The sequence below is a fragment of the Caretta caretta genome, chromosome 17, assembly GCF_965140235.1.
Source record: "Caretta caretta isolate rCarCar2 chromosome 17, rCarCar1.hap1, whole genome shotgun sequence".
Classification (NCBI taxonomy): domain Eukaryota; kingdom Metazoa; phylum Chordata; order Testudines; family Cheloniidae; genus Caretta; species Caretta caretta.
This window is the reverse complement of record NC_134222.1, coordinates 6167166-6239254: the sequence shown is the minus strand read 5'-3', so window position 1 is coordinate 6239254 and position 72089 is coordinate 6167166. Positions and strand designations below refer to the sequence as shown.

At 44.4% G+C, this 72089-nt stretch overlaps 1 protein-coding gene across 1 annotated transcript; it reads left to right on the top strand.

Annotated features, from left to right (window-relative positions):
* Window positions 1-18944: 18944 nt before the first annotated feature.
* On the top strand, window positions 18945-70529 carry TBX4 (T-box transcription factor 4). Its single transcript, XM_048824552.2, has 8 exons — window positions 18945-19100; window positions 22529-22623; window positions 37493-37612; window positions 39960-40107; window positions 59418-59570; window positions 67162-67250; window positions 67721-67962; window positions 69904-70529. Exons 1-8 carry the CDS (start codon window positions 18945-18947, stop codon window positions 70527-70529), a joined length of 1629 nt encoding a protein of 542 aa, XP_048680509.1.
* Window positions 70530-72089: the final 1560 nt, after the last annotated feature.

Below are 72089 nucleotides of genomic sequence, written 5' to 3'. Positions count from 1 at the left end.
CCTTGAGTCCATAAGACCCACGCTATGAAAGTTTTTTGACATCAAATGTTTATTTTGTACTTGGAGATTTGTGAGCAATAACTGAAGGCCGGACAGGGCTTTCCTCTTTATGTTCCATATAACGATGTTACGTGTCCATTCTGGGCAGCATCTATTGTTTTAAATCCAGTGAGCCTGGATGATGCTTCCTATTTGTTTAGTCTTCCCCCTTCCCTCCCGTTTGCACCTCCAGAATGAAGTGAAGAATCTATCCTAATGCTGGCAAACAGGGGACGAGAATACATGCCAGGGTAACTGGTAGAAAGGACAATATTTTTGTCTGTCATGTGCTGCTCACCACTAAGTTGGAGTGAGACCCTCCAGCCTTTCTTTGGGATGAGACTGAGACCAGCTCTGTCAGCCTGCAGTGTGCAAGGAGATTGGTCCTGTCAAAAAGGATAAGTTGAGGTCTCTGTCTGGCTCACCAGTTGGGAGAAGGAGGCCATTTCTCTGTAGAGTGGTCAAAGCTGGAGAGCAAAGAATCTGGAAAGAGCCCACGAGCTGCAGATTAACAAACCCATGTCACTGGCAAGAGGCTACTTTTGGGAGATGTTTCTCTTTGAGTAGGTCTGAAGGCTGGGCACTTGTTCAAATGGCAAGAGCCTGAGCGAGGGTGGGATACCAGAGCACATGGTGGGACGTCCAGAAGTGTCTGTCCTGAAGGCGTGGGAGCAAACAATAGCAAGAGCAGGGATTTTTTTAACTGTACTTTTGATTAACATAAAATAGTGACTCTAAAGCCTGTCTGGCTTTCACGTTTGGCCAGAGCATTACCTTTAGGCCATTGGCTGAAATTCAGGGCTGAATTCTGCTCTGGGTTACACAATGCAACTCTCCTGAGACTGGGGTGGAACTGAGACAATGTCGTCCAGTAAAATAAGACCCTGGACTGGGACTCTGACTCTGGGTCTATTCCTCCTTCTGCTACTGATCTGCTGTGTGACCTTGGGCGCGTCACTTCGTCTCACTGTGTCTGTGTTTCCCCTCCCACCCTATAGCCTGTCTTGTGTATTTAGATTGTAAATTCTTCAGGGCAGGGACGGCCTCTTACTCAGTTAGGGGCCTCTAGGTGCTATTGTAACACATCATAAAGTAATAAGTGAGGTTATAAACTGGCCCATAGTCCTGTTATCTTGCATTGTTGGCGCCTCATTGTTGTGCAAAAGTAGTAAGGTTACAATACTGTAAAATGTGCATTTTCTTCCAGGCAGTGAAGCTTAGAATAACCTCGGTTCTGTTTCTCCAAAGCTTGAAACAGATTTCTTGAGCGGGGTGAACAGCACAAAGTTTGGAAGCTTCTTGTTTTGTTTTGTAATAGAGGCTGGCGACACTCCTGTGTCTTGTCAGGCCAGTCGAGTTGCTGACCCGGAATGGCCCAGTTTGTGAGATATCTGCATTGTGGAAGTGGTGTTCCAAAGGACTGTTTCTGGAACCAATGCAAAAATTATGCGGTTTGAGGAGTGACTTGCAAGTTGTCACTCGTTGGGTGTACGCAATTCCTGTGTCTTCCCATTTCCCCCCACACCCAGGAGAAGCTTAACCTAAAGGTTTTCTGAGTCTTCCTCCTGTCACATGATGGCCTCTATAAGCCACTCCACTACCCTGGAGTTGAGCGATTTGCTATATCCACTCCCCTTTTCCTCCATGTGCAGCAATCAACCTTGTTGAGCGTCAAGTTTTTTCTTCTTAATGACTCCGGAAGTGCCTGCACTAGCTGTAGATCCCTTAAGGGCTGCTCCATTCAGGAACCGCTAACTCCACAATGCTTGAGCCTACAGCGTACCTCAGCCTATGATTCCTCCCCTGCCCAGGGAAGAGGGAGCTGTAACATTGACCCATTGACCTGCCTTAAGCTGTAGCAGCATCAGAGGATGCTGACCGTGAGTTGCAGCAATGTCAGGGTCTGGGTGTGATGTTTCTGGACAGCACCATCATTTTGATTTCATTTCAGGAGTGTTGCGAATCTGTGGTCATTTAATGTTTGTGGATAAGTCACATGAAGATTATCAAATGCCTAGAGGGTTTTTTAAGGCTACTAAAAGACATTCCCCGTGTTTGTCAATTTCCATCGGTCCAGTCTCGCATCCCAATAAACTGCAGTTTTCAGTTTATTTGCACGGTAAAAATGCAATTGTAAATATCTGGCAGATTACAAGATTTTTCTGGTGCATATTTTAGTGAATCAGGCCTATGGCTAATAATAATGATTACATATTTCTAATATTCACCAGTGTAATGACTGCTTGGCTTTTCCTTCCTGAATAAATTGTTTCAAAATTCTCCCTGAGCTCTTTTATTTTGAAAATACCCAGTTTACTCACAATATTTAATGTAAATGTTTTCTCATCAGTGATTTAAAAACCATAATTCAGTGAGGACCAGAATATAACTCCAGAGTGGTCAGGGGGAAACTATTGTTCATTTCAAAAATGAAAATAAATTCTGATGTAAATCATTATTATTTGCCAAACCTTGGATTCATCTTTTAATATCTAGACCGGTTAATTTTCATGCATATTTTTATGAGAAATATTTGCTAAGCTACAAAAATTAACACCCTCAAATAAGGAGCTAAATAATTATACTTGAAGAAAGTGGTACATTTAATATGTATGGATCAGATTACAAAATACCCTCAAGATCACACAATAGCAATTAGAAACATCCTTGTTAATTTGATTATCCTGTTACAGTGTGCACACTGTCACAAGGCTGCAATTGTTGCATGGAATAACATGTTAGTATATAATCGGTCTAAGTCATTTATTTAAATATTCCCTTAGCTGTGTACAAAAAAGGCTCCGATCCTGCAAAGATTTGCTCCCATGTGAAACTTTTACACGTGTAAATAGTTCCATTGTGCACAAAGTTACTCATATAAGTGTTTGCAGGGTCACAGCCGTAGGGTGTATATTTTATATACACATGAATGCTCCCTAGAAATTAAAAAGAGCTGCTTATCGGATATGATTTATCAATGCTTCCGGTTGTTCTTTCTTTCTGATTTGTTTTTGTGTTTTTTTGTTTGTTTGTTTTTTTCATTTCAGCCTGGAAATGTCTGGTACCTACTGCTGGCAAAACTAGCTGAGGATCAGACGAGTAAAGAAATATGCCCCAGCTGCAATGCACAGCGAGGTATGGAAGCCCTTGTAGGTATAAATAAGCATGTTACAAAGTTATTAGTAATTTGGCACTGTCCCTGATTGGAATCTCAAATTAAATCCCGTGTTATTCACGCTGAATAAATGAATAATCCTGCACCCCCACTCTGTTTTTGGCTCTCTGCTACCAACCAAAATCTGCAGCCTTTGTTCAATTCTTACCCATTCCAAACTCCCACTGGGCCAGAATCTCAGTGGTATAAATTGGTGAAGTTCCATTAAGGCCAATGATGCTAATTTACACCACTGGAGGCTCTGGTCCCTTTATTTCAGTTGGGATTATAGAGCCCCCAGTAAACCCTGATCCTCTTCTCACTGACAGGGGTGTAGATTGGAAGTCAATGGAGTTACGCTCATGTAAAACTGGTGTGAGATGAGGGGAGACTGGAGAGTTTTGTCTGAGTAAAAATGGCAGGATTTTACCCAAATATTCCCGTTACTTTAGACAATGGACCAAATCCTGGTTTTTCTGATGACAAGGGTGACCCCAGGGTTGTGGTGGATTCTCCCTCACTGACAATTTTTCAACTAAGATTGGATGTTTTCTACAAGCTTTGCTCTAGTTCAAACCGGAATTATTTCGGGGGGTGGGGAAGAAGTGGATAAACTAACCTGTACTAAACTCCATATTTCCCCAAAGGATACGTGAGTAAACTCTGTTTACCTGTGTGCACCTTCAGTGATTTCAGGGTAGATTTGCCCCAGTGATTTCAGGGCAGTTCGCTGGCATATGGTTTGGTTTGCAGAGGTCCGACTGAATGAGCAGTGGTCCCTTGTGGCTTTAGAGTCTGTGAACAATGGGAGTTTTGCCACTGAGTTTAGCCAGGGCAGGATTTGATCCAGCGTGGGCAGCAGCTATTGAGAGATACTGTCTCACTTTAGAAACCAGTGAGATCTTTAAGCAGGAATTTCTGTTGTACACGGTGCTTTGTAGCTCCATAATCTGGAGGGAATTTGTAGAGGATTGTAGGGGGAAAGATGCAAGCAAGGGGGGCTGTGTGTCACAGTTCTCAATGCAAATTCCAAATGCCACATCTTGAAAAATATTAAAACCCTCACAGCAGGTAACTGGCAGACTTGATCCTATTTATTTTTCCATTCCCAAAGACTAAGTCTAAATGTAGCTATTAAAGAAAGGGAATACTACGCTTTTTATTAATCGCCAGTTTTTAGGGCCAAAGATGAATAAGATCAGGCAGAGTGATGAGTGATTTTGAATGTCTGTCCCTGGAAGAATGACTTACCCTCCACCTTCTCTGCTCCTTTAACTCCGTGATGATGAGCAATGAAAGATCCACGCTAGCTTTGTGTATCTAACACTTTATCTAACGAGCGATGACAGTCCGGGTGTTTCAGAATCTCAGAATAAATTGCTGGACCCTTCTAAAACCTACCGAGGTTCTGTTAACACTTCAGACATGATAGGGCGGGTGTGTGTGTGTTTGAAAACAATTAAATCCTAATGTGTTTCACAATCCCTTGCGCTGTTTTAACCCGCGATTCAAAAGCATAATGAAGAGTAACTTTCCCTTGACTGAATAATTTGACAAAGATCAGATCATGTACACGGTGTAGCTGCAGGATACGTTAGGTACTTGACTAGCTTTGTCATTTCAAAGAGCTAGTCTGTGTTTTCGGATCGATAGGCAGCAGCGAAATGGAGTTGTGTGTCCGGAATATAAAATGTCAACAAACCCGCATCATGTGAAATTAGGGATTTGTTCCATTTCCCATCCCTCGTAATTATTACAAAAATGTCCTGGAAACTCTTTTAAAGAGGCCCCCACCCTCTAGGAATACCGAGTTTTCTATCTATATCTTAAGTATCACTTAATCAAATGTATTTTGAAGCCTAAATAAAATTCCCATAAGGAAGTTCATTAATACCCCGGCTATAACTGCAACCGTTTTTTTTTTTGTTTTTGTTTTTTTTTAAAGAACCGACATCTCTTTTGGGTCATTTCTCTTTACCAATTGAAATAACTAGATGCCAGAGTTTAGTTACAATGGGAAAATCCGCTTTCCTGCGGCTGAGAGCACGCAAAGGCACAAGTCAATTTCTTTCCAGATGCCGTATTGACCAGTCCAAAGATTTTCAGCCAAATCCTTGAACTAGGGTACGCTGCTGTGAACCCCATCTCCTTAACTGGAGTCACTCCGGATTGGGTGTAGCGAAGATCAAAACGGGACGCTAAAATTAAGGATCACGTTCTGATCTTTTCCCCCCCCTTCCACCAGTCTTTACAAGAGAGAGTCTGGGGGTGGAGGGAGAGAAATCACTGACCAACATGGTATCGATAACTCTGAGCCCCATATCGGCAATGGTTCTTTGGCAGGCCTCTCAAAGAATTATTTTCAGCTAATTTTCCAAATCCTTCCCTCGAAATCTGAAGCGGAAAGTTCAAAGGGGTGACGGCTGACAGTTTTTGTACGCGCTCACTTTCTGTGTTTACATAGCATGCATGGTTTCACTTTTTAAAAATACTTTTTTTAAAAAAAAAGCCCGTAGGCTAGTATTTTAACTGCTTGAAGCCCGTCTGCTCCTGCCGGAGCCTAAAACAAAGGAGAAAGGAGGAATTCCAGTCCGATTAATCAATATGAAGATATTTTGTAGCCATGTATTACTATAAAAATAAAATCAAAATTTAAATATCCTGTTAAAAATAGAAGAGAAAAATACAATAAATCAACCAGCATGAAATTAGAGACGAATGTGTCTCCCTTCTTTTAAATGATTTGATTTTATTAGGATCAGACGGAGAGGCAGTTAGCGGATCTAGAGGGAGATGTCGGGGCATCTTTGCTCGGGGGTCATTAGATTTTTCTAAATCAAGGGCGATTCGAAGGGTCGAAGTGTTTTCACCCTCCGTGTCAGTTGCAGGCGGGAAGGTTTCCCCCAGGTTGTGAGACCCTCTCACACGTGCTCCAAGGAGCGCGCTCAGATTTATTGTAAAGCCAAGATTTATACCGTACAAAATCACTGTACAGCAGAGTTCAGAGTCATGACAATGCCTTCCTAATGCTAAATGATGTTAATTGCTCCAAGATGATTGTATATCTTCCTGCTGCCTTAGAGGTGCCCTTAGCGGACCATCAAAGAAATCCAGAAGGAATTCTATTGCATTGCAAAATGTAAACGCTTGGATTGCAGAGTTTAGTCTCTTCTGATGTCTCCCGGCTCCAGAAGAGGCTTACGGCACCTCGATTTTTGTTCCCTCGGGTGTGCAGGGGGGAGCCCTGATTTGAATGTTGGTGTTGCCCTAATTTGTAACATTAGCAGCAGTCTTGCACTCGGTTTGCAGACTACAGGTGAAGATGCAATAGGAAAACGGGCTCTAACACCAAAAAGTAAAACGCCCCCTCGGTAAACCCCGGCTCGCTGCAGCCGTGGGAACCAGAGCGGGGCAGGAGCAGGTACCGTTCTTCTCTGGCCGAGGTCAGCTTTGCAAAGTGTTACTTAAATGCGCACAGGGAACGAAGCCAACAGGCAGGAAACAGCCCCGTTCGTATTCAAGTCATTCCCCCCCCCCCCGCCATGAGCAATGGGGCTAATTATTGAAAGGGGGGTGCGCGAAGAGAAGACAAAACGTTGCTTCTTACCGACCCCCCCCCCCTTGGGTACATTGACTAGCGGTGAGGACGGGCCGCGAGCACCAGATCTGCTCTGAATTCTGCAAACTCTTTTGCCGTCAAATGTACGTTGACACACACATAAAAATCGCGTTAAGCGGACGGGGCTGGGTCCTTTGGGCTTTTCCTTCCCGCGGCCTGGAGCCGGAGTCCTTTGCTTTCCCTTTCCTAGAACCGGGTGCAGTGGGTCGGTTGGATGTTTGTTCCCCCCTTCCCCCCCCCCCCCCCAGTGTCTCCCGTTTGATTCGGATCCTTTCCAAAATACAGTTAATGACCTGTCCGGAGAGCAGAGAAAATATGAGCTGCCCCATTGGGGTCTCTCCAGCGCTGGCAACAACCACAAACAAAAGGGGCCCCAAATTCGGTGAAGCCTTTTATTTAAAAAAAGAAAAGAAAAGCAATGGTCGAGTCACCTTGACGTTGAGTCCTGCGGCTCCAGCCCTCAGCCCTAGCCCCGTTCCGCCGGCGGGGTCTCGCCCTGGCCTGGCCCGGCCCGGCCCGGCCCGGCCCGCGGGAGAAGCTGGTAACCTCAGCCTTGGAGGGTGTGAAGTCTGGAAAGGGGACAAAAATGCGCAAGTGGAAGTTGGGGGAATTCTTCCTTCGTGGTGAAAGCAGAGCAGAGCCGCAGAGGTGCTGGTGGGTTTTGCCCTCCTTGATCCCAGAACTTTCCAGACACAATCCACAGGTCTGGGCCAGGTTATTTCCCCGCCTCCCCCCCCCCGCCCAATCGGCTTGAATAAGGGTTATAGAAACGGTTTGGGCCCATAAGGGACGTGCCGTGTCTCTCTCCGGCAGGTAAATCGAATCCTGCCCGTTCCTACAGTGTAAGGAGGCAAAATGCTAAAACGCAGCAGCCAGCCGCTGTCTGACCCAAGGCGAGAAGCCAGGATACGTGTGCATTGTGTATGTCAAAGCAATACACGTACACACACGTGTGTGCGCGCCCACAGCAGCCCGGAGTAAATAACCGGCCGCGAGTAAAAGCATGGAGCGTTAACAAAGCGAAGTCAGTTCTCCTTTCGGAGATCTCGGGCTTGGCCCCTTCGGAGAGGGGATTGTAACGGGGTCTGCGTTAGCCTAGCGGTTTCTGGTGTGAAGACCCCCCTTTCAGCCACGGCATCAAGGCGCGCACAGATATAAACAGATAGCTCGGGGGCGGGGGGGGGGGGAGAGTCCATCTCGGCCCATCCAAAATCCAACGTTATCGACACAAGTCTGATCGCTGGCAAAAAAAAAAAAAAATACCCGGGACAGCTCCCAAAAGTAAACATTAAACTCTAGACTGGCAGGGTTTTGCACACTATTCCTTTGTTCTTTAATCGCGAGGAGACCCCCAGCAACAAAACACGCAGGTTCCCCCTCTCTTCTAGCTAGACTTTAGAACCGAATATTTCCAAAATACTCATCTAAAAATCAAAATCCTTTATTCAACTAATAAAAACGGAGCAAAACGTTAATCGACACCCTTTGGGGGGGGAGAAGGGGCACCTTAAACTGACATCGACAGTCTTCCTTCTTCCCAAAATATCTGCAACTTGCCCGATTGAGAGATCTAAGTGGTGGGGAAGGATTGTGTTGCCGTAAAGTTCGTGTGTAAATTACAGAAAGCAGCCCACGTGTTCGCACGGCTTCAGGGAGCTGGGTCTCTGTGGGTTTTGCTTTTTTTTTTCTTTTTTTTTTTTAATTTTTGCGTCTCTGTGATACCAAATAGGCCACAACCCCTTCGCTTGAGCTGCAGAACGATCACCTGTTCGCGCCCAGATTCCTAGGTCAGCCTGATCCTCTCCTGCATTTCGCCCCCTCTCTCGGACATTAACAGGTAATAAAGCAGAGAAGGTCTCTCTAGCTTCCATTCCGGTTGGTTTTCTGCATTTGTCTCCCGGGGATTCTTACCAGACATGGGAAAGCTTCTTCTTATGCCTGGTTTACCATCACACTGGCCTGCCCTGGCCTTTTTTTTTTTTTTTTTTTTTTAGGAGTGGGAAAATGGTTCATTAAGAGGTTGACTCCTGTTCCCAATTCCTGCACCACGTGACGGTGGGAGTGAGTTTGGGTTTAAATTCACTTTCAAGAAAACCCTGATAAAAATCTTGCCCCATAAAGAATCAGTAGTTTTATGACACTGTCTTTTTAAAACCCTGTGTACTCCGGCATAGAGTCCATTTTGCAAATTAAGATTTTTTGTGGGGGGGAGGAAGGAAAAAAAGGGAGAACTTGGAGTCCAGCTAGGACAAGCAAAGGCGGCTGGTAAGAGAGTTCTTATTCTTTATTCTGCAGTAATTGACTTTATTGATGAACGAACAGGCACTGAGAAGATGAGGAGGGGTGTGTGTGTGTGTTTTACCAAATAATTCAATAACTGCATGAAATCTGCTCTCTTTACTTTTCAGAGCAGCAGCCGTGTTAGTCTGTATCCGCAAAAAGAACAGGAGGACTTGCGGCACCTTAGAGACTAACCAATTTATTTGAGCATAAGCTTTCGTGAGCTTCAGCTCACTTCGCATGATAAATGCATCAGTTTTGTGGCGAATTTAATACGAATTTACGCCGTCGTTGTGTGACTTCTCTATGTCCCTACAACTCTAGAATTTGATCTCAGTTGTGTATAATAGGGTCTGTGGTGGGGTTGTGTGTATGTTATATACAGACAGACACAAGGAGCTATCTAGACCTATTTATATAAATATATTACCTGTGCCCATAGAGTTATAATATACACATGGTTTTGTGTGTATATATCCTGTATATCGCGTATGGGGGGAAATATGCATCTGTCTATTGCACTTTATATATATTCCGTTAACCGAACAATTTATAAATGGGGGTGGGGGTCGTTTTGTTTTACAAATTCAGAAGACGGATTTATTTTAATTAAACCGCAAACCCCAGCTATCTAAAAACCAAGCCAGGATCAAAGTGGCTATCTCTAACTACACAGCAGTTGATTCTCCTGAAGTCTCTCTTCTCCGCTGGATTTAATTTGTGATGGAAAATAAAGAGCAAATTGTGCCAGGGTGTTTTTTGGGAAGGAAAGGAAAAAACAAGCCAGGTGAGGTGTTAGTTGTCAGAAAATAAAAACAAACAATTAAGAAGCCCTTTGCCAGAGAAAATTCATAGTAATTTTTTTTTAACCACCCAGCCGCACCGTGCAAGCCGGAGTCTGGGATTTGACGGTCCATGTGTCTTAATTCGAATACACAGCACGTCCCCGCTTAACCCGCAGCCTGGGCTCTCCGTCACAGACAAGGCGTTAGAAAACTCTTTAAACACAGTGGGTTTTATTATGATAATCCAACTGCCGTTCGGATAAAGCCCCAACGCTTATTTTTCTCTTCCCCCCCCCCCCTTCTAAAATTGTAACATACTCCGCTGATTGCATGAAAGGGGGGTGGTATATATATTTTTTCTTTCAAAACAAATAATCGCTCCTCTACCTGCCACTAGATCTGTATTTGCCCCTTTTCTTAAGTCCCAGTGTCCAGCCTCCCCACCACACACACACGCTTGCAAGGCAAGGGTTTGGGGCTTGGAGTCCGGCATTTTTACCTTTTAAATGATCTGTTCTCTTTTATAAACTCTGCTGGGAAGGGAGAGGAAGGGTCGAAAGGCAGATGGATGGGGGTGGGTGTAAATGGTCTCTATAAGGACCCTTGTTGAATTTCCCCTTCGCTTGAGAGACATGCGGGATTTTTTTAGCTCATTATCCTGCTCATCTGATAAAACTAGAACAGGATTTTTTTGCACGAGAATGTATTAAACATGAATTTATTTTTCTCATCTAAGTGCTTCCCCTTCCTTTCTGGGATATCCGGGGCCCGATGCACAACTGTGGACCATGCCCTGTTAAAAGTAATCACTCAAATAAACAGACTGAATTATTATAACACAGTCTGGCGAGATTGAGGGAGTGAAGGAAATACGAATTTGGATGAAAAATCAAGGATTGTCCAGATTACCATGCTTTAAAATGTTTTAATCTCTCCTTTCACTCTATAGACGTCAGAAATTTGACTCAATGAGTTCAAATAAGCAAATTCTCATGCTCTATAGCGAATATGGGGGGGGGGGGCTTACTGTGCCACCGATTTGTAGGCACAAACAGGATTTCTGCTTCAATATTGCTCCTAAGGTCTGATCGCTTGAGGGTCAATGAAGAGTTCAGGGCTCCGTGTTTTAATTTTTAGGCAGAGGGCAGCTCCCGGGAGCTGGGCTTGTCTGTGCCTTGGGGTGGAAGCGGTTTGTAGCCGAGTTCTTGGGCGTACAATCTGAGCACTGAACTCTTTGGAAAGCCCAATCCAGGCTGCAAGAAATTCTGAGCTGGCTATTTAAATTATTTAAAACGAGACGGGGCTGGGGGGGGAGGGGGGAAATGGGTTGTGAGGAAGGAACCTGGCGTGTAAATCTCGCTGCAACTATCTCCCCTCCCGGGTCGGGTTTAAAGGGAAAGACCCTTTTGTCCCTGCAGCAGTTAGAGCTAAACTCCGCGGGGTCACCAGAGCTGTCAGTCGCATGCCTGGGTCCCCAGGGGGGGAATCCACCGTTCCTGGCACCCTGGGTCCTTTGAAGTTGCCAATATTGGCCCCGGGGCAGAATCCATCCTCGGAGGGCATTCTGCCGTCTTTCCCCATATGTATTTATTGCAGGCTCGATGCTGGGCCGTTTAATGACGTTTGGCACGAACTGAATAGTTTTCTTTGTGTCCTGATATATGGCCTCTTGGCACTCAAGAACCCCGCCATTGTTCAGACTTGAATCGCAAACCGTATTTCCAATATTTTTTTAATGTTGGCATTAACCCTCGTCCCCCCTCAATTTATAGATGGGGGGGAATCAAAAATACCTCCTTGGGCCTGTTTGTCACTCTTGTTTCAAGGGTCGCCGCCGTTAAACGATTGTAAACTTGGAGTGCAGCCCACGAGGTCTGCTGTTGCTTCTTACAACCTGTCTAGGCCCATTTTGGATATTTAAATACTACGCATCAACCTGCAACCGTGTTTGTTAATAGCAGAAAACCGCCATTTTATTGCAAAGGCGGAGGGGGGGGGGGGAGAGGAGATTAATTTTGTGAGCTTGCCAGCACGTGCAGTAAATCACAGGGTTCCCTTAACCACTGTAATTTTCAGATTGACCCTTTAATCCCAGATTGAATCGATTCCTAACCCTCTCAGTCGACCGTTATATTAAAATAAACCTAAACCCACACCGCTCGCTAACCACCCATATTTCACGTTTTTGCAAGGTGGGGAGGGCTCTCCTGCTCTTCACCAGAGCTGCGTCCCATTCCTGCGTGGGATTTTGAAAACCAGCGCTCAGTCAAGGGAACCCAGATCCCCCGCAAGCAAGCCCCAGTAACTAGGGGAACACAGACTGGGCTAAGGGGAAAGAAATCTCTGCACTAATGCTAGGGAGCGCATTGATCCAGTGAGCGGAGGCCGGCCTGACTTTGGTTTGGTTTTATTTTGAATTGTCTAGGAAATCAACCCAGTCCTCGAGAAACAGCTCGGAGACAGGGACGATCAGATTCAAAGGGTCGATTTTACTTTTTGCAGCCTGGCCTAGTTAAAAAGGGTACTTTAAAAACAATTAAAATCCCCCCTCTAGCCTTGTGTGTTATCCATCCCCACCATGCGCCAACGACCCATCCCCAGCCCTCTAGGCGCCCCCCTGGGTTTGGGCTCCATGTCAGCCTGGCCTCTGCCCGGGGGCGGGCTGGGTGTCTTTAGAAAGTTGCCCACTGAGGCAGGCTCGGCGCTGCCTGGTTTCCTGACGCTTCCGCTGGCTCGGCGTTGAAAGGCCATGAAGCCAGAGTCCCTTTGCAGGGGAGCGCTCCGCCCTGGACAATGCGAGGAAGTGAGGGACCGGTGGAGAGCGGCATGAATCTCCCAGCCCCCCCCCCTCCCCCGGTCTGTACCTGGACAATGTGAGTGAAAAGTCCACAGAGCTCAGGATCAAGGCAATGGGGCCCTTTTGGGGTCAGACTGGAATGGGGGGGGGGAGGGGGAAATTCATAAGAAAGAAAAGCGTAGCCTGTTCTAGGAGTGATCTGCAGCAGAGAGCTGGAAATACACTTGGATTTAAACCCCAGGGCCAACTCCTGTGAGGGATGGAGGAGGGAGGGGTTGTTGGGGAGCAGGTCGGGATGTTTCAGGGGTTGCTGGACTTGTGACTGGAAGGGGGCTCGCCCCCATTTAAACTCGCCCCGTTCCTCCCGCCCCTGTGCATGCGGGCCGAAGGCCCATCCGTCTGCTCAGCCGCCTGCAGCGTGTGCTTGGGGGGCCCCCCCCCCGCTGTTTGCATGGCGGCCCGGGGGTTTCCCAGAGGCACGGATCTAAAACGGGACGCGCCCCGAGAGCCGGGGAGCAGGCTGCGAGCCGGGGCGGCAGGGGCCCTGTCCCAGCTGGCTTCCGAGGGGCCCCGGACAGGGCGGGGGAGGCGAGGAAGGGGCTGGGTGGGGGGCAGCGGTTTGGGATTTTCCCCCGCAGGAACTGGCTGGAGCTGATCTCTTCAGGGCTGATTGACAGCAGCAACGTCAGCACCGCAGGGGAAGGGGAAGCGGGGGGGAGAGGGAGGGAGGCGAAAGGCCCCAAACTGGATCTTGATGGAACATTTTTTTTCGAGAAGATCAAGGGCAAGTGAATCCGCGGAATGGGGACTGTCCCGCCGGCCCCGGCCAGCGAGCCCGAGCGCCCCTGAGCCGCCGAAGCGGAGCGGAGCCCGAACCGAGCCCCGGGGCCGGGGGGGGGGGCTGCAGGATGCGCACCCCCTTTGGATGCTTTTAAGGCAGCAGCAGCCAAATTCAGGCGAAGTGTGAAGATTTCCCCCCCTCCCGCCCCCAGCCGCAGCCTGAGCCTCAGCCTCCTGCCCCGCGGCGATCAGTGTAAGTGCCCCGGACTCTCCCTGCAGAGATCCCAGCTGGGCCGGGGCCAGGGAGCAGCGGGACACGCGGGAGGTGTTCAAATCCCCCGCCCCCAGCAGCTGCTCCAGGCCCTTCCGCGCCGCAGGGAGAGAGGCGGTCGCCTAAGCCCTGGGGCGGGGGTGGTGGAAAGGGCCTTAGGCGCAGGTTGCTTCACCCCAGCCAGGGGACCCTGCTCAAACCACGAACGGATCCTCACTGCGCGACACCACCTTGGCCAGCCCGGGGGGAAGGGGGGGCGTCTTTAGTCTTGTCCTCTTGGGTCTCCTTTAAACACCGAGCTCCCCTTTGCACCCCTTCGTGTCCGGCTGGATACATCGTCCGTCCCCCCCCCCCCCAGTCCACCGTGGGGCTCCCCTGAGCTGCGAGGCGAGGGCCCCTTGCAGCCAGGGCTGGGAGGCCGGTTTCTGCGCCGCTTTCCCTGCTGCGCACTGGTCTGAGCGTCTGGGGCCCTTTTACCGCTAGATCTTGGCCCTGGCTACAGAGGAGCAGAGCTCGCTGGACCCTTCCCAGGCGGCCCCTGGGTTGATTTTTCTCTGCGGAAGGGAACAAAAGTGGCTGGACAGGTTAATTGGGGCGGGGGGGGGGCTGTTTGTTTGGCCGGCGTGATAAAAGAGCGAGCGAGCAGGGTTTCTCTAGGGCCGCCTGGGGCCATGGGGTCTCCGTTGCTGCGGGGTTTGGGGCTAGAATTGCCCCCCCCCCCAGCCCCTCTCTAGCTGTACGTGTCCATCGATGGCTGGCAAGAGCAAAGCCCCCAGCGGCGATCCAGCCCCGAGGATTGTTGTTGGCGCAGATGCTGGTCCTCAGGGAGGGTTGAGGGCTGGTGTTTCTTGGACCTGCCGTGAGGCGTGTGCGCTTTTCTAATGCGTAGTAATCGGGTGATTATTTACCTCTAATCATCTCCGCACAGAAAAAAATAATTACACCGAGAAGGAGAGTTATGGAGGGGAATACAGTCCCGGCACCAGCAGGCGTCTGATGACCGCCGACTTCCCCCCGAGGCTTGCAACGCGCCCCTAACTCAACCCTACAGCTGCTCGTGAAGAGGCATTTTCATAGCGGTGGGGGCTTTTGCCTGGCCCCCTGGCCAGGGGACGGGGCTCGCTGGCACGGGTACAAAGCGCTGTATTTGCGTGTGTGCCCGCAGGATCCGCAATCTGGCGCAGTCGTTGGGCCAGCGTGGTGTAAACTCAGTCAGTGCGGGGGTGGGGTGCCCGAAGCAGGTACAAGTCCCCTGCGGCAAGACAAGCGGGGCAGGCATGTGACTGGCGGGACGCACAAGTAGGGTTTGTTGCCAGCCTGCTCCTGCTGAGTTGAGAGCTTTAAAGTATCCCCAGGTGATTTGCTGGAGGGAGATAGAGGGACTGGTACTTTTGCCCACCGGGCGGGGGTGGAGGGGGGTCAGACTGGAATTTGGGAAACTGTCCCAGCCCTATTGGAATAGAAAAACGAGCCTGTGTCATTTTAATACAAACGTTGCCAACTCGATGGAGACAAATCCCAGCATTTAGAATTAATAGCTGCTTAGAAGCTGGTTCTGGGGTGAGAAAATGTCCTTTCCCCCTCCCAATATACGTCCTTGGGGATCTTCTTATTGACAGACGCGCAAGAAGTAACTTGGTAGCCGGGACTGTCTGGTAGGCGCGTTTGGCTCCAGAGTGCGCATTGATTTAACTTGGCCTGGGTGCCCCGCAATTGTCTCCACTCAACTCTTCTCCGTTAGCGGAATCCCCAGTTTCAATGAGCGCTGCTTCCATTCGTGTCTTGCTCTCCAAAAAGCTATAAACCGGTTATCGACAAAGCGCTAATTTTCGCCGTTAAAAATCGCAGGATTTCTTGCCTACGAAAATAGCCGCTGTTTCTCTGTAATTCGTACAAGTTCCACATTTAGAATGCTTCGGGGCATGAGGAATATAATCCCCACCCCACTCCTTTCCATCCCTAGGTTTTGTGTATAGGGGAGATATATTTACTTATGAAGCTATGGGTGCATTAATTCCTCTCCCCTCCCCCGATATTTGAAGGGAGTTCATAACCCCCAACTCGCTGGATTCTCTGTAATTTGGAGAGCAGCACAAATGCCTGCTAGGATCCCTCCTGCTTCTGTGTCCCTCGGTTGGGAATTTCTACTTTTTGATACAAGTTTGTGTCTCAGCAGCACTTGAAATCAATGGGACGGTGTTAAACGTTTGCAGATTGGTGAGGCATAAAACTGAGCAGATGAGGACTAGCTTGATGCCGTTACTGGCAATAATAAAGGAATGGATCAGATTGATTTCCCACCGGGCAAAACCGAGACCCAAGACAGCAATGGGAAATAAAGCGTTCAGCTGGGGGAAAGTTTCAATGATCAATGCAAGGACTAGATTGGCTTATGGAACGGGTTTGCTTTGCTTGCTTTCTGAAGTCGAGACCAAACTATGTTTAAAATGCGAGCTCGCATCTTACGTATTTAATTACAGACATTAGGTTTAAAGAACTGGCTTGTTCCAAGTGTTGCCTGATCTATAAATTGTGTATTGGCTATTTTAATTAATCATATAGTAATATTAACCTGTACTTATAGGCTACACAAGATAAATTTTAAATATACCCTTTGGCTGGATCGACGGAAATATTACCCACAAAAACTTCTGACGATCTGCAACGCGATTCCGAGCGGTGTTCTCTATGCCTGCTGGATTTGCATGGACCCCTGCTCTCCGTTCAATTGTAACTGCAAATCCTAACAGGATAAAACTCTACTGTTCAAAACACTCACTCACCAGGCCGCTGGAGTTACTGGGGTTTGAGAGTCCTACAACCGCTCGAAAGAGGCAAACAGCAGAAATCTTTAAAGCTTTCTACTGTGAGTAAATTCTCATCCCCTAGTAAAACATCTCATCCCAAAGAGCTAATGTTACTCCCCCGCAGGATTCATTTACAAATCAGGTACCGGCTCAGGCAACCATCGGTGCTTATGTCCCTGCGGCACCGTATGGACAAGACCGAGGTGTAAACACGCTCTTTGCTCGCTGTGCTTAGTGCAGTACTGTAAATGAAAAGGACATTTGCACAGTGAAAGTCCGGCTTGATGCGCCGCAGCCTCGGTGGAGCTGTCAGGTCTTATCTTTATTGGCTTTTCCCAGCCTCTGTCCGAGTTGAAAAGAGGTCTCCTTTTATCTTAGCGAGCTTGCACTGAGAATGTTTACACAGGGCAACTTTTTGTTTTAGCATTATTACCAAGGTTAAAAACCTGACTTGAGCCCGGAGATAAGTGGGTAATATTGCTCTCAGGACGGGACCCGGTGCAGCAGCTGCCCGGATCACGGAGCAAAATAAAACCAAAATAAAATAAAACCAACCCTCTTAGAGGTGTTTTCCAAACCAACTGAAAATGAAGGCGAATTCCCCGGCAGATATGGCGAATCATTTCCCTGTAACAGATCCCTGTATCCATCCGATAAGAATGAAGTGTAAAGCTTGAAAAATGTTTTTTGGAAGGTACATAAAACTAGAAGAGAACTGAAAGACAATAACGCAATACGTTCACTCTAGCTAAGTGAAAGCGTTTGTCAAGCTCTAATTGACTTGTTAAGAGAGAGAGAAAATATCTAGGCTCAAGTCCTGATCCCATGTACTCAACTGGGACCAAGATTTAGCCTCGATACTTTCCTACAAAGTAAATGCAACTGACCAGTGACTTCTTTATTTGGTGGAGAAAGGCGAATGCAATTGTTTGGGGTGGTGGGTTTTTTTGTTGAAAGGACACGTGAGAACTAAGTTCTTTGGTATGTAAAGCTTTTGATCAGCAGCTAAAACATCGCTATTTGTACCGATCGGACGGGGACCGGGGAAACGTTTGCTTTTGGGATCCATCAGTTTAATAGCAAGCTGTTGCCCTGCTTAAAGTTAGAAATAAAAAGCGAAGGGAAAACGAGCGTTCTCCCTGGTAAACAACAACCCATTGTCCCATCGGAGCAGAACAAACAGACGGGAGCGCAGCTGCCATTGTAGGCCCTGGGCCGATTGTGCCGTCTTTACTCGGGCAAAACTCCGCCATATTTCAAAGGTGGGCGAGGGGCGGACTATAGAGCCCCTCGCTTTGCAACCGCTCAGCTGATTTTTGAATCCCAAGGACGGTTCGTTCATGGCGAAGTGGAAGAGTCCGTCCGAGCGCTGCTGTTTTGTCACCCGCCCATGCATAGACATATAATTCCTTCCAGATTTCTGCTGAGTTATGCTGTGTTACCAGACTGGGAAACCCCAGGCCCTGATCCCTTATAATCCAGATCAGGAAACGAATTAACAGAATGGGGCTCAAACCCAGGGACCCGTTCCAGTGGCAATGGAAATCACAGGGGAGTTCAGCGTTGCGGGCTGGGGGGTTGTTTCTTCAAGTCGTACCTGGGCTGAAGGGAACAGTAACGTTTTCCCGGGGTGGGAAACCAAAGGGCAGGTTTAGAAAATGCCCCCTCCGCAGTCACCGAGCAGAACCACAGCTGAGCCAGCGGTAGAAAGCAGCGACCGGCCGCTCTGGGCTCCCGCGGCTCGATGGGGCTGTTTGTGGGACTGGGCCAAAGCTCTGGCCTGGGCCAGCTGCGGATACTCGTGATTTCCCAGCTGCAAATTAGCGCTGCCCTTGACTCGGCCCCCGGGTTCTCAGGCGATTTCAATTTGGCACCTGGGCGCACCAGGGCCCAGCGTTTCGGGCAAGGAAGGGGGCTGGGGGGCGCAGGCGGGAGTCGTGCTAGGCAGGGCCGCTCAGGTTAAGCCGAAGCAAAGCCGCGCGTTCAGACAGCGAGGCCGGGGCCGGGGCCGGGGCCGATCGCTGGGTTGCGAGGAACCGGGCGCTCCAGCCGGGACAGGCTACAGGGCCGGTAGGAAATCCGCTGCAGTCGCGCTTTGAGCCAGGGCATGTCGGGGGCAGGCCCGATTCCGTGCTCGGGCAACCCCCTCTTCCCCCCAGTTTAAATCAACGGGAGCTTGGTCCCGATACACGCTGGTGGGACCGGTCTGTGTGTCCACGTGCTTGAAGGGCCGGATCCTGCAGGCAGAGTGGACGGGAACACACAGTCTTTGAGCAATGTAGGCATCGGTCATGCGGGCTGGTCCGCTGAAACCCAGCGCTGCCCGCCCCGTCTGTTTACACTGAGCCCGTTCGCTTTTCTCCCACGCAAGCCGGCTTGGCACTAACCATGTGTGTCCCTGTCGAAAAGGAAATGCTCCAGGAGAAAGGCCTGTCTGAAACGGAAGAAGGGTTTCCAGCAGCCCAGACAGCTGGTCATGCAGAATCCGCAGCGGGCTCCCCGGTTCTTGGCGTGGCAGGAGTCAGCAGCACGCCGCTGAGCAGCCCGCAGGGCCAGGATCCGGAGCAGGTACGCACCCCCGTTTACACAACAGCCGGTATCTTCCTGTCTGTCCGCGCTGTGAATTGCATCCCGCCCCTGCTTGCCGGGCTTCCTTCCCACTCCCTTAACATCTGCAGATAGCACCAGCATCCCGAGCAGCTCGTCATCCCCAAGGGAATAAATTCCCTGTTCCCCCGATATCTTCTTGCACCCAGGGATTGAGGGTTTTTATGAAATTCTTTGCTCTAAACTTCTAGGGCTGTTACCCGAGTACTCTACACGCGCTTTATGTGAAAGAAGCCATAACAGACAGAATTTACGGTCTCTGCCACAGATGCCAGGGTTTAAAAATGTTTTTCTCCGTTTTTTTTTTAAATATTATTATTTTCTCCCCTTTTAACTTGCAAGCTCTCCCCGCCTGCTCTGGTTTTCTTGGAAGGACGTGTTTAAAGACGGCCACTCTGAAGAGTCCGTCTTTGCACAATCTACCCAAGCCTGCAGTTGCTATTTGCAATCAAAATTCAAGGTCAAGAGCGAATCAGAACCACCCCGGTTATCCAGAGTTCTCAGCAACAGGGTTTCCTTTGGAAGGGCTTTAATTTTTGTCTAGCTTTAGCTCCTACCTTTTTGACCCGTGCCCCTTACCCATCTGCATTGCTACAGAAACATAATTACGACCACGCTGATTTCAAATGCCAGATTATTGAGTGCCCGGGTACCTTTTTGTAACGCCACTCCAAAACCGTTATGCGGCTTGAGATTTTTGTACAATAATTAAATACAATTAAGCTCCTCCTGCCAAAAAGGCCTGACTGTAAATTAGATGGCATTCAATCATGCCTTCTGATTGACTCGGGGTATTTAGTGTGCTTTTTATAAAGTGTTGACAACTTTCCCATATCAGAATTATAACCTGTCAAGGGGGCGAGGAGGAAGCAGAAATGTAAAACGATGTCGTTTTAGCTACATGTTTAAGCTATTTAAAAAAAAACAACCCACCCCTTTGCTACATAATCATAAATGCATCAAGTAATAGTAATTATGCCTCGGGGCTTTTTAGCTCAATTTACCTCTGGTTTTCCTTCCAATCTCTGATCTCCAGCCAGGTGTTCGAAAGGGAAAATAGGCCCGTGAAAAGAAAGGGAATGTTGGCAATTAGTGATAGGTTCGAGAATACTCTCATTTGTAACAGGAAAAATCTGAACCTCTCAAGATGCTCGGCGTCTCCTTCGCAACACGAGCCGAGCACAGACGTGGGTTTGCTAAGAGCTGAAAAAGTGAGCGTGTGTCAGATGCACCGTTGATTCCATCCTCCCCTTTAGGTTTCACCCACCAAGGATGAAGCTTAGCGGGGTTAGCAAATAACCATGGGATTCCAAGGAAGAATATGAACATCTAGGGCTTGATCCTGCACCCGTCCAAATCAAGGGGTGAAAGCTCCCACTGACTTAAATGAGGCAGGAGGAGGCACCTAATGTTGAGTTCCTGCTACTTCAACCGGCTATCAAAAGATTTCCATTAACTCTCTTAAACAGGGAACAAACACCCAGCCCTATCTTGTATATAGTCCACATATGTATGTATACAGCTTTCCAAACTTCCTAAATAGGCAGCTGAATAAACACGAGACAGGAGTTTCCTGCTGAGAAATTATGTCCACTAAAAGTGCGTGTGTCTATATAATATAATAAAAATAAGGGTTTTCATCTACTGCCCCACCTGACATCAGTGGGGGTTTTGCTACTGATTGCATTAGGAGCAGGCTGGGTCCCCCTATTTGTAACCGAACAGGACAAAACGTTTTCCAGTCCAGGCGGTTTTACTTTCAATTTTTCTTGCTCTTTACAAGGCTTTGACTAACCTGAATAGCACATACCCTACCTTAATTTTTTCTTGCATTCTGGGCCTGATCCTGCTTCCACTGAAGTCAATGGCAAAACAAAATAAAGTTATAATATTTGGTTTGCAGCTGGTTTGAAGTGCACGGTTTTTACTATATTGGGATAATTTTTTGAGTCAGTGTTTAGGAGAAAAACATTAACTTTTAAAAAATTGAAATAAAAATGAATATAAATATGATACTGGAAATATGTTTCAGCAACACAATTATTCTGTTCTTACATTATATATTATTCTTTTTCTGGTGGATGCATTTATCTTTAGTTGTATTAGAACCTCCTTTTACAGTTCATTACTTGGATAATTCATATTTGTAAAACACTTTTTTATCAGTCATTCTGTAATCTCTACTTTCAAGGAAATACTGAATGAAGCCATGTAGGAGTAATGTAAAAGTAACCTAACCCCTGATAAAACTGGATTATCGAAAGTGTTTTTACATGGGACTGATCATATGAGAGTTTGTCTACATGGGGAGTTATTCCAGAATTGCTAATTCCTGATTGTATTCGGGAAGAAGAGCGTCTACAGGTGGAGTTAGTCCCTTATTCCAAATTCTCAGTCCACTTTGGAAATGGATTCCGCACATGGAGTTAATCTGGAATAATTCATCTGTTTTCCGTTCACACTTTCCTTTGTTATGGATTAATTTTCATATAGACAAGCCCTGAGTATTGTTAATTGTGTAAGTATTTGCAGGATCAGGCCGAGGCCCATAGCATGCAATGAGAAAGCCAAGGACATTGCAGGAGGATAATATATTATGTATAGCCATCATGTCATTTATTATTGATCTTGTTATAAAAATCGTGATCTATTAAATAACTTGCCACTAGGCTAGTGGAGCGGTGGCGTAAAGGACAATCCATTTAACTGTTTCTACTAATTTTAAAACTGTCTATTCTGAATAACTTGGGGGAGGAGGAATTGATTCCTTTTGACCTGAAAGTTATGCGTTCTGCTCATCTAAAAGTGAGTTGCCACCCTGGCAATTGCTGGCTTTTTATCAGCTAATTTAAAATATGCACTTAACAGATTAACATTTTCCAACAGAATTCTACCCTTTGGTGCTGCTTCCACACACACCCACCACGTTGCCGGAACATCCTATAGCAAAGTATGGTTCTGCATTTCATTTTATTTTTTGAGGACAAATATCTTTCTCACCTTGAACCGAGCGGACCGATAAAAGGTTGGATTTTTTGTTTTGTTTTGACCTGTCCCTCATCTGAAAAGGTTGAGCTTTACCTACTGATATACAGTTCTATTTGATAATATCAACAACTCTTAGACCCGGTACTCAGAAGTCTTTGGTTTTTGTTTTTTTTAATCTACTTGGCTGCAGTATCCTCGCTGGATGTGAAGCATTCTGCAATTCAGTTTGTTCCTCTTACTTTTTGGAAATAGGCAGTGGAATCTTTAGGGCCTACTCCTGCGCCTTTGCCTTTCCTTTCCAAAGATCATCAGCTCGCAGCTTTGCTCTGAGGGGAGGAATCCTAGACTGAGAATACTTTTGATGATGGTGGTTTTGTTTTTGTTGTTTTGATTCTTTTTAGACAATAGAAAACATCAAAGTCTATCTCCACGAGAAGGAACTATGGAAGAAGTTTCATGAAGCTGGCACCGAAATGATAATAACCAAAGCAGGCAGGTTGGTGAAAATGCATTTCACACCCTTAAAGTCTCTATTCTGTATTGAATGTCACAATTTGCCCACAGCAGAATCTTTCTAAGGGGGGAGACCTACTGCAAATGATTGAATTTTCAGAAAGTAGGCCTTGATTTAAGACTTCTGTAGGATTACTCACATACTCAAAGTTATGCGCCCATGTTGGTACTTTGCTGAATATGGTCAGAAGTGAGCACGCAATTTAAGAAAAGCGAGTATATTGTCTTAGACTATATACTCTGGTCCTCTGATAAGTCTAGGTTAGTTTTAATTCTCTATGCTAATATTTCTTTTGATTATTTGTGTTTCTAAGACCTTCAGGACCATAGTGATGCCAGTTCTAGACGTGACAGTAATTCTTTCCTGAGCAAGAGATTACCTACTCTGTATAGAATAGTAGTAATGCTCTGTGGTACACTTGTGGAAGTAATAAAGCCTTTGCAAACTGAGACCTTGTTATAAACCACTGGTATCAAACCTTGGTTGAGTGGAGGGTTGAAGCTGCCATTTTATGTGTATGGGCAGAGCCGTCCCTTGGGTAGGGCGAATTGGGGCCACTGCTCCTGGCCCCGTAGGCTGAAGCGATTGGCAAGCACGGTCAGTCCTGGAAGAGATGAATCTGTCACTTCCCTCCCTGGGCCCTGCACCCCCCTAGGGATGGCCCTGTGTGTGGGGATTGGCCAGGTGTGAGTAAGTATGGGTCTGCTTTAGATTGCCTGCCATTCCTTTGCATGAAATGCTATTCATGTGTCAGTAAGCTCGATTCCTGTTTTATTTTTGCTACCATCATCGTCATAATGGTGAGAGAGGGCTTAGTCCTGTGGAGTGCTTTCAACTCTCAGTGAAATCAGTGGGATTTGAGGAAGGTGGTTCCCATTGTGTTGTCATAATGGAATCTCACAGCCGTGAATGTGAGACTGGGGCCTTGCAGCCCATCAAACAAACTGTTCCACTAAAGTGAGATGCCCCGTGAAGTCAATGGAAAGGTTGCCCTTGACATCTGGGGAATTGGATCAGGTTCTTGTGAAGGATTACCATCAAGATGTTTTTAAAACCCCTTTAATTTTCTTTAGTGCCACCCTTCTGTAGCAACTGGTGATTTCATATGACCGCACATTAGAGAATCATAAAGGTGTAAAGAAGAGCAACGGAAATAGTGTGAAATCACCAGGAAAAATGCCTTTCTAGTGGTAATGTTTCTTCTATGAAGCCTGATCTATAGCCCACTGAATTCAGTGGGAGGCTTTCTCTTGACTTCAGTGGATGCTAGATCAGGTCCATGGTTCACTCGGGCTAAATCTGGCTGTGAGATCCAGACTCCAGAGCTCTGCAGGGTACTAGTGTTCTGCTCTCAGCCCCTCCGGAAACGTGCACTGAATACGTCCTTATAGGCAGCCTTTCTGCCTTACTGCTCTCGAAGCACTTAAAGGGTTGCCCACTCTTCCTCATATCTTCCCCCCCCCCCCCAAAAAAAAAAAAGTGCTGCGCTCTCTCTATTGGCAGTGTTGCAAGATATACTAGACTCTATCCTTGGGGTAACGGAACCTATCCCACCAGGAAGACAAGGTGAAATTGGGTTTGTAAATCACTTCAAAGAAGCTGACGCATATAGAGTGGGTCAGCTCTATGACTCGGTCCTGCAGTTCTTATGTAGATAAGATTCCCACCCCCCCCCCCCCCGGGATTGTAATTTGCTATATAAAGTCTTAGGGCTGGATCTTGAAGCCTTTATTCACATTCATACTTTTATTAATTTCAATGGGGTTGCTACTCGCTTTAGAAACGGCTGAAGGATCAGGACTGCAAATACTGGGCCTGTAAATGGAGAGAGAAATTTTACCAAATTCTAGAAACTAAACATCCCAAATGTGTAGGTTATCTCTGTGTCAGTCTTAACTTAGATTGTTTAAACAAATCCATATGTCCAGGACCAAGTCTTGCATTCTTTGGGTGCTTAAAACTCCCAGTGAAATGATATTCATGCTTCACAGCTGCTCAGAGGGGACAGGGTGGCTCTGGTAATTGTCCCAGGGATGTGGAGCCTTTCACTTATAGAAGACCAAGGCCAAATTCTCTGCTGGTGGAAAATCAGTGCAACTCCATCAAAGTCAATGGAACACTGCCAATTTATGCCAGCAGAGAATTTGGCCCTCAGCCTGAACCAGGGCCTGTGTCAGTAGTGACTGATGATTCATTAACAAACCACATGAAATTCTGTTCTGAGTGGACAGTTACAATCAACTTCAGCCCAAATGGCAACTTTAATTCTCAGCAGTGAGGCCAAGGACTGAATAGGCCTTATTACTTGACTTCTGTCTAATACACCGAAGAATAATGCACCCATTGAGGCACTGACTTCAAAAGGTGATCCCTCCATGTCAAGGACGAGGCATGTTAGTTGGGAGATAGGGGTGAGTGTGTGTGTGTGTGTGGGGGGGAGGGATTGCGTGTGTGTGTGAGCTTCCTCTACCAGCGCGTGTGACTCTTCTGCAGTAAGAGTGGCCGTCAGTATCCTCTAGGCCTGTTACTCCGACAGCTCTCACCAGCGCTGAAAATAAAAATACCTATAACGGTTCACAGAATAACTCGTCTTACAACAACTAAACATGCATGAAGTTAAGCCATGTGATGATCAGTCTGATTTAGTTGCACAGTTCACAACTGATCAGTGTCCAAAACCTTCTAGAAACAGAACCGCCCAGCAGCACAAGAGTAGACTTCAGTTCAATTCTTATTGAAAATCGTACTTCACCCAAACCATTTAAATACATAGTGATAATAAACCCACCCACTCTCCCCCAATGCCCCACTTTCAACATCAGAGTCTGTATCATCTTTTAAAAGGGGCCTTATACCAGGCTCTCTGTCTGTCTGCAAAAAATATAGGGCCAGTTGAGTGCAGACACAAATTATGGTCCTGATCCTGCAACAGACTGTGTGTGCGTGAAGGGAGGTGGGGTTCTACGCAGGCCCAGGGATGCACCCATGTGCACTCAACTGAAGGATCAGGTCACTTAAATGTCTAACTATTTAATTTCAAAAGGAAAAAAAGGAGTCTGTTTTTTAAATTCTAAATTGCAAATGTAACTTTAATGACCAGTTATTTCAAAAGCGGGTAAAAAATAAGATCAAAGGGAGATCTTGTTCTAGGGTGATGGTGTAAAATAGGCATTCTCTAATTATAATCCAGACCCCGATAACTCAAGAGGAGTGTGTTTATTTCATTTGTTGTCAATCTGTATAACTCCACAGGCCAAGTCAACTATAAATTACCAGGAATTCAGGACTAAGAATTACTTTGGGGGATTATTACTCCCTCTTAGGATGTAGGAGACACTTGGAGGACACAGCGAGCTCAGTACTGAAATAGGAATGATGATGTTGCCAAGAAAGCTTGATTTATAAAGTGTAAACATCTTTAAAATGCACTCACTATCTTTTTAATGTTTGACTCTTTTATTGTGAGGGGGGGGAAAGGAGATTCCTTTATATTAAAAGGATCATCAAAAGATAAAAAGTTTGTGAGCAAAGTTCCCTGAACTTTGTGCAAAACCATTCGCCTCCTTTGTATATAAAATAGCACAACTTTTCATGTTTCGTGTTTTGCGGGGTATGCAAATCAATACCTTTTGTCATGAAAGGTTTGTTCTTCTACGTAATTTGTATTGTCTTAAAGGAACACATTAAACATAACACAACAATTAAGAAGCCAGCCCTGCATTCCTTGCACATTTGCAATTCCCAGGCATTTTGGGTGTGTACAAATTCATGATTAGGCCTAAAGAAATGACAGAAATTTAAAGTAAAATTCATTGTCCTTTTTTTTTAATGTAAAAAATTCAAGATTTGCATTTTATTCAATGTAAAATTAGTATGTTTGACTGCACAGTGGGTCAAATGCTGCCCTTACATACACACAAGCCCACTGCCTTCAATGGCTTTCACCACAGTCCTGATCCTGCAAAGAGGAGCACTGAAGTGGAACACTGTACTTGCACGGAGACCCAGGGAACTCAAAGGGGATGTGGAGCAATCTGCCAAGGTGGTTCTTTTTGCAGCATTATGGCCTATTATTGTGCGTGAAATGATTTAAACCGGGTATTCAACTCTAAATGATAGCTTTAGATGTTCAGATGTATTGATACAATACAATTTTTCAGAAAGATAAAAGCACTTTTCCCAACAGAAAGATAATCCCAAACATTGTTGCCTTGAAAATAAGTGTGTGTGTGTGTGTGTGTGTGTGTGTGTGTTCCTCTTTCTTATATACACTTGCTCTACAGTATGTATCACCGTATGTACATTTTTAAAGGGTGCTGCAGATTAATACACTCATCTCTTAAGGCACTTACACTCTCTTCGTTTGTATTTAAGGCATGTAATAGTCACAAATTTAATATGAGGGAGCAATTTATACCCAAAGCAAATTGTACAACTTAATTATAAGTTGCTTTTCTTTTCTTTTCTGTCCCCAGGCTCTGTCCTGAATTAGGCTAGTCCTGTAGTTGTAGCTATCTTTGTGACTCAAATCGGTTTCTGTCTCAATTCTCCAATGGGTTTGACCCTCCAAACCCTCATTCGTTCAAGTAGTCGTTATTCATGTGAGTAGTCCCATTGGTTTCAGGATTTCTTCTCCCCTTTCACTCTTTTCCAGATCTGTCTGTCCTCTAGTTTTAGGGTTTTTTATCCCCCTGAGGCACTGATCTTTACAGTTCTTCCCGGTACCATTCCATGGCCCAAGTGAATGGGCACACCATCACTCCATAGGCAGTGTTAGGACAGGTTTATTACTAATCAGCAGGGAATGCCAATCTGCAGAGCATCTGACCCCCTTCCTGTGGAGACCTAACTCTAAATTAATATGTCAATTTCTCTACAGTGACGAACATCCAAATGATTATGATGGGTTTGTAACCATGGGGTGGGGTTCAGACCACAACACCGTGTATAAATGGATACAGAGCCAGCCTCAATCTTTACTGTAACATCTATTAAAAACTGCATGTGGATTGAGGGACATTTGTTTTAAGGTCCTCTAAGAACCTTCTTACAACATACTGCACAGAACAACTTTCACCCCAGTGTACCTGGAAAACTTGCAAACCTCTGTGTGATTTTTTTTTTTTTTTAGATTTTGGTTTGAGTGGCTTATTTCAGTTTAGCTTAAACGTGTTCACAATCGATTTAAGGTAAACTGATATACCCCTGGTTTAAGGTTTGCACCAGTTTAACTAAATTGGTTTAAATTCACACTTTAGATTAAGCTGGTGAATTTTTGTTAAGATTTTCAGCTAGGAGATATGGATGCCCAGTTCCCATTAAAATGAAAGGGAATTGTGTGTCCAGAATCACTTCAGGCACTTTTGAAAAGTTCAGCCCAAAGCTTTATGTTTAAAAAAGCAAACCAGATCAGGTATGGAACGGGAACCATGCATTTAGAACTTGGAAATAAATTAGTAATTCAAAGAATGTTTGACCTACCGAGCCGTAAATTCAGGGTTCTGCAAATACCCTTTGTAGGTAAGATCTTGCTCCCAGTGAAATCAGTGGGAACGAAAGCAGGATCCAATCGCTTTTGGCTCTGTTGCTAGAGATGTCAACAACTCCAACAGGGAACATAGAGTTTCTTGAACTTGGAACAAGTCAGGGAAGTGAGGGACTAATATATTTGAGTCTCCCTTCTATTTTCTCTTAATGATTTGGGATGTTAATAGTTAAATATGTTTCCAAAGCATTTTCCGTTCACTTTTAGATCATTCTCCTGTTAATAATCCCTGGCAGGGCCGGTCTCTAGTACCTGGACTGCGTGTTTGCCTTTGCCTTGAATGGCACAGAAGCTACAGATCCTCTCATGCTGGACCCATGAGGATCCAATCCATGTTGAGGAACTAAATCAAATACTGTAAGCCATCAGAGTAGTCAACATTATGGACCAGATCCATTTTTTCTCCTCCTAATGGCTCCTACAGAGGGTGTAACGCTAATGGAGTTCTACCAAGGAGAAAGTTGGCTTTCTTTAGAAGAACAGTTAAAATCATTAGGAACCAGCACAGAGTTGTTAACTGCCCTCATTCTTGTGCAATTTCTTTGAGTTACCTTTGTACTTTGCTCTTTATGCTTCAGAAAACTTAATCTAATTTTAGCTCATCCATCCTCCATTATGGTTTGGACCTTTATAAAGGAATGCTGGAAGCGTTTAAGCTTTCATGGGGGAAAATCAAACTGGAGGTAAAGCATCTTCTTGCAAGAAGTTTGTCTCCGTTTTAATTTGCTATGGGGCAAGAAGAGGAAATGATACTAGATCATTAAAGCAACTGCATAGTTAACCAAGTTCTCAGGAGTGTGAGAAACAATGTTTTATTTAAAACTTAGATGAGTTAGCCAGAAAAATTTAAATATAACCTCCCTTTGCCAAACTAGAAAAATTCCCTAACTGTCTGACCCCCTCGTCGTTGGGTCATGGTCCTGCCACCAGATAAATCTCTCCTATCTGTCCATAGACTGTGAGTTCAATGTTGCTTGTGTTAGTGACAGTGAATTTGGGGCTGAAAAATGAACTACTGATGAGAACTCCTGTTGAACCTGTATTGTTTGTTATTCTGAGGCAAGGATCTGGCATGGGCTAATCCAGCACTTCAAAGCTAACTGCTCTTACTTTGTATACAGAGCGTCATTGCGGAGTGGCGTGGGTGATAAGAGAAATAAGGGACTGGAGGGTTAGGATTCACTGGGAAAATGGGACCCTGTTGAAAAACTCTTTGATCTCTTCAAAGTATTTTCTGAAAGCAAGAATCTATCAAAAAGGAAATGCCATATAAAAAAAAACCCTTAAATAAATAGTTGACATGACCAAATTTGTATTAATTTACCCCTGGAAAACATTTTTAAAGATGCTTTATGTTGATATGGGAAATATTTGTCACAAAGGAGGGGAAAATAGAAGAATAAGGAAAGATTATTAAAAGATCTTCTTTTAAAGAAGAATTTGGTTCTTGAAGTATCTACCCACCATTAGTTTGTCTTCTGGACAATAAAGACTAAGTGTAAAATTTTCACAAGTGTCTAAGTCCTATTTTTTCAAAAGGCATGTGGGGCCAGATTTTCCCATCAATGGGAGTTAGGTGCTTTTCCCGCATGGGTGCTTTTGAAGACCCCACTAAGTACCCATCTGGCCTAAATACATTTGAAAATCCGGCACTTTAGACTCCTAAATCTTAGTGAGAATCCTTTTGAAAATGGCACTTAGGTGCTTTTGAACATTTTACCCAAATGCAAAGACTGATTTAAATGTTTAATGGCAACTGGGCTGTCTTGTGAACCAGCCTCTAATGGTGGTAGGGCCTAATCCTAACCCCACTGGAGTCAATGGTGTAAGACTCCCATTAACGTCAGTGGGCTTTGGATCAGGCCTTTGGCGAACAAATTAGTTCCTTGCAAAACTGCAAAGAAAAAAAAAATTGGTGCTACCAGAACATCGCGCAGTCAGGGTTAGACTTCATCTGCAGGCTTCAGGTCTCTTGCTTCCATTCCATCTTCTCAGCGGGGGTGAGAGGTGACGGCACTCCCTAATTGTACTACAACTTCCTGTTCACCAGGTCCCTGCAGGAGGTTAGAAAAGGAGGACATCTTTGCTCAAGAGCAGGCAAGCAGCGTCACTGAGGTGACACTCTGCCCTGAAAAGGAAGGTTAGATCAAGCCTCTTAGTGAGTAAAAAGATCATTAAGAAGGGAGGGTGGCATAGAAGCCACTTCATGAGCCGGTCCAGCCCAAACCATCGTCTGAAGTCCCTGGCTGAGAGACACATGCAGCTTCTTGGCATGTCCAGCCTCGGGAGCGAGTGTGCAAAGGACAGCCAGGCCTCGCATCAGTGTTTCCAGATGACTAGTTCTTGTAGCAGGACTGCTGCTTTAGGCCTGTGTGACTGGCACGCAAGGTTCCTCTTTTCTACCTCACCAGTAAGATACTGGTCTGCTGCAACTGTGCCCCTCCCATTTTAACGTACATACGCTCCAGTCCCCAAAGCCCCATCTTCCAAACACGTATCCTTTTGGGATAGGGCCCGCACAGCTGAATAGATGCCGGGGTCACTGTTTGGTCCCACCGAACTTTTAAACTAGTACAGCTGCCTTAAAGGCTGGGACGTCCTGCCTTAGAGGAATGAGTCTGTCTCTGTCTCTCTCATCATTCTGCTGCATAACCAACCAACCAACCACACAATTAAACACCAATTAAAGTTTTGTATGAACTTCAGAAGTTTTGGCTTCACGTCAGTAACTGCTGCCTAGTAAAAGGGATTGGACTGTAAAAGAATAAATAAATAAACAAAGGACGCTTATTCTAACAGCTCATTTTAAAACAATTTGTGAGTATCATGTAGAGATAAAACGTGCATAGCAGAAACTTAGCTAAGCAAAGGCTGCTTCGTTATCAGAGCACATAATTCACTAGCACGTCAGCTCTAAAGCTTGCGCGGGCTACAGAATTGTGCTGCTTGCTTATTTTTCTTGCTCTTACTGTTTTTGTTACATTTCATCTGTAGAGTGGCACAGGGAAGAATTTAGCTGGGGCCGTACTATTGCCCTGCCAACCTTTTCATGTGGGTTTTGCGCCCCCCTCCAGCCTCCCGCCCCATATTTAACTCCCCAAAGCAATGCACACTCTATTTTTGCTGTCTGCAGGCCTCTCCAAAGAACATGGATCTGCAGATTACTTGATGGCAATTAAGATAAAAAAAGACAGTATTTTAACATAAGGTGCTGGACTCCCCCAGGGATAAGGCAGAACATTATCTTTCTTCATCTTTCTTCATCTTTTCCATGGAGGATGCCTATGTTATGTGAACATAAAAACAACTTTAATTCTTCATCACCAAGCTCTAATGACAGCGACAGTCCTTTCAAAGAGGGCACTTCTGCACATCTGCCACTACTGCAAAATTTGTGGAGGGAAATAGGAATGTGTCTTTAAAATCCGTTCCGAGAGCTGGGGAGAGTTTTGGAGGGATAGAGAGGAAGAACAATCACTACTGCACCAGGAAGACTAGACTGTCCCTTCTCAATGCGTGTGGGGTAAGAATGCACCTGAGACACAAACAGGGTGTGAACATTCCCGAAGCCTGGAGCTGTTGGGATCTGGGACTTTATTCTGCCAATACAGAGAAGGAGGGCGGCAGTAGGGAGGTAGCTGAGATCCCAAAGTTCAGAGTTGTTGGCTCTGGGGTTTTGGTTCAGGGCCGTGTGTAGATCCCTTAGGCCCGAATGTGCTTTTGTGTTGGTTGTCATTCTGGCTGACAAAGCAGGACTTGAACTGGGGACGTCTACAGCTAAACATGTGAGTCTTTACAGCTTGAACTAAAAAGCCATGTTTTGTAGCTCGGGGCTGTAACAGATCATGTCCTCTGGGGATCCTAAACAAAGGGAGATGCATAGCAAACACTGACCAGTGGGTTACACCCATTGCATGTTTTGCTTTCTTTAAAAAGTATAAAGGGGAACAAATCAGGTCAAGAAATCCAGGACTCCTATAGCACACGGCCTTGGGGTAGTGGCTTGGCTTTCTCTACTGCTCTTCCTTCTCCTACCCAGCAGACAGGAGGGGATGTGGTGTGGGAAGGGAGCAGAGCTAAGAAAAAGTAACAGACCCATGAGAAAGCCGGAAGCCATCCCTAGGGAGCTAGATGCGTGGAAGGAGTCTCCTCCTTCGTCCCTGTAGCCCCACCACTGGCTTCCCAGACTACAGTTAGACTGTGACCCCTCCTAGGGCAGTCAGGGAGTTCACAGCTAGGGCAAAGCTGCTTAAAGCAGCACTAACTTTCTGCTATGTTTCTTGCCTGGGCTCTGTGGTTTCCACGGTGGTACATGCTATTTATCATGGCCAATCCCTGACACACTGCTGGCCCCACCTTGTTGCCTATGTGGATATTGTGCAGAGGGCCATTTGGTGGCTGTGTGGAAAAGGGCCGGTAGATTTCTAAGTGACGGTGCGGTCCCAGCAGTCATCTCTGAGGGTAGTAAATGAGGTATTCTCACAGCAAGAGCAACTCTTGAATCACGCGAGTTGAATGAGACTCTCAAGCCCTTGCAATGTCCATTCCACTTTACCTGTTTTGCAACATACACGGTATTTGGTGTCTGCTTCCCTTCCTTACCCATCTCACTCCGAACTTTTCTGTATCTCTTTCTCTCCCTCGTATTTGGAGACAAGAGCAGTGGAAAGTTGGGGCTTTTTGAGGCCCAGGAGCATGGTGAAAGCCGGGGCAGCTGGAAAGCTTCGGATGTGACCATTCTCTCTATGCCAACTTTTCAAGGAGCTGCTTCGTAACAGCAGCAAACCGGCATGCGCTCTCTTCCTACGCCAGTGAAGAAGGGTCTTGGGCTCTGGAAGTCGCGGGGGGGGCCCACGTGCGACACGGTGCAAGATGCCTGACGTTTGGGACGGGCTTGGGAGGTAGCCCTGCAGTTGCTTCTGTTTCTGGAGCAATGATATTGACAAATGCCCTGGCCCTGGTCATGCAATGCCCTGGGATCTCCCTTTTACCGGGGCGCCTGTTCGAGGAAGCACTAGCTTAAAAGACAAACCAAAGTAATTAGCCTTGTACTGAACAGGCAGCCTGCAACAATGGCTGGAAGCCGTTTGGTTAATAGCTTTTAAAAAGGACATGAAGGCTCACAGGCGGAAAGAGACATTTGAACTGCACTTCCTTCAATGCACTGGGGCTGAGGCTCCTGCCCAGATCTTTGTGAAGTGCAGCAGCTTGGCAGTTCTGCCCATCCGGCTTCCTTTGGTGATTCCCTCCACCGCTTCCCAGCTACAGACTGTTGTATGGAGCAAAAATCATCTGTGTTTAGGGCAGATAGGCATGATTGAGTTGGTCTGTGCACAAGACTGTGAGGACAGGGACTACTAATCCCGAGTCTGATTCATTCTGTGGCCTCAGGCGAATTATAAATAGCCAGTTTATACAGTGCTGTAAATTCACAAAGCATTTCACCTCTCTCTCTCAGGTCCCCCATCTGTACGCTGTGTGGGGCAGAAACCGACCTTTTGTTCTGTGTTTGCTCAGCACAGAGTACAATGCGTTCCTGGCCCACAGGGCTTCAGTAATATGCATAATAAGCAGGAATAGAACTACTTAATAAGTAACTACTTAATAACTACATAATGAGCAGGAATAGAACTCCCTTCTTCAACGAAGGAGTTCCTGAGGATTAATTACTGCATCTCATCTGCAGACTGAGCTAGGAAGAGGTCCCAATGAAGACAAGGATCCTGTATATGCATTGCCCATTGGGCTCCTGTTTGTAAATGGTTTTCAAACTCTGAAGTGCTTCCGGAGTGCGAAATACAGTATGATTGAAGGGTCCAGTATGGGTTAAAATAATAATCTGTCTGTATCTTCATCCAGATCTCAAACCAAATCCAGCCTGAGTCTTTTTCAGCAGTTGGGAAAAGTGTGATCAACGTTGTGTGTGTATCTGTGTGTGTGTGTGGCTATCTATGTACTACATGCACCTGTTGAGCAGCTCCTGGTTTCAGATGGGACAGGAGCTGAAAGTAACGTACAGCGAGGGATTCCTCGCCCAGGCAAAATGGAAGAGTTCCAGAAAAGAATCTCTCGACAACGCCAGACTTGCTACACGTCAACGGAGCTACTCTCAGTAATAAGCTCAGTGTTCAGCCATAACTGTTTGCAGGATCAAGCCCTCAACCAAATCTCGCCGGGCAGAAATCTCGGCGATGCATGCAGACTTTTGGATGCTTACCAAGACTTGCTAGTGGACTACATAGCCTCACTGTGAGAGCGTGTGCTCTGCACACAGGCCTCTCGATGTGCTTCCCCTTCGTTTTCGCTCAAATTGACCATCCGGGTAAGAGCCTGGGCAACACTACACAACACGGACACACTCTCTCTTTAACTCCGGAACCAAAAGACGATTGCAGTTTCGGGCCCAGCTCCCCCATTTGTCGGGTATCCTCACCAGAAACACATGACCCATGCTTGTATCCTATTGCACAGAGACGTTTACTAGCTGGACTTTGCCAAGGGGTTGAGAGAGTTTTCATTAAGAAAATTAAAGCGACACGTCCCTGGACAGCATGTTAGTTGCATATTTTTTTAATGCCAAAATGCAGCAGCTAATAATGAGGATGAAATGCCCATGCAGGGCCAGAACTAAGCACTGAGCCTCAATGCTTTCCCTGGAAACAAACGCTGAGAGTTGGCAGATGCCACCGTGGCTCAATCTGTTGACTTGCCAAGTGTAATGCTACCACTGCTAGATACTGAACAGTTTGCAAGTTAAGCAACACCTTCAATCAGATGTGCGTTCCCATTTGTTATCCTTCAGGAATTTCAGCTGTGTATATTATAGTAGTACTTCGCCTCTTTGTATTTATTTTAGAGGGCTATACTAAAGAACATTATAAACTCCGGCATGTCTACGCTATATGAACTCCATATGCTGAAGCTTAATTTTAAATGCCATTAAAAAAGCACTTAACATTTACAGTAGATCAGTCTGGCTACTTTAGCAGCTTGGCTGTAGTACAGTATGTGAAATGATTGGGGAAGAAAGAACTTCAGAAGCTACAGGTTATTTAAAAAAAAACAACCACCCCGACTTCTACAGAATCCTTTACTGGTATATCTCAATAACTGTCCAAAATCCTATTTTCTAATTTTTTCTTAATGTCCATTTTTTCTTTCATTTCATTTTTAAATGCAATTTTAAGACCTAATTTAAAAAAAAAATCTTGGCATTCGGCTTGGATTCCTTGTGTAATTTTTTTACGGTGTGAATTGGGCTGTGTTCACAACCTGAAACGTCCTACTGTATTTATACAGGTGCTTACCTGTGTGAGGACAAAGTTAAGAGGAGTGCAGAGTTTATGAATGAAAATCAAATATGGACATTGGTAAACCACCCCTGTTTAGTCCCAGCTAAATACATCATAAATATCTGGAATTTATGCAGGGTGTTAAAAGAGTCAATTCAAATGAATCCTAACAGGGTCCATTTTGTTGCCTTCTCCTGGAGCAGTTACAAAATGGTGGCAAAGACAGTAACTACCGCTCATCTGACAGGCCCAGATTGTTCAGCGGTCCCTAGCACTCGTCACTTTCCTTGGCCACACATACAGCGATCCCTTTTAGTGGCGGGAAGAAACGTGTTCATTAAAAAGAGAAAAGGGGGAGAAAAGAGTTTAAAATCTCGGGTCTATCCGAGTGTGGGGGAGGGCTCTTTCTGCCAGGCCAAGCTATTAATCCAGATTAAACTCTCATTTAAATTGCTAGACATTTTGACAGAGTAATGATGTCAGGATTTGCCCTGTTGTTGCTAACGATGGTTGTGACAATGCTGCCTCAGGATATAGATATTTTCATCCGCTTTGCCCGTTTTTTTCCTAGTACAAATGAGCCGTCCCGGCATGTTGATGTATTGGATTGTTCCATCTTCTTGCTTAAAGACCGTGATGAGCCAGTTTGCGCAAGTAACTTGTTTTTATTGGCTGGGGAGAGGCTTGGTAATATGGAGCCAACAGAAAAGCTACTCATAAGATTGAAGATGCATGGTCCTGCAAACCCGTACTGCTTACTTGGTGTTTAGTCCCCTGGAAACCAGTGGAAGTACTCGCATGGATCAAAGCTACCCACACCAGCAAGGGTTGCAAGCGCTTACACTGTGACTGTATGAAGTAATTTCCCTGTCACATCTAGCTGTTGTTTGTTTTCACACTGTAAATACTGCTCAGTAATGTAACGTCTTCGGGAGAGATTTTTCTGCTTGTGTAAACTGGCACAACTCCACTGGCTACAACGGTGCTGCGCCAACTGACCCTAGCAGAGAATTTGAGTCAGACGCTCCATTCTTGAACAGAATTTGCCGTATTCAGTTAATGCACAGTAAAGTCAATGGAGCTGCATCTGTTTACATCAGCATAGACTTTGACCCTTAATCTGCTTCCCTCCATTGGAGAGAGGAAACCTGGGGTCTCTGAGGCAGGGCTCTATATTGGGTCAATATCGATTAGTAACACTTTTTTCCCCCCCTGCCAACTCAGGTAAGTTTTTCACCATAGTCGTCGTATTTATTATTTGTATTACCATCACACCTAGGAGCCCTGTCATGGAACATGACCCCATTGTATTAGGTGCTGCACAAACATACTCTCGCTGTCTAATGGCTGGATGTTCATAATTTCTGATCAAAGTTCAGAACTGGGTGTGTAGGAGTTTTCCCAAGAGAACTTGTCTCCTTTATGTTGTTAACCTGACCGTGGGAGGCAGAGATTCCTTCACTGGGGGAGTGTAGTGTGCAGTGTAAGATAGTTCCTTTACCTCTTTCAGACCCATAGTCACCAGCACTCATGCTTTGTGTTCCCTCTGGAAGGCACTAGGCCAACCAGAGTCATTCCCAGATGATCCTGAGTAGCTTTTAAATCAAATCAGCGAATACCCCAGTTTTTTAGGATGAAAATCACCTTCAGGCAGAGGGCCTGTACAAGGCCCAATGCACCGATGAATAAAGGCCCACTCACTGCCCTGAGCATGCATGAGGGATTAAATTCTGAAAAATGGTCAATGCAAGGCCTGCACCCCATGTAAGTCCCCCTTTTGCTCTGTTATGAGGAAGGGGAACTTAAGTGGCGCACAGACCTCGTGTTCGCTCTCCACAGGGATGAATGTCATTCAAATGCCTTAAGTGACACTTAAGTGGTACGTAGTCTTTAGGGTGAATTTCACTTTAGACTTTCACTGGAACCTCCTTTTGGGGCTCCTCTCTGCTGTTCCGTTATTTTGTACTATGTGTTAAGTTACGCACTAACGTATTAACCCTTTGCTTTTCATAAGGAGGATGTTTCCTAGCTACAAAATTAAGGTAACCGGGATGAACCCCAAGACCAAGTACATCCTGTTGATCGACATTGTCCCAGCTGATGATCACCGGTACAAATTTTGTGACAACAAATGGTAAGAGACTATTTGGTTTTTTTTCCTTGGGTTACCAAAAGAGAAGTATTCATATCTGTGTCAACTGTTTGCAATAAGCACTGAGGAGATGGTCGATAAGGACCTTCATGGGGACAAAATACCAGATACCAAAGTGCTATTTAACCTAGCCAGGAAAGGCAGAACAAGAATCAATGGCTGGAACTTAAAGCCAGACAAATTCAAATTAGAAACAAGGTACAAGTTTTTTAATAGCGAGGGCAATTAACCAGCGAACAAACTACTAAGGGAAATGGTGGAGTCTCCATCACTTAATATTTTCATATTAAGCCTGGATGCTTTTCTAGAGGATATGCTTTAGTCAGACACAATGGGGCCAATCCAGGGGTAACGGCATGAAAGTCTACAGCCTGTCATACACAGTTTAGACTAGACGATGTAGTGGTCCTTCTGGCCTTAAAAAATTATGTATCTATGAGGCCTTAGATTTGCAGTGGGTTGAGTTTTGACCATTTCTTCTCTAATTATATTTGTTCTGTGGGAAAGAGCCACAAAGCCACCAGGTGAAGATCTGTGGGCAGACCAGATGAATCTCTCTCATTTATCCAAACTGGTGCAACTTTTCTTGACCTCACCTACTAGTTCCAATAGGTTGATGCTGGCGGTTGATGGTGGTCATCTTGGATTTATGTCTTTTGAGCAAAAATACTTCTTGTCACTCTCGAGATGTCATTGTCTGTTGGAAATATCATATGTGTTTTAAAATAAATAAATTGATAACAAACCCACCACCACCAGAGTGTTCTTGAAGTGCCCGCTCTCCTTTCCTGTTGCCATTTTTGAAACACAGAAGCAGTTGGGATCTTTGCAGTTCTTGTGGTGGTAAGGTCCCGTGGGAATTGAGGCCTACCCCAGGTTGGAAGTCACAGCCCCTAGAGGTTGGATAGTTAAAATATGGGACGACTTTGTGGTCTCAGAAAGAGGGAGGACAAGCGGAATTGGTCATCCAGTGTAGCCCAGTTCTGGAGCCATTTTTATTCCCCCCTCCTCCCCCTTTTTTTGCTTTCTCTCTCTCCTCTCACCCTCTCTCAATGAGAGCAAGATTACTCAGCAGGAAAGGCAGGTTTAATATCGACTTTCCTGCCCATGGGAATCTCGTGCATCTTGTCACCTGAAAATCTCTCCTTGCTGAAAATATGCTGTGCCCTTCCCAGGACCCTCCTGCTTTCTCTGTGTGGAACTTCATCTGTTCCACTAAGTGTCAACATTGCTTCTAAGTCAATGGCAAAACTCCCATTGACTTTGAAGGGAACGGAATTGACCTCTTCATAGTGATATCCCATACAAATGTAATCTACATGCACATTTTAGGGCATTGTTCTAGTTTTTTTAATTGTCTTTGAGCTAATGCTTGTTTCTGGAGTCCTTGTAGGATGGGAGCGGTATTCACCGGGAACCTTATGCAACCCAGGGCAAATTCTTTGCTTTAGCCATTAAGTCCTAGATGATGTTAACTCTCTTAATTTAACTTTGGCCGTCACTAGAACTGTTTTCCCTTTCCATTTGTTATTGCTGTTGGAAAGGCTCTGCTGTTTTTGGTAATACTCCTCTTACTGGTGTTTTATAGCATAAGAACAATACACAGCAAGGGGAGAGTTGCTGTGACATGCTGTATTAGAGCATTAAATCCATGAAAACTAATGGAGCTTTTGATGTGTGAACAAAGGTGGCTGGCGGGGGGGGATGGGAGGACAAATCCGCGTCCCAGCCGCAGCGTGAGAACTGGGCTTCCACAGGGGCTGGAGGGGAAGGAGTCACTTCCCAAGAGCTTCTACCAAGCTGGCATTCCAGCCTTAGGAGCTACAGTAGCCTCTGCACTTGTTGTAGCCCTGCTACCTGGGTCCAGCCTTGGATTTGCCCCCTTCACTCTTTCCCCAAATGCCTTCCACCCCAGAGTGATGCTGGATCCTGCCTCTCTGCACAGTGGAGCCATGCAGAGACCTCTGAGTGGCAAAGACAGGACTTGCCCGTAGCCAGTTCTCATACGGCTGCCGTGTAGTATCACTCCTACAATACTATGTGTCCAGGTAAAACCCTGGCCAGGCAATGAGAACTGCAAAAATGAGAAAAGAGGTCTGTGTTCCTTGCCCCACTTTTTGCTTCATCCTTCCCAGACCCACGAAACAGCAACAGCATCCTAAATTTCTTGCGTTTCTCCAGCTGGCCACCCGGTCTGGGCCAAATCCATCTTAGAATACAGACGGTAGCTCAGGATTTGTAAGACGGTTACCATGTTCAGTTAGGTAATGAATTGCTCTGAAGTGCTAATTGGCCAGGAAGACGTAACCCATGAGTGCCTTGTTCACAGGATGGTGGCCGGGAAAGCGGAGCCCGCAATGCCCGGGCGGTTATACGTTCATCCGGACTCGCCTGCCACGGGAGCTCACTGGATGCGGCAGCTGGTGTCGTTTCAGAAGCTAAAGCTCACTAACAATCACCTCGATCCGTTCGGACACGTAAGTTCTGGAAATGTTATTGCCAGAGGTGGGCGCAAGCCCCAGTTTGCATGAGAGTCTGAACTTCCTCAGATTTCAAGCAGGCTTGGCTCTGGGGCTCCACTTAGGAGTGGCCTCTAATTCATTAATTTTTTTATAATTATTAGTAGCATTTCCTTTATTCTATTAGGTAACTGAGAATGAGGATGTTGTAATGATACCAGATCAAGCACTCCCCACTAACTGCTTTAGTGCCTTGCACTGGCCTCTTGAAGTGCCGTGTGTGACTTGTTCAGTTATTCATCTGCGTAGCGCTATTGGGCTTCTACTCTCCGCTATGGAATTTTCAAGTCAGTGGTTTCAGATGTTTCAGCCAAAGCCTTTGATGCGTACGGTATGCAGAGTACTCAGAAACAGGTTACATAAGATCGTCATTTTCCAAGCTGGCTTCGGCACTCCTATAAAAGATGGAGTAGTTTATTTGGAAACTCTTAATTCCTGTGTATTGCAGATGTCGGTCTGGGAAGTACACTGTTATCGACCACAATACATTTAATAGCTTAGAACACTGGCCTTTCCAGACTGCCAGCCATGTGTGCGCCCGCGTAGGTAAATACAACATACTGACTAGTCTAGTTTTCACTTTGCAAGTTGAAGGACACGTACAAATAAACAACATTGACTCGAACTAGTAAGGTTAGATTTTTAGGATTTGTAGAATTCTTTTAATTTCAGTGGTCTCAGGCACTTAGCAATGCAGGTCCGAGCATTTGCTTTGCATAATAACACATGATTTTTACCTGCTGCTCCTTGAAATACTGGTGGTGTTGGGAGGGGCAGTGTGGGGGATGCCGATAGGCTTGCAAAGTGAAGGGGAAGTGGACCTGTCTTGCTCAAACTGAGCATGTAGCCATATGCTAAATGGCAGAGCTTCAGCTGGGGTAAACGGTCATAGCGTCACAATCATAAGCTATGCACAGTGTTAATTGTACAAACTACATCACACAAGGATCTGCCCCGAAGGGTTAAATCCTGGCCCCAAGGCATAACTCTGTTCCCATTTAAGTCAATAAGAGTTTTGCCATTAACTCCAATGGGTGCAGAGACTAATGCTAATGCTTTGCATTTTAGAGCATCCTATGGTGAGAAAAAAACCAAACAACCAGCCCCCACCCCAAAATCAAGTGCTCTTATTAATATAGTTGTCCTGAAATATACAAAAGTTACAACTCACTTGGAGAGAGAAATGACTTTTAAACATACTGACCTGGGGGTCTTTCCCAAAGCCCGTTGAAGTCAACAGCAGCCTTTCCAATGACTTCAGTGCATTTGGATCAGATCTATGGCATGCAAGATTTCAACAGAACCTAATGAAGCTCTTTGTGCAGTCAAATTTTGCACATTTCCCTGACTGGCTTGAGCAGAAATAAGGGTTGCTGATGGGACACTCTGCATAGGGAGATTGTATAAGTCAAATAGAAACACAATAAAATTCTAAAACAAAACAAAACCCTGAATAAGCAAATCCACTTTGCATTAACATAGGGAAAGCAGAATGCTGTAAGTCCCCAAAATAGTGCAGATCCAGTAATTTTAGGGTCTGTCCAGAATTTTTGATGCCTTTTATGACTTTATGCAAATTCGAACTATCTTCCCATTTCTAAATTTCAATGCTGCAAAGATCCCAGCCATCACAATGTGATGCCTTGATAACCCAGCTTTACAGAAAACAGTCAAGCAAAGTTGGGAACTTGACCCCCTTCTCCAACCTATTGACCCCAATGAAATGTGTGTGAACTTCAAAGACTAATCAGGACCATTTAAATGCTTACATTATTAAGCGCAGGCTTCCCCCCCCCCACTCTTTTTTTTTTTTTTTTAGGGAAAAAAACACCATGGAAATTAAATGCAAGCAACTATGCTCAGGATTGCATGGCTAAAAATGTCATCTTTGGAAAATGCCAAAATTAAGATCTCAGTGGCAGCAGTAACTTGACGGCTTTGCACACATCACATTTTTTATCCCGCCCCCTGGTTAACTGTGTATTTTAATGTATTACTGTTTATGTTGTAAAATGCATACTGTCAAACTTACAGGACGTTCACTGTGGTCATAAAAAAAACCCCCAGGATATCTAGTGTTACTGTTGGAACGTTCAGCATCTGTTTTTACTGACCTTTTTTTTTTTTTTTGTCATTTTTAACTGTGCAATTTATTTAACAGACTGAGTTGGTGATTTTTTTTTAAATTTTTTCACCCATTTATTAAACGTTTTGTTTGTCACTCTGAGGACACGTTCATAATAGGAAGGGGACTCTGTTTCGATTCTCTGGGTCAGATCCTCAGCTAGTGTATGTTGTCGTCGTGCCATTGACTACAATCACGATCAACACCAGCTCAGGATTTGGCCCTCTCGCCTCATGTAATCTGTCCTCTAAGACTGCCCTTTTATCTATGATTTTAGTACAGTGTACGCTCAAGAAAAATGCCAGGAGTAAAATTTTCAAAGGTGCCTAGGTCCCATTTTCAAAAGCCTCTAAATCCCAGTGGGACTTAGGCACTTAAGAACTTTAAATCACTTTTGAAAATAGGATTTAGGTGCTTTAGAGATTTTTAATTGTTTTTTATATGCATATGAAGGAAGGCAGGACCATGTACTGGGCTAGTCAGACTTTTCCTAGCAATGCAGGATATTTCATTGCATTTGTTACACCATCACTGACACTTCACAGGGCTTGTCTACACCAGGAGCTATTCTGAAATAGTGATTCTTGATTAACTCCATGTGCGCGCGCTCCTATTCCAGAATAAAAGTGCTGTTTTCCAAATTAACGTACTCGGGTTAATCTGCTTTGAATTCACACCCTATTTTATCCCAGATTAATTGGTACCGTTACAGACCAACCTTTAGAGTATAAGCTCTTCAGGGCAGAGGCAGTGACTTTGTGTGTGTTTGTACAGTCCCTAGCACAACATAGGCACCAGTTTTGACTGGGGTCAAGGGATACTACTGCTATGTATAAATTAATAATAATCACTTTTAATTTCTAGGAGTTTGCTCTCTAAGTATTCGCAAACTCTCTCTTTATGCTCCCTAAAAACAGGTCATTAAAACCCACACTGCTTGTTTGCCTTCTATTCCTGCTCTATAAGGCTAGCTGCCATTTCCTTTTGATTTTCCGAAAACCTCAAAATCACTGCGGGCCTTTTTCCTTATGCTGCAGTTACTTTCCTTTTTGGTGCACAGAGAGTGACCCAGGAAGAGGCCTCAACAGCAGCTCACTTTGGCACTGTTAGTTCAAGGGAAACGGCTAGTGCCAACCAGGTGTGTAAACATAGGGTTTCTTACCGTCCCACCAAATCTCCGCACATGGAGAGTGAACTGTTAAGTGAGCAATCCTAAAGGCCCTGCACGGTTTGCTGCAGAATCTCTGTTACAGGGCTATTGTACCCTGCTCTAAACTGCAGCTTTTTTATGTGTGTAAGTAATCCCTTTATAACATGCTTTGACATGCAGAACTCTTCTAGACTCCTTGCAGACAACGACGGCTGTCTGAGGGGGAGGCAGGAAGTTACTGCAAAATAGCTCTGCTTTTAACTACTCCATTTCTGCATTCACCTTTTTTTGGCAAACGCATCCTTTGGAAAAAATGTCTTTACAACTCCCCTGTCTATGCACGTCACAGCTAAGTTTTGGGGGGGTGTTTTTTTTTTTTTCAGGCTTAGATCACGTATACCAGTGTATGGCTCTCACAAGCACATAGTGTTGCCAACCCTCCATGATTGTCCTGGAGTCTCCAGGAATTAAAGATTAACCTTTCATGAAAGATTATGTCATGTGATGAAACCTCCAGGATTACGTCCAACCAAAACTGGCAACCCTACAAGCCTGTTCTAGGCGTGCTTATCACAGACACTTGTGAAGCACAAAAAATTGTTGAAAGAAAAGGAGGACTTGTGGCACCTTAGAGACTAACAGATTTGTTTGAGCATAAGCTTTCGTGAGCTACAGCTCACTTCATCAGATGCCTTCCAAAATAGTTGGGCTCCCTGCTCCCATCTGCAGCCTCCATCGGAGACTTCCATCGTTGGGAGTTCGGCGTGCAGTGCATATCTGATCATTTACTTTGAGCACGGCTAGGCCTTGGCAGCCACACATCTGCTATCTTTATAAATACATGAATGAGTAGGCAAATCCTTTACAGTCCCCTCAATGAATTCCTTAGGAAGTAAATCCAGGCCCTGATTCTCTGCACTCCAGTAACTGATTAAGACCTTGATCTTGCAAATAACTTATGCCAGGAGTAGTCCCACTGAGTTCATAAAGCGAAGAGTGTGCAGGCCTGAGGCCTAATTAGGTAAACTGATTAATTGTAATAAAAAGACTTGGAGGCTTTGCAGAATTGAGCTCGCTCACTGAACTCAGTGAAGTATGACTGAGGATTGCTTGCGGTAGTCAGGGTTTGTGGGATCAGGCCCTTAGAGTATGCTCTGAAAATGCTCAGATTCTGACCGTGTGCTATTAACAGATTGAACAACTTATCACCTAAAACATTCACTGCTGTCACTAGGGGGGGAAGACTCATAATCAAGTCCCTAAATTTTTCACTGGTAAATTATCTGCTGTTGTCAAGTCTTTGGATTATGAACAGCGGCCGCAGTATACTGTCCAGGCATAACAAGGGGCAGTGCCTGTCTGAAAGAATTCACAGTCTAAGGGCTTGTCTGAATGAGAAAGTTGCGCTGATATAACTTAAACTGCTGAAAACCCCTGTGTGGGGAGACTTATTTAATTTTGAGTGGTTTACTTCAGTTTAGTTTAAACTGACTCCTAATCTAAACCAAAAATAAGCCTGGTTTGAGTCGAAATAGGTATCCGCACAGGAGTTTGCACCAGTTCGAAGCAATTTAAAATTGCACCTTTAGTTAAGTCAGCGTGCCTCTCTCATGTGGATGAGCCCTGAGATATCTGTGGGGAAGGGGTGGGGGAGAGAGAGTGAGTTAATTAAATATGTTTTAACTAGCCCCTTTAGCCTCCTACCTGTGTTTTGCCTCTTTGGACACTGAAATCTTTATTCAACGACCAGGGGAGGTCTCGGGTTGAGGTGCTTGTCAGAAGGTGCTGCCGAGACCCTTGTTCAGGATCTTTGCAGATGGGTGAGGAAGGAGTGTGCTGCACTTGGGCATTTGCAAATGTTTATTTTGGATGGGAACCAGCGTGCAGATAAGCGCGCCGCTCTGCAGCTCTTCACTGAGGTGACTGAGGATGTGCGAGTTCAGCATTGCCAGTTCAGAGCAAACAATTAGGAAGATTCATACTTTTAGTTTATTTAGTCAAGAACCAGGGTAGGTAGGTAGGAAGGTCTTGTGGCTGAGGCATAGGGCTAGGAGTCTGGAGAGTTGGTTTCCGTCGCAAGCTCTGCCACGGATTTCTTGAGTGACCTTGGGTGAACTGCTTCCCTGCCCTGTGCTTCAGTGTAGACTTCAGTCAATTCACAAGTTGTGGATCTTGTCTGTATCGGGGACTTTTGTGCTGGTGCAGCTACACCAATGTAAAGCCCCTTGTATTGATACACACTGCACAAGTATAAAAAGTGACTTGCACAGGATAAATTGCACCGGTGCAAGTGACCTTGTACATCAGTGCAGCATGTCTACACTAGGTGTCTGCATTGGTACAGAAGTCCCCAGTGCAGGGAAGCCCTTAATGCTATGCTTTTTTCTCTCTGAGCAATTTTTAATCAGGAAATGCCTGTGTTTTACATCAGGCTTTTCAACTGAAAAATACTCTTGTTGAATATGGATTCAGAGGACTTCAGTAGCTTAGCCAGAGATTAGGGGTCTATTATGGGCGTGGGGGTGGGTCAGGTTCTGGGGCCTGCAACGTGCAGGAGGTCAGACTAGATGATCATGATGGTTCCTTCTGACCTTAAAGTCTGTGAGTCTATGAGAAGTGAGCAAGTGCCTGTGATATTCCCCTACAGAGTTGATCAGATCCTAAAGAAATCATTTTAAGCCACTTATGTTGAAAGGTAAAAGCCCTCCTCGTAGAGTGAGACCTTTAATTTATGTATTTCAAAACTTTACATGCACAGATAATCAGCCCAACAGAACCTCTGATTTATGTGTGTCCTGAGGCTGGTGTGTGATATAAAGCTCATTATTTTGACAGATTTGGGGCTTTCCTTCCTAATGCCATGTAAATGATTGGTAGCAACGTACACTTCCTTTGAAAGTGGAAAATATTTTCTAAACTTGAGAGTCAGAATGCTGACACAACAGTTATGTATCCACTAAAATTACTGATTTATTCAGGCTACAATACCCATCCAGCTACTGGTTCCAGATGAAAAATGAGAATTACTCCTTCAGAACACTAACCACAAGCTTTAGTGGATCTGTTAATTCGTTTAGTGACTATTATCTGTAGTCTCCTGGTAACTCTACAAAAATGTCTTTATTAAAAAGGATTACATATTAATATTTCTTGAAGAAGGTTAGTACAGAGCATTAAAGGAGACCTGACAAATATTTCTATTAGTTTAGATCCTTATGTATGGAACTCCATTGTCTTTTAAAGGTTTAAAGTATGTATATGAGTTCTCTGTGTCCAGGTCTGGGTGAGAGAGTGCTTACAGATTGTTACAAAGGAATTCTCCTACAGGTTCTCATTCTCATTGATTTCACTGGGTTTTGGATCAGGCCCACAGTGAATTATTTTTTCCCTGAGAGACCAGTTTATTTCTAAGCTGAGGATTCACTCCAACCAGAACTGAAATTTGCAGGGCACTGACTTTCATTCTACTTGGGTGTTTCCCCACGTCACAGTCCACAATGATATTTAGATTGCGAGGTCTTTGGGCCCGGGACCATCTGTCTGGTCTGTGTTTATACAGCACCTAGCCTAGTAGGGGTCCTGGTCCGTGACTGGGGATCCTAGCTGCTACCACATACATAATCATAATACCAGCTCACAAAGCCCAACCCCAGAAGACGGGCTGTGAAACTGAGTCTGGTCCCGAGTCCAAAGGCCGCTGAAATCCATGCAAGTCTCTTCATTTACTTTAATAGGCTTTGGATGAGGCCCTAGGGGGAAACAAATCCTCCCCCTAGGCTATCAAGCCACCATTTCCACCCATATCCTTTTATGGCAGGGTGATAATGTCTCCATAACTGCCGTGCCCTGTTATGTCGGCAGAACTAGTCTGCAGTGCTCTCACCACGTGTGCAACCCACGTTTAGGCTCTGCAAATCATCCCCATGTCCAGGCAGTAGAACTGCTCTACTGCAGGCAGGTCCATTTCTGCCTGCTGAGGTGCGGCTTGGATCTACCCTCTGAAAGTGGCTTCTGTTGAAGCTATTAATCTATGGAGAGGGGCAATAACAAATAACAGAACTGGGAGCCTGGATCTCCTGAGTTCTAATCCTAGCTCCGGCTTCCTCTAAGACTTGGGAAAGTCACCTGACCTCAAGCTTCAGTTTACCCATCTGTAAAATGGGTGGATGGTAATGCCATAGTACTCCTCCAGGGTGTTGGCAGGACTAAGTGTTAACGTTTGGATAGCACTTTGCAGAGGCTTGCTAAGCATTTTTCTCAGGGTGAGGGTCAGTTTAAATACAAGACACTGAGAGTATTCATTCAACCACAATGTGCCTATTATTATTATTTTATTTTAATCTGTGCAATTAGCCTTTTGATACATGGGGGGTGGAGTGGGCAGAATCGCTTCCATATAGTAGGGATATTCACATTCTTAAAGGGACATCCTACTCTTTTAAACTACTTCTTTTCTTGGTGGTTTTTGACCTATCAAGGGTTCATTTTCCTTGATCTCAGTGGAATACTTATCTCCAGGAAAAGCCAGTGTGAACTCAGGTGATTATCCTGGTTTATTGTGGAGTGTTTTCTGCCCGTGCCTCTCAGCACACAGGAACCCTTTAAGAAGTGGTTGTGTTAATAAGAAGACTTCTACTGAAACCAGACCGTTCTGGGGGAACTGCCACATTAAACAGGCTCTGCTACAGAGACACACTGAGGTTAGCTTGGATGCAAAGGCACAGAATATCTCAGGCTTTCTCAGAGTTTTTCACCAACCTCAAACTGGTGCTGAACAAACAGCATCATGGCAGGCTCTCTTTCATAGGATGTAGTGACATCTGAAAACAGGAAGGGGGCAAATGCATCACAACAGAGTGGGCTGTTGTTTTTTAAATAAAAAGTGCCCCTGAAATTAAATAATTGGAGATGTATCTTAACCCCCTGGAAGCTCAGCGTTTTGGAGGTGCATTTATTCTTCACACTGTTTGGAATTTAGTTTCTTAACTGTATTTTTCTCTCCTGTCTCTTCTGACTGCAAGGATCTTTGTACATACCTCTGTTGTTCATTTCATTGCTGGTGGTTTATTGCTCTTCAATTCCCTTGACTTTGTCTTATTTTAAATGCATTTTATTTTGTGAGAAGAGGACTGCTGCAGCTTGATGTTATGGGACATTCTAGATGGGTTATCAGTTGCAGTGTTGCTTTTGGTTTTCTTGATCTGCATCTTCTTGGACCTCTTTAACTTGCTTTGCTGTTTGGTTCTGGTCAGGTCTGTCATTTCTCCCCACACTTATTTCTCACCACCTGTTTTTATTGAACTCTTTCGTTGCTTTTTCTTACCTTTGGGGCGCTTCTCTCATTTTTCTATTAAATTGATTTTTGCATTTTCTGTCTCTTTGTTGTCCGGTGCACTCAGCACATTTAACCATGTCAACATCCTATTAATTTCATAAAAGTCTGACTCTTATAAAGTTAGTTAATTTTTGCAGTTCTATATTGACTTGTGGGACAAGAAATGCTTCCTGTCTGGGACCTAGTATGGAAATTTATGTGCGTGCTTTACCAACAACATTCATATGCCCCTTTATGGAGAAATTTTGCAGGTGCACCATTCAGCATTTATTTTGGGCTCAGTGATAAAGCTGTGAAAACTTTGGGCCAAGTTCACTGCTTGCATAAAAGGGCAGAGCTCCATAGATTTGTTGTACCCACTTACACCAATGCTGAATGTGTCCTGACATCCTTAGCAATAGACTCGCTCGATGTCCTTGTTCTCTGGTAGTTTATTCTTCACTTAGATTCGCTTTTCCATGATCTGTTGTTTCTGATGTGAATATATTTCTGTCTAGCACTGTGTTTGGCTGCCCAGTTCAGTCTTTTGGGTTGCTTATTAGGTTGGTTCTGCCAGTAGAAATACCTATGTGATGGATTTTATTTTGAATCTCGTTTTTTTGTATTGAAACTGACCTGACCCCAGGGATGCATAGAGATTGAATTATAAAGGCCAAGTTGAACTTTTATATGGTCTTTTATAGGCTTTGTGCCTATGGAAAAAGAACCAGGCCTTGTACTGCTAGATTGTCTGTCTGGGACCGATCGGGATGAGTAGATGATAACATGACATTTATTTACATGGATTAGAAATGGCTGGTGTGATTCCTGGTTGAGTTTAAATTATATAGCCTGGGATGAGAATTTATATGTGATGTATTAGGTGTTTTTGTGGTCACACTGTTGGTTTAAATCAATCTAAGGAAGTTCAGATTTTTTTTCTTAACATAGAATCAAAGCCTGAAGCCTTCATTCACTCTTCAGTGGGAAGTTTGCCTAAATAAGCAATCAGTGAAAGATGTCAAGATTTGCATAGTACCTTTGTTCCTTTTGGTGACATAAGGCCAAATTCTAGTCATGTACTGTACTTTAATGGGAATTTTGCCTGCATATGGTCCGCAGCATTTGCTCTGTTTGTTACCGTTCCGAAAAAAAAGACTTGAGTTGTTGTAAAAGTTAAAGACCTGTCTCCTCCCACAGACGCCACCACCAAGGCCACGACTTGTGGTTTTCATTCAGTTTTTACTCATGCAAAATTCCCGGGGACTGCAATGGAAGTTAGATGGAATTAGGACTGAATTAGGATCTCTGGCTTTGGCCCTCCAGAAGGAACAATATGTTTGCTTTCCTGTTGAATCTTTTCTCAAGGTTCTCCACTTTCTGTTTCTCTCTCTGTAAATTGTCAGGTCACGTATATCATTTGCGGCTGACTCCTCCTTTTCTGCTTGCTTCAGTGGTAGTGTGCAAGGAAACAGCCCAGAAGGATTCAGGGCTTGGGCCATGTGGAATAGAGAGAATGCTCATGATTTAGCCCTTGCATTAGGGCTCTACTCTCTGAGCATATGGTGCCCATAAGACACTTGCTTTTTAGGCTGGAGTTTATTTTATCCCAGCTCACCTTTCAGGGACATTTAAAAATAACTGTGAGGTCTACAGCAGGCCAGGGAAGCAAAGAGGCCTTTGAAAGAGCTGAACAAAAGAAAAAGAGTTGTTGGGGGCACACACATGTTTAAGAAGTAAAGCAGGCAATAGGTGATGGGTTTTTTTGTAGCACTTAAGTATGGACTATAAAAACCTTGAGTGGAAACGTGTAGTTTATGTGCAATGGCAACAATGCCCTGTGCTGTTATTTTGGGGCATGAGGGTTCAGATCAGGGTGAATTCACTGAAACTAGAACCTTCACAAAAATCATAGACTCATAGAAATGTAGGGCTGAAAGGGACCTCGAGAGGTCATTCAGTCCAGAGCCTTGTGCTGAAGGCAGGACCAAATAAACCTAGCTCATCAAACCTAGCTCATCCCTAGAAACCAGCATTTGTCCAACGTGTTCTTAAAAACCTCCAATGACAAGGATTCCATAACCTCCCTTGGAAAACTATTTCAGAGCTTAACGACCCTTATACTTAGAAAGCTTTTCCTGATAATTAACCTAAATCTCCCTTGTTGCAAATTAAGCCCATTACTTCTTGTTCTACCTTCAGTGGACATGGAGAACAACTGATCACTGTCCTTTTTATAACAGCCTTTAACATGTTTGAAGACTGTTATCAGGTTCTTCCTCAGTCATCTTTTCCCAAGATTAAATGTGCTGATTTTTTTTTAACCTTTCCTCAGAGGTCAGCTTTCCTACACCTTTTATTATTTTTTGTTGCTCTCCTCTGGACTCTCTCCAATTTGTCCACATCTCTCCTAAAGTGTGGTGCACGCAATTGGACCAAATATTTCAGCTGAGGGCTCATCAGTGCCAAGTAGAGTGGGACAATGATCTCCTGTGTCTTGTACAACACTCCTGCTAATACACCCCAGAATCATATTAGGCTTTTTTGCAACTGCATCACGTTGTTGACTCGTATTCAATTTGTGATCTGCTATAATCCCCAGATCCTTTTCAGTAGTACTACCCCCTAGCCAGTTATTCCCCATTTAGTATTTGTGCATTGATTTTTTTCCCTTTCTAAATGAAGTACTTTGCACTTATTTTTATTGAATTTCATCTTGTTGATTTCAGACCAATTCTCTATTTTCTCAAGGTCTTTTTGAATTCTAATCCTGTCCTCTTAAGTGTTTGCAACCCCTCTCAGTTTGGTGTCATCTGCACATTTCATAAGTGTATTCTCCACTCCAGTATCTAAGTCATTAATGAAAATATTGAATAGTACCAGACTCAGGACTGACCCCTATATGATCCCACTAGATACACCCTCCTACTTTGACTCATAGACAGTAAGGTCAGAAAGGACCATTATGATCATTTGTCTGACCTCCTGCACAATGCAGGCCACAGAATCTCACCCACCCACTCCTGCAAGAAACCTCTCACCTATGTCTGAGCCACTGAAGTCCTCAAATCATGGTTTAAAGACTTCAAGGTGCAGAGATCTATTTGAATACGTTCTTTCAACCACTTGAGCATCCACCTATAAAGATATAAAGAAATGCTTCCACTCTATGCATTAGACCTGAAACTTTGTCAAAGAAGAAAATTTGGTATGGCATGAGTTCTTTTGACAAATATATGCTGGCTATTCCTTATAGCACTATAATCCTCTAGGTGCTTACAAACTGATTGTTTAATAATTTGTTCCAGTATCTTTCCCGGTATCAAAATTAGGCTGAGTGGTGCATAATTCCTAGGGTCCTCTTTGTTCCCCCTTTTAAAGATGGATGCTACGTTTGCCCTTCTGCAGGCCTCTGGGACCACACCCATCCTTCATGAGTTCTCAAAGATAATTGCTAACACTTTCAAGATTGTTTCAGCTAGTTCCTTAGGTACCCCAGGATGAATTTCATCAGGCCCTACCGACTTAACTACATATAACATCTCTAAATATTCTTTAACCTGTTCTTCCCCTACTTTAGCGTGCATTCCTTCTCCATTGTGGTTAATATTAATTGTGCTGAGTATCTGTCTCCATTATCTTTTTTAGCGAAGACTGAAGCAAAATAAGCATTAAGTGCCTCAGCCTTATTGATGTAATCAATTATTAGCTCTCCTTCCTAGCTAAGTAGAGGACTTACACTTTCCTTCATCTTCTTCTTGCTCCTAATATGTTTAAAGAACCTCTTCTTTATTGCCTTTTATGTTCCTTGCTAGGTGTACCTCAGTTTGTGCCTTTGCCTTTCTGATTTTGTCCCTACATGCTTTTTTAAACTTAGCAATTTGTCCATGGTTTCCCCTTTGAAGAATTCGGTTTTGATTTTTCACGTAATTAAAAAGCTCCTTTAATGAGTAGAATTGAGAGCTGGTTTAGTTTGTTTTAGGGATGTTTTTATTGATTTATGTTAAAATCTGAACAGAGAGTTTTCTGTAAACACTTTGCTTAGGCATATTTCAGGACTGCAGGCTCAAGATCAGTAGAGACTGCACCTATCCCAAGGTGAATGATATTTAATTTCCAGTTGGTTATGTGGGGGGTTGAAGTAGATTGCTTTTACAGTAACTGCATCTGGCTCATATTCTGAGTGGCGTACCTGGGTATCTTGGGGGAACCAAGATTCACAATGGGCTGGATGCTAGGAGGTGTGAGATGAGCACCCTCATGAACCCATTAATAGCTAGCAAATCAGCATTTCTCAAGATGCTCTTGACACCCTGCGGAATCAGATGTTGTAAAAGCTGCCCTAGTAGCGGAGAGGTAACATTAGGACTTGAGAAGGCAGCCCCAGAAGACACCAAGCACAGCTTGATATTTTGGTGATTAGTTTTCTTTGTTCGTTTTTTCAATAAATGCTGGTAAGCTCACTTAAATGAGCAGCTCCCCAAAGTGACCAACTTCACTTTCCTGCACCATAAATATTCATAAATGACTTGCATTGAGTGATTTAAAAAAAGCAGGAAAGCCATTCTCAAGTGCGCCACGCTCTGTGCAGCAAAAGTAATTCAGCAGAGGATGACAAACACCCTGTTTGTCCAGCAAATATGTAGGCGAAAGATGGCCTAAGTTGAAGTTTATCACCTGGAGAGCTTCCCATAGACCAGCCCCGGTTACTTCCAAACCTGGGGGCCACCAACTTTTGATCACTCCTGGGAGGCACTCAGGTTAGGAAAAGAGAGAGAGGCATAAATACTGACTTTCTCTTGGGATATGCTAAGTTTGGTGCAGAGCTGTGGCCCGTTTTTTGTGGTCTGTGCTGGACCCTCTCTGATTTGTTTAGACACCGTTTTGCTTTATGCACAAACGAAAAGGGTCATTTTTATTACATACCTATTATAGGCCCAACTTAATTGGACAAACATTGAAGAACATGGTCCCTCCTTTGCTCTAATGCTCAAAGAGAATAGAAGGAAGAAAGAAACAAAAACTACATTAAAATGAAAGATTTGACATTAATTGCATGATCCCCAGGGACCAACCATAAAATTATGTGGTTTTTACGTAGCTATTTACTATTCAATATAAAAAGGGCAATTGCCATGACGACCCCTGCATCACATGATACCTGATACCTTGGAGAAACAGCAGGCTCTGTTAAATCAACTCCCAAAATGTCATGTGAAAGTTAAATACATTTTACAATGAGTTGAGGGAAAGTTTGCGTTACAGCGAGCAGGCCCCATGTATACCCAAGTTCTCACTCTATGGGCCCAACCCTACAAAGTGCCAAACGCCGTCAAGTCTTGGTGCTGATGTGACTTAGCATCTTGCAGGGTTAGGCCCCAAAGCGGTGTTTTTTCTAGACAAAATAAACTGAATGGAGCAAATGATGCCATTTGGTTTTTGCCATTTGTTGCTTTTGACTAGAGAATGCAAGAAAAAGATTATTTAATTAAGCCACATTAAAGTTTAAATTCCAGCTGCCAACCATGTGATCAGTGCATGGGAGAGGGGAAAAAAAAGACATTGGCTTAAGCTCCTATTGTTTTCAGGAATCGAAATAAGTCTTTGTCATGAAAGGCTCACTGAATGCCAGGCTGGGAGACTATAAAATTGATATGACTCTTGATACATGTGTGTGTAAAATGTCCACTTTAAGCACTGGAACAGAGGGAGTATGACTCAACAGCATTACTTATGTGTGTAAAAAGAAAAAGAAAAAAGACGGTCTTTGAAGAAAATGGCTGTAAAATATTGCCGAAATGATAGAAAGGTTATTGGGATTGTGACCAACTTTCGCATGAGTCCACAATTCAGGAAAGTTTTTCTGTTGCCAGTGGTAATATTTCTCATACTGAAGAACACAAGTCATTGTACACCATGTTCACCCCTCATGGCAGTGCACTTATACCAGGGAGGTAATTGTCCCTATATGCTTTATTAAAAGATATGAATGTGATTATATGTACCTGTAAAACTCTCTGAATAAGAGGGCCTGCCCCTGGTCTCACTAATGGCCCAGCATGTGCATTCTGAGTCAGCCATTTTGTTTTCTGAAAGTCTGGTGTATCTGAGACTGTGCATCAATCTGCCTTTTCCTGATTTTCCAAGCAACCATGGATGTTGTAGTGATGGGGACCACACAAGTCCCTAAATAAATAGACAGTATATTATATTGGTACGATATATACAGTATTGTACAGTATATTATATTGTACAAATTGACAGCTCGATGTTTAGAATTTAAGTGGCTAAAGTTCAGCAACTGTAAGTAGGATTTTCAAGATCACCTATGTGACTCTTTCTTAATAGGTCGAAAAAAGCACCTATTCACTTACTTAAATCTTTTTGAAAATCTCACCCAAAATTTTCTAGATTTAGGCACCCAAATAAAAATGACTTGATTTTTCACAGATGCTGAGCAAATGAGGCTCCCGTTAACCTCACTGTGGATACATAATCAAGCTAATATCAGATATCCAAATATGGCTTTAGTGATCTCACTTTAGCTAACCTGAGTTTGAATTTTTTTAAATAAGATAATAAGTACAATAAATACAGCATAGCTCTGAACCTTCTAAGTGTGACTATGTACCATGTAAGCTGGATTGTGCTTCCTTGTGGACAAATGGGTGAGACAAGATCAACGGCACGTTTAATTCAAATTAATTGATAGCAACCAATCTAATCGATATAAGAGTAAAATCCAGTATTTGTATAGCAAGACATTTACAGTTAGTAGCATAGCATGTTGGAATGCTAGTTAAGAAGTGCTGTTTTTCAACTTGTTGGACTAATGGTTTATTCATATAGACTTATAAATATTTCTCTCTCGCCAGTGTATTTTTAACAATTCCAGACAGTAATGTAAACACACTTTTTTTTTTGGTTGGGAACTAACTAATGTTTCAGTTAACGATATAATGTGTAATGATCTGCAAAGATAATTTTCAAAAATATACATTATAATGTTTTACATTTTGCAAACATTTAATCTCACAACCTACTTACAAAATAGTAAGAGATCATTTCAGTATTATCATCCCCTGTTGGGAAAACTAAGGCAAAAAGCTCTTAAGAGAATTGCCCAGGCTCATCCAGTGAGTTGGAATTCCGCCTGTAAAAGTCCTGACTCTGTCTAATGCTGAAAACTTAGACAATGCTTCCGATATGCATCCTCCATAATATGTTATCTGCTCTATCTTATCAATTCAATTATTCCTTATTCGTGATAGGACTCTTTAGATTAGTATTTCTACTGATATTGGGCATAGGAGTAGCATTTTCTTACATTTGTTTTGAGCATTTTTAGACAATGACACAAGACTGTATTTTCAACAGCAGCTGCTAATATCATGGTCTGAGTTTTTGGTACCTAAGGGATTGTCCATACAAACAGTTAGATTTACTCCCTAGCTTGTCATGAACTATCTCGCACTAGCCTGCTGTGCACCAACTGTCTGTGTGGACTCTGCTACGATGCACTAAAAGTGCCTTAGTGTGCTTTGATCTGCCAAGCTTTGAAATGGGAACAGATCAAAGCACGTTACATCATTTTTAGTGCACAGTAGCGGAGTCCACACAGACAGTAGGCGCACAGTGGGCTAGTGCGAGGTAGATTTATACCCAGCTTGCCACGTGCTAACTGCTTACAGAGGCAGGCCCTAAGTTTTCAGGTGTACAGTTTTTCATGCTTAAGTTTTTTCTGGGGGTGATGCATATACAAGTAAGGAATATTTGTGTGTTTGCAAATACGACCTGCATGCACGACTCCATGCTTTTGTACACGCAAAACTTTTTGATGAGGGAAAAAATGATGCATACAAACCGCACGCATGCACAGCTTCAGAGAAGTGGGTGAGGCTCTGGAAATGTTGGCAGTGTCAGAAGTGTAATGATGATTTTCCTTTTTTTGGTCTCTAATTTGAACTGCTGACTATTCTACCTCGCTGTGTCATATCCGGTTTGTGGTTGTCTTCCTGTAACCACAAGAGGCATCAGTTGGTAATTTGGCATGTCGGAACAAAATCTCAGGCTTTAAAACATTTGACTGACAGGAATACCATGAGTGTTATAAAGGAATAAGGGGCATAAAGCCAAATCAGACCTCTCAACTGGCTGAGCATTCAGCACCTTGTAAATTCTTGTTAGATTCTAGCATCATGTAGATACGGAGGAATGGTAAAGATGTAATAGGCTGGTTTAAAATATGTTTTCAAGGGGGAGGGTTCACTGAATTCACATTCTGGTGAGACAATCATTCACTTAAACTTCTGCTTCTCTACCAGTACCTTTATAATTCAATGTGAAGCACCTCTGTAATCACATATTATGCAGCAAGGTATCCTAACATATGAGATGGTATTTAATAAATGTGTTTACAGCTAGAGTTATGAGTGAATGTATTTTTTCAGTGGTGCCATAATCATAAAAAAAGAGAGTGTGAGCGGAAAAAAGAGAATGAAAAGGCATTTCTTTTTAGCCTCAGATTTTTGGCAAACACAAATGGCCGTTTTTGTAGGTGTAATTTGTCCTTTGGCCATGAAAAACTGCTTTTTAAAAAAAAAAAAATTGTAAACTTTTTTTTTTTAATCAAGAAAATGGCAAATTTCCCTTCTGTGCTGTTGGATTTTGTGCTGTCTGCTGAAAGCTGCTCCTCATTCATGTCCTTGGAGACTGACTAAATCAAGTTAACCTCCACCCTCTGCATTTCTCATGTATATTCAGCACACTTTATGTTAAGGGATCACCATTCTGCTTTGAGCTGGCAAATCTAAAGCTGTTTCCTTTCCTGGTCTGCGCCCTAAAAGGTCTCTGAATTTTCCTGAGCAGTGGTAGATTTTCAGATTGGTGCAGCAAGGGACAAAAATGCAAAACCTCGTAAGTGAGATGGGGCAGTTTAAGCAATAATGGAGTTTGTGTTTGGAAGCGAACCTCTAGACAGGATTACGGATACAACAGTATCCTTCAGAGTCTCTCTAAAATATTCGAGACTTTGAATGCTTCAACAGAGTAATGCTGGCTTTAGACGTTGCCTTGGCTTTGTTCTAGTTGGGTTGAAGTATGGCATTGAAACATGCCTCATAAGGGAGATAGCATGGCCTAGTGGATAAGGCACTGGAGTGGGAGTCAGGAGCTTTAGGCTTGGCTTTTCAAAGGAGCCCCAAATGTAATGTGAGTTGGGTCCCTAGTTTTTCCCCTTTGAAAAATCCCAGTTTCAAGTTCTATTCCTGGTTCTGCCACTGACGTACTGTGGGATATGGGCAAGTCACTTCGCCTCTCTGTGCCGTCAGAAACAGGAATTGTTTCACAGACGTTCTATGGCCTGTGTTAGCCAGGAGGTTGGACCAGATGATCATAATGGTCCCTTCAGGCCTTGTGCTCTATGGAGCTGTAAAATGAGGATAATGAAGCTTGAACTGAACTGACCCTTTGAATTAGAACACTCTTGATTTGGGGAAAGTTCAGATCTAAACTGGATTTTGCAGCTTGGGCTCATCTCTGATGACTAATAATAAAAACCTTCTCTTCATAAAAGTCTCCGCTCTCTGCCCACGCTTCTCTATGAATTTGTGCTTCCAGTGGTTGATTCCTGAAGGGACAGCAAAGACGACAAACCAAGCAATAAACTGAGCCTCTCACTTCTAAGCCCTGCAACATAGCAGCAAAACGGTTAAAAGAAATGACGCAAAGCTGATAAAATGCCAAAAATTCCTCATTCTTCTGCGACGGGGGAGAGGGAAGGTTGTCTGGAAAATGTCAACAATAAAAATTACATTTAAATGGTATATAATGCAGCCAGCTACTGTGGGCAGAGTTATGTGCAACCAGATGAGGAGACTTTAAAGCCCCATGTGGTACCTGCTGCTTTGTCTGAAATTTGCTTCTGGTTTTTTTGCTGCTCGTGTCAGTACTGAAGGGCACAAAGTCTGAAAGTTTTGCTAACCAAACCAGCAGATCCCAAAGGGAGTGGAACCAGCATCTTTTGCTTCTCCGTATAGAACAGGCCAGCTCCTTGCCATTCACAGGCAGCTTGGGGCAGCAGTGTTTGTGGCAAGGAATAAGGATTTTGAAAAGATGGGTGGGGGTGGGGACTCACTCTCCCATTAGAGATGAATGGGCCCCCTGGGACAATGATAGAGAATAAGCCTTGCACCAAGATGACAGGCGGGGGTGGGGGTAATGTTTTGGCACTAAAGGCAGCACCCAATATAGGCACTTATTTGTAACATGAGTAAATATAGTGCTTGTGAAGGGCTGCTGGACTGAGACAAGCATAAAGGCGAGCTGCTGAGTTAGCTTCCCCAGACAGGTTTGTCAATACAGCTCAATCCCAATCTGCAGAAAATCTTGACACTCCAGGGATTCCCCATACAGCTCTGTAAATACACCTTGGTCCTGATCTGTAGCCCCCATGTTTCCCTGCTCCTTAGCTCCACAGGCAGATCCACTGATGCACCACAGTCCTGGGTGTTATTAAGTACAGTAATGTATTTCTAAAGCCTGTTTCTGGATTGCACACCAATCTGTTATATTTATTTCTCTCTGAAATCAAAGCACACAGCTGGAGCTGTTTTATTCCATTATTGATGCCAACTGAATGGTTATGACTATTTTAACAAACTTTTTTATTTGTTTTTCAGATTATTCTTAATTCGATGCATAAATACCAGCCGAGACTGCACATTGTGAAAGCAGATGAAAACAACGCCTTTGGGTCTAAGAACACAGCGTTCTGCACACATGTGTTTCCAGAGACATCCTTTATATCGGTGACCTCCTATCAGAATCACAAGGTACGGTGCTTTGCAGCAAAAGGTGCTTTAGCTTTGAGTAATTTTTGCAGACCTGCACTGAAGACTGAAACGAACTGATGGGAACAAGCACAGTGTTACCGTTATGGGCACTGAGGAACAGTGTTTAATGATGCAGTTGTGCAGCAGGAAATGGCCAAGCACAGCGATTGGTTAGCAAGACTGGTGAAGCACAGGATGCATGAAAAATGTATTGGGTAAAAATATCTTGGCAATCTCCACCAGTATCGTAACTAATGAATCTGAGAGCTCATAAATGCTCAAATGTCATTCACAACAGCAAGCAAATCTAAGAGTGACCAGTAAAGCTGGCTCATAAATCTCCAGTGAAAAGTAATTACAGTATATATATTTAGTGAGACATATAAGGAATGTGACCATAAAAATGCAGCTCAGAGCCTGACTTGTGGTTAGGACATGAGGGAAGGTGGGTTTGTGTGTGCATGTTTTGTTTTTCAGGGAATATAAAACTCGAAGGGCTCACTTCAGCTGCACGTAATGGATTATCATATAGTGGAGGGGTTGGAGCAGGAGGGGACTGACTAAATTTGGTGTGGTCCCATCTGAAATGGGGGAGCAGTGGAAGGTGCCCAACAACATATGAAGAGGAGTGAGCTGATTGGAGAAGAGAGAGAGGAATGTGACCAATTACTTAATACACATTCTTTTACTCTATCCCCCCCCCCCCCCCCTTATTTAGCCCTTGGAGACCATGTCAGTGTAAGCTGAAGCTGTCCAGAGATGGAGCAGGGGGATCATATTCTTACACAAACGGCCCTGTCATTCCCAGCACATTCGTTCAAACAGGTTTTCCTGCAGCACCAGGAATGCACGTCCAGGGGGGCTTGTTGCATTTGTAACCTGGGCAGAGGCAGTGCTAATGGGGAAAGAACGCTGGGGCAGACGTGTGATTGGTTATCTGAGGCGGTCTCCTCTCCCGACGAGGCCACCAAAACAAAGGGGGAGGAGGCAACAGATTTTGAGACTTTGTAATCACCAGGCCGGCTAGACAACGGCGCAGCCAGTCAGCTGCCACCTTCCCACGGCTCTCAGCAGTGCGTGCAGGATCAAGAGCGGGGGCTAGAGAATTCGGCCTCCTAGGTTCTATTCCGAGCTCTGCTAGCGATTTGCTGCTTCTATGCTATAATTTTCCTATCTGTAAAATAGAGATGAGGATACTTGTCTCCCTCCAGAGGGATGTATTAGGCTGAACTGAGTTTTGTTAAAGGCCTGCCTGTGTCAGTGAATGTAAAATCTGCACTGTACATCAAGATATAGACTCCTCCTACAGAAGGAGATTGCCCCAACCATGCCTCCTCCCCTTTGGTCTGTTTAAATCTTTTCCTCATAGGAGTAGGAGTCAGTTTTATTTTGCATTTGAAGGCCGGACTCCTATGCAGTTACTGAGCCAGGGCAAAGAATCACAATAGAAACATGGCTGTGTGTGTCAAAGTAAAACGGGCAAAAGAGAGCCTTAGCTGAACGCTAATATGGATCCTAGCTACCAACCTGTGACTGTAAATGTGAAATGACCAGTAACCCAAACACGGTTAACCAGAAACACACTGAAGAGCTTGTTTAATAGCTACTCGTAATATTTTACAGCAGTAGCGCCTTTCCTCCTGAAGGAGCCCTATGTGCTTCATAAATGTGATACTTACAATATAACTGACATGCAGCCACTTCTGGGGGGGAAGGCTGGTAGCTAACGGCTGTACAGCACACAACATAGTGATGTGGCTGGAGGTAAATTCACCAGGACCAACTGTTAGGAGCCAAGGGATCTTTGTGGCCAGATTTTCAAAAGAACTCAGCCTGTAGCAGTTATATGGAGAACTATCACAGCTGCGGAGAGCTGAGCTTTTGAAAATCTGACCTTCTCCGCCCATGCCAGTGACCGTCATGACAGAGTAAAACAAATAGAACTCCATGTGCCTTCCAACAAGGATAAAGGGCTACCTGGCACTGCCTGGATTTTAACCTGACGACCCCCAGAGCCTAGGTAGTGCAGACCTGCTGCACAGCAGCATGAGAGGACTAGGAGCCAGCGACTTCTGGGATCTAATCTCCGCTCTGCCATGGAATCAGTGTGTGGCCTTGAGCAAAACCCCACCGTGCTAACTAAATAATACATTCTTCATTAGAAAAGCAACCTTTCTGGTATAGATAATGAAACCCCCGGAACCACAGGAATTGCACATCCTCTTTTTAAAAGTCTGTTTTCCAGATTTCAGCCAATTGCCAACCTCCTTGGCTTAAGAAATATTCAGCTAGCCTGAGGTGCACTTATTAATAACAGCAGCTTCTCTGAAAGAGAATCAAGAACTTGATTTCACTGTTGAATATGAAGTTGAAATGAGCATAACAACACTGAGTAAAATCCCCAGCTCCACGCCGCCCACACACAGGTCTAGGCAGTAGAACTTTCTTGGTATATTTACCCCAAACTTCCCTTTTGGGGCAGCTGCAGGCAGGGGTGAAAGCCTGGTTCTGTTGAAGTCAGTGGCAATACTCCCGTCCACTTCAGTGGGGCCAGGATTTCACCCTACGTGCCAAAGGTTTTGCACTGAAGTGGGGGGAACTTTCAACCCCAAAGCATTAATATGTGAGCTCCCATGTGTCTCTACCTAACAGTAGTCTCAAATGACTTTGAAGAAAAAGAATAACAGGAACACAATGGAAAATATTATTTCTGCTGCCAAAAGGGGCTTGTTTAAAAATGTGTTGTGACTGAAGCAGAACCAAGTCAGGCTGCATGTTACAGCAGCAAAGAAATTAAATTAAGCCTTACGTGGCTTCATGTTGGTCTGTTGAGGGGGAAGGCAGGCAAGGCCCTAAGCGTCTTGTGGTTCCTCAGATGGCTGTTAGGCTACTAAAGAATCTACTAGTGAATCAAAGCAGGGAAAAAGAGAGCACTGACTCCATCCAAAATGGAGCCAATAATATCATGCTAGGCTCAGTTTACAGTCTGCATAGAGCAGATCCTGACAGCTATTGAAAGTGGCATCCGATGCTGGCTACTTTCATGGACTGACACATCCCTTCTTTGATCACAAATACCAGCCAATCCATTATGCTGGGGGAGAGAAGCTCTTTTATAATCTTCGTTCTGTTCGGTAAGGGATAATTTTTAAACCGTTATTGAAAGTACAGATGCTAATTAGCGTAACATTTTTGGAAATTATTTGAAAGAGCCAAATGCTGGATGGTCTTGCCAGAAAACCCTTAGCCAGCCAACAGCAGGGTGGGAGCTGGCTACCTGGATTCTGCCTCATGGCAGAGAGAGAGAGAGTACATGGTAGGACTGGCTGGAGTTCAGGGCTGCGGTATATGTGTACGCTCCCTTCACACCAGCAATAGCCTTTGCACATTGTCACTCCCTCCACCTGGAAATTATTCATATGTTCATTTCCAATCAAATGCATGGGGACAAGAGGTTGAGTGTTGGTCTTGTGTTACCATAACAGCAAATTAACTCAGGGCCATCTGTCTGTCTAGGGTATTTCTTAGACTTGTATAAAGTTGGCATCAAAGAGGGGGTAATGTGTGTGCTGGGGGTGCCTGCACATACCCTTTGGGAAGAGATGCATTATGCCCACTTCCAGAGCCCCTGCGTCAGTATTCTGATAAATAATCTGGTGGTAGTTATTTTAAATATCAGTTTTCAGTGGGTGGGAAGAAGAGGAAGAGCATACAGTTGTTACTATGTGTTTGGAGGAGCTGAGGGGAAGGGCCTGGAAGAGATGAGGCTAGGCAGGCTGCGTCAGAGAAAGCAACCCTTGAGAATAGTTATTTTCCAAAGGTTGGGGCCTTTCATCTGAGCATGTGGCAAAGATTCCACCACCGTGGCCCATTGTTGCCGTAACATTTGAGATGTACATTGGGTTTGATAAACACAATAGCAGTAAACAGGGTCTCTTCCCCATGGAGCTGACAATGTTAACCAGTAGAAGGCAAAAACTGAAGGATCAGGCACAAGAACAGTGTGGAGGGACTTGGAAGGCCACCCCTATGAGCTTCAGGGTGAATAGCAGGAAGAAACAAAGCGTGCACAAAAGCAAGAGAATTGAGAGAGCAGGGGCGGGGAGAGTAAATGAATGTAGAGATTTGTGGGGAAACTTGATGAGGAGACTGAACTTTATTACAAGAGGGAAAAGTTAGGAGACAGCCGGAGAACCCAAGAACATAGATGACGGGAAGCAGAAAAATTAAAGGAGGGTGGGAAAAACCCTGATAAGATTCAAGTGTTCTGTGTGGGCGCAGGCAAGAGGAGGAAATATAGAAAGACCAACTAGCAAGTGTGAACTGCAAGCCCTAATGCCAGTGAGGACATCACTGACGAAAGCTTTATAGCCTTGTAATTCACAGTTGTTTAGCATTCAGTCTCTATTGCTTAAATATTTTTATTTCCTTGGTATCATGTTACATGTGATCCACAAGAGAGGAGCTCCTGAGGCCAGGGATGGTGCAGTAAACCTGGAGATGAGCTCTACCTTACTCCTGCTGAAGTCACTGGGAGTTGCGCCATTGACGCAGCAGCAGGCCCAGGCCCTTTACCATTGTTTTATAGGGATGGGTTTCAGTTTTTAAAACACACATTTCTTTGACATGTTTGCTGCCCCCACGTCTTCAGAGCCACTTAAAGTTGGTATTAACCAAAGTGGTTTGAGTGTCATTGCTCCAGGGGCTGCTTCAAATCAGTAGGAAAGTTATTAAAAGCTCTTTCCCATGCAAAGCATCCTTCTTCGCATGACCTGCTAGATGCGGGCGGGCGTGCGCACACAAGGCTGCTAGCTGTGTGTTGTATAAGGAGTTTTATTGTTCCTTGAGGAAACATTTAAGGTACTGGCATGAAAGTTACTGCCAGATGACTTTGGGGCAAACTCCTCTCTGCTCAGACTATGGGTAAAATTTTCAAACCCCCGCGGCAGGTCAACTGATTCACCCTTGCAACAGCAGTATAGGTGTTGGGGCTTGAGCTAGAGCCAAGGCTCTGAGCCCTTCCCTGCTCACTGGGTCTCCGAAATCAGCCCAAACATCTACACAACTATTTTTAGCTCTGCACCATAAGGCTAAGGGGTTTTTTTTGTGTGTTCCCTACATTACAATGGTGTAAACCCAGGGAAGGCAATAGCATCATTCCGGGTTTAACAGCTCCAAGGCTGGCTGAGTTTTTTTCATCAAAGCCTTGTTTTCACGAATATCTTCGGCAAATCCAGGTTATGATCATTTTTAATTAAGTTGAAATACAGGGGGGCAGAAGCATGCCTTCATGAACTGAAAAGCCTCCATCTACTTGCGCATGGTTATGGTTTTAGCAACCGGAGGAAAAAACAGCTTGTGTAGAATTTCTAGTGCTCCTGCCTGAAAAAGCTGAACGATGTGGATTGTGGTGGTTTTCTAAAAGTCCAAGCAATCACTGTCACTCATAGAGGCGCTGAGCCAAACAACTACCATCAGACACAAGACTCCACAGTGCAACGGCTTCGGTGTACAAGGTTGGATGTATCACCCGGAGTTTATCATCATCAAGTGTGAGTTTAAGCCTGAATGGGGCCCTGAGGGGTCACCACGGAAAACGCCAGGTGCTGTAAGAATTAGGCTTGGTGACGCCATAGCTACTGAAACACCATTAGAACAAATTACGTGGGAAGGCAGAGCTGGTGGGACTGCAATCCCTTGAAGTCTTTCACTCAGCTGTCTGGCTTAAAGACAGGCTCTACTGCAACTATCGTCTGCTTGATGCAGAAATTACCAAGTGAACGTTTAAGGCCTGTGTGATGGCAGCGGAGATGACCATAATGGTCCCTTCTGACCTTCATCGGTGGATGTCTGTGTGCCTTTCCCCAGAGGTGGGCTTGGCCCGGCCCTGTGCTGGGGGAGATGCCCTCTTTCTTCAGCAGTAAAACTGAGTGCCTGATCATTTCTGAGCCTTAAGGATTCCATAGCACTGTTTGCAAAGATAGAGGGAAAGAGTGAGCACCTTTGGTAGCTCTAGTCTGTCTCCATAAACTCTTCCTGATGTAGCTCTTCTTCACTCAGCGGTTGGCTAGCGGTGCTGTGCACTTGTTAGATAGCAGGGTATGTTGCTGCGTATTTGCATAACATGTTGGGTGAAGTGATTTCTGTGTACATATAGTTTATAAAGGAGACACATTAAATTAAGTGATTACTAAGGGCTTAAGGGGATTTAATGGATTTGCTCTGAGTGTTAATGTGAAATTTCCCAGCGTCTGAAGCCCTTCCCGCCATCTCTTCATAAAAAACGTGTTAAAAGAGACTGTAGTTTAGAGACGACCCTGCAGCACAACACTCTTTCCTATGACTTTGCTTGGGTGCGGTTTTAATTTCATGTGTGTGTTTGCGGAGGGCGGGGGGGATGAGAGATGTGGCTTGTTTACTTGTGTTTTTATTGGAGTGGAATATTTTTAAATGAAATTTTACACCAGGCCCCATAACTTCCTCTAGTTTGTGTTTTTTATTTTTTGCAAAATTTTCATGAAGTTATAGAAATGGATCTCAGGCTGAGGGGTTTGGATCACTGTGGTGGACTTAGTCTCTGGAGAAGGCTAGCCTATTTCTGGATAACAGCCACTATAAAGCAGTAGTAATTCTTCTCAGCCGTAAGGGAAATGGCTAGAACAGAGGGGGGCAAACTACGACCTGCGGGCCACATCCAGCCCGCAGGACCCTTCCCTCTGGCCCCCAAGCTCCTGCCAGGGAGCGGGGTCAGGACAGGCTTGCAGAGGAGCCAGCCCAACTCCCCGGCACCATGGTGGAGACTAGCCCCTCGCAGTCACAGTTCCCCGAGCACCTGGGCAGCGTGGCTGCAGCTCCGGCCGGGCAGCACGGTTATAGCGCGGCCAGACTGGGTGCCCAGGGCAGCAAGGTCAGGGGGAGGTCGGGGACGGTCAAGGGGCCTGGGCCCTGCTGCCGGGGACAGGGGCAGAGCAAGCCAGGGCCCCCGTCCACCTCCAGCATGCTTGGTCTCTGTCCCCAGCAGCCAAACCCAGACAGGGAGCGAGCCCTGCCCGACTGCCAGGGAGAGCAGCCAAACGAGCAGGGAAAGGACTGAGCCCTCCTTTCCCCCACCCCACAGGTAATGTGGGGTGGGGAGAGCAGGGAGGGTTGGATAGTCAGGGGGTGTGGAACAGGGGAGATTGGATAGGGGTGGGGGTCCTGGGGGTGGTCAGGGAGTGGGGAGCAGGGGGGATGGTCACTGAATAAAAACAGTCAGTCCTAACTGAGGTCAGGTGCTAACTGTGCCCTAATCTCAAGCCCAAACTGTCCGCCTTCAACCCTGGGGAAGGGGGGTGGGGAGAAAGGCCTTTGGGGAAAGTTCAGCTCCAGAACCAAACTTTGCAGCTCAGGCCCCTCTAACTTTCAACTAATCCAGCCTCTTCTGCCATAGCATCTTTAGGTGACTGAAGCGGTGCAGGAAATAGCCGCTGAACGCCACTGGATGCTGCTTTTTTACACGTATCTTTTCAGATCTACAAACCTAGTCCCACAACCATACACGTGGTTCTGATACACTATTAACTGACTCCTTTTTCGTTTCATTCTTTTAAAGATAACCCAGCTGAAAATTGAAAACAACCCATTTGCCAAGGGATTCCGGGGAAGTGATGACAGTGATTTGCGTGTGGCCCGGCTACAAAGGTGTGGATAAAAAGAGCAATGAGATGGCAGCTGTTTAGAATACAGTATATGGTTCTAACAGCTGCAGCCAGAGAGCTTTGATGCAATGTGTGTGTATGTATTCAATGCAGTATGTGTTTGCATTCAGTGGGGTTTGTGTGTGTGTTCCAATCCAATAATATATGGTAACAGGACTTTGGGAGAGCAAATGTGGGCTTATGATTAGGAGCAAGGGGCTCCAGGGTTCTAAGCCTAGCTCAGCCGCCCATTTGCACAATTCTCAACCTTTCTGTGGCTCAAGCTGTGATACAGTTGTTATAATACTCACCTACCACCACAGAGTGGGTGTGAAACTCAGTTAATTCTTTTTTTTAAGTAAAGTGCCTTGGAATCCTTGGCTGCAAGGTGCTATCGGAATGCTAAAGTAGTAGCGTTTTGTCCTGCAAGGGCTGACTGCTGTCTAACTAGTAAATAACTTTTCTCTCCTGCAGCAAAGAATATCCAGTGATTTCCAAAAGCATCATGAGGCAGAGGTTGGTTTCCACTCATGGCCAGCTTTCAACAAAAACAGATGTCAACCCACTCCATGGGAATCACCAGACCCTTCAGCATTATCAATACGAGAATGGTGCTCACATGCCGTTTGCTGCTTCGGATACTCAAGATCTACCACTCAACACCTTCACAGCACAGAGAGATTCAGGGCTCTTTTATCACTGCCTGAAAAGAAGAGGTAACAGACCTTTACAGATCTTCCTCCATATACTTGGCACCTTTTCCTGTCTCTCCAGGGCCAGGAGAGCTGTGCTGGTCTATTGCAAAGCACTTCTGATTGGATAGTATTTTGAGCACAATCCTTCAAGGTGCTCTGCACCTGCTGCCTTCATTGCAAGTTATGAATGCTCAGTGGTTTGCCAGAATATTCAGGCCCTGAAAACAATGTTAAGATGCTAAGGGAAGTGATATTTTGGAAGTCTACATTCATGATGCAATTTTTTAATGTAGGAAATTCAAGTACTAAATTATCGGAGCTCAAAATATAGCCTACAAGCAAATCCATTTATACTCTAAATCTGTGCCATTTGTCTATGCACTTTAAATGTGTTCAATGAAGTGCATCAATTTTATAAGAAAGGAGACTCTAGAAACAACTCTTATGACACACTAGACCTCAACTCTACCACCTTTACTCACACTGAGCAGTACGTGTGAATAGTCTCACTGAAACAAACCCAGTACTCCTCATGGAATAAAGTTAAGGTCATCAGAAAGGTGACAGGATATTGCCATCAGTGATTTATTATGTATCATGTCTATAGTGCCACAGTGGTTATGGTGCTTTACAAACTCACATTTGCCACCTTGAAGAGCCGGTGAAGGGCCTGATCCAAAGCCCACTGGAATCAGTGCAAGTCTTTCTGCTGATTCCAGAGGGCTGGAGATTAGCTCTAAGTCCTGATCCTGCAAACACTATTGAGAGTAGTGCTTATTACCCTATTTACTGTAGTCCAAAAAAAAAAAAAAAAGACAGACTCAGGCCCTAAAAGAGAGCAAGCAAGCAAAGCAGATCATCATGGCATGTGTCTATAGGAGTGAGATTATGTTGGTAAATTAAACAACAGTTACATATGTCTATTTATATTCTTAATCAGAAAGTTTATTCAACTGAGGCCTGATCCTGAAATGGGCTGAGCTCCTCCAACTGCCATTGAGATTACTGGGAGTTGTAAGTGCTCGGCCCTTTTCAGAATCAAGCCTTTAGTAAGTTTGTTAATGGTGGTCTATTTTTGATTACAGGAGCTAGCTGTAGACATTTTCTTTGCCTGCTGAGCCAGCTTTTAAATGTAACCAGCCTTTAAGTACACACTGCTCCCTTCAGACCAGTATCAGATGGGATCATGTCAGATTCTTTTGTTTTTAAGCTAAATGGAAGGGCTTTGCAGAGAAAAATCCTTATACTACCATGTCTCATTTGCTGCTAATTAATCTCAGCCTTGGTGAAAAGTTAAAGACACAGGTAATAAGAACTGCAATGCAAAACTTTAATATCTGCTGGGAGAGTTGCTGCTTCTCCTACAGTAAATAATAGTTCCTAATGATAGAATGCTGGTAAACCACATACGCAGCACTCAAAGTCCATTGAAAGGAGACAGCTTCTCCAGCACATAGCAGAAATCCTTACCAGAGCACTCTCCCTTGGTTTTATCTTGAAATATTTCTGCAGCCCTTGTCATGAATACCTGGTAAATGTATAGTAATTTTTGTGAGGACAGGAAGAAAGGTTGCGATAAGACATTTTAAAAGACTTCTTGAATTTGTCAGAAGAGTCGTGGTCCTCAGTTATCTGGATGAATGAAAAGTAATCTCTAGCTGTAAAAGTAGTAGCCCAGGTCATTTATTTAAGCTGATAAACGTAGCCAAAAAATGCTTTAAGGCTGATTGGATTAGACTAACATTAACAGTGTAATGCCTTTTTAATATTAAATATTGTTTTTCAAAATGAAGTAGCTTAACTGGATTAGCCTGAATAACAATGCAAGTAACCCAGTAAAATGATTGTAAGATTCACATACTTTTAAGGAGAATCCATAAGCTTTCCGAGGGCTTGACAATGTAATGTTAAATGCTGTTACACAGGCACCCTTTCCCTAAATGCTTATTTCTTTGTTCACAGAAAGTGCTCGGCATTTAGACCTGCCCTGCAAACGCTCCTATCTGGAAGCCTCCTCTTCTGTAGGAGAAGATCATTATTTTCGTTCGCCACCTCCATATGACCAGCAAATGTTAAGCCCTTCCTATTGCAGTGAGGTGACACCTCGGGAAGCTTGTATGTACTCAGGTTCTGGGGCTGAAATTGCAGGTGTCTCAACAGTCGATGACTTGCCACCTCCTCCCCCTCCCCCTTTGAGCTGCAATATGTGGACTTCTGTTGCACCTTACACCAGCTACAGTGTTCAGACAATGGAAACTGTGCCTTATCAGCCTTTCCCTGCTCATTTTACTACCACCACCATGATGCCAAGACTCCCCTCTATCACAAGTCAAAGCTCACAACCACCAGGTAATAGTCCCTTCAGTGTCTACAATCAACTGTCACAGTCTCAGGTTCGGGAGCGAGTTCCTCCCTCATCCTTCCCGAGGGAAAGAGTGCACCCATCTGTTTGCGAGAGGAAGCCCCCATCTCCGCACTTAAACACAGCAAACGAATTTCTGTACTCACAAAGCTTTTCACTCTCGAGGGAATCTTCATTACCATACCATTCAGGAATGGGGACTGTGGAAAACTGGACTGATGGATGATTCTAAGGAACAAAACAGCTAGTTTTACTGCTCCTGAACAATGTTACTTCAGTGTTAATTCCTGTGGGTAACTTGCACTTCAGTGAAACCTACACACATGTACATTTCCAAAGGGTGTGTGTGTGTGTGTGTGTATGAGGCATTTGTATCTTTACACACATACAATTCAATGGAAATAACAATTCTGTACAAAGTAACTCTCGGATCAATGGCCTGGATTCACCAATCTTTTCTAAATTAATTCAGTCCTACTGGCCCCTAAGAACCATCCGAATGACTAAAATGTGATGGCTGGTCCTTTTTCTTTGTTTAAAACAGCAGATTTTGGGGGAAATTATTACCCTTTAATTGTTATGGCTCTATGACTTCATGAGCCACAAAAACTAAGACAAAAGAGCATATAGTCCAACGTCTGTAAGTCAGAGCTCTTTTCATCTAGGATTGTTTCTTTTTCTATCCTCAGCAGTGGATAAGCATTATCAGCCAGTTTATAGCCAGGCAAGCAGAATCTCAGTGAAGTGACTTGCCCATGTCATCTGATTCCTGGTTCCGTTTCTCCCAGACACTGCATCATACCAATTCCTTGCAGTATAATGGCTTGAGATTTGTCCTGTCTAGTTTTAAATGGCTCTAGAAATGGGGGATACTATTTCACAGTGTAATAGGCCCTAAATACACATTTTCTTTGCACTGAACTGAAGGGAGTTCTTTCAAGGATGATGGAGACAGTGGACCAATTTTTTTTCCCAACACTTAGTGTCTTTTTTAATTAAAGTTGTCAGATTTTGCAATGGACAAAAGTATCAGTGGAGGTGTGAAAAGCTGTGACCAATATATTTGTTGCTAATATTTTTACTGTGGAATTATTTCCAGATGACAAATAGAAGGATACCGCCTTCAATGATCAAAGGCCTGCAAGAATTCATCCATCCATTCATCTAAACGAACAAAAACCCAGCCATTATGAGAAATGGACACTTAGGGGGGAAATTCTGCATTCTTTATTAAACAAAACTCCCACTAATTGCAATTGAATAGTTTTGTTGGGAAGGAATTGCATCTTCCTCTATGTATATAGAAAGAAAAGGAGTACTTGTGGCACCTTAGAGACCAACTCTGAAACCTGTCATTATGCAAGGCACTGAATTTAGCCGTATGGAGTAGAAATCTATCAACTTCATGAAAAAACTCGTTAAATTTGTTAGTCTCTAAGGTGTCACAAGTACTCCTTTTCTTTTTGCGAATACGGATTAACACGGCTGCTACTCTGAAACCTATGTACATAGAGCACATTAATTCTCCAGTCCAATGCAGGACCACCAGCTGTTACTGTAGAACAAATAGAAGAATACATAGAAATAATAGTGGGAGTTTGGTTCAATTAAACAGTACAGAATTTGGCCTTTAGCCATTAATAATTTTGTCCTGTTTGCCAAGCAGTCAATGAATAGGTGGAGGGCAAAAAAAATATATATATAAAAAATTGAAGTCATTTCTGCTCTTTGCTGAATCCATTCCAATGAGGAGAGATTGATGAAGATGATGTTTAAGCTAGACAAG

Bases quoted from the DNA above. Each gene is read 5' to 3' on its own strand.
- TBX4 (XM_048824552.2), top strand. From the start codon at position 18,945: ATGCTCCAGGAGAAAGGCCTGTCTGAAACGGAAGAAGGGTTTCCAGCA. The intron at 40,108-59,417 runs GTAAGTTCTGGA...TTTGTTTTTCAG, and splicing joins ACCTCGATCCGTTCGGACAC to ATTATTCTTAATTCGATGCA. The intron at 59,571-67,161 runs GTACGGTGCTTT...ATTCTTTTAAAG, and splicing joins CCTCCTATCAGAATCACAAG to ATAACCCAGCTGAAAATTGA.